We start from the raw sequence: 72,089 nt of genomic DNA, 5'->3' as shown, positions 1-72,089 counted from the left end.
AACATCTCATGCAGAACGCGACCGGATCAAGAAAACTTGTCGACGAACGCAGGCGCGCGAGAATGTATTATTTTACAGCGCGAGCAAGAAACAAATTATCGCCAAGCTGACATTTTCTCGCTTTCCGCGGAACGCGAAAATGTCAAATTATCGCAATTTCCACGAACGGAACAAAATTTTCGTCCAGGCCTACCATATACACATTTTCATAGTACTCATTGTTTTTAATCAGATACAATGTTGCCTTCTGCACTTTCCTAACATCCACTAATTCTTGCCAGATTGTCTTGCTCTTAGTAGGAACGCCATTAACTACAAAAACTAGTGGTTCATTTTCTACATTCTCTACACCAATTGTTTCAATATTTTTCTTTAAATCTAGAGGTAAATATACAACTCTTCCTTTTAATCCTCTCTGTAAATCTGTTTTAGGCTCCATACGAACAATAGCCTGAAATGGGTGCACACATTGAATGAGAATAAGTATTTAAATCTATCAGTTCTGGGGGAATAGTTACCAACTCTAGATTATTATGCACAGCTCTAGCAGGCATTTAATTCTCATCCAATTTATTATAACAATATTTACAAATACGCTGATCAGAAACCAAAATTAAAAACAATTCTCTACCAACAAATAAGTTGCAAATTCCTTCCACTTATCATTATTTTCTGTTTCACTTTTTAAATATAGATCAACAGTCCTAGTCTGATCTTTATTGTGAGTTCGCTGACAACACATACAAGAATAATTTGGCCTTTCACCTGATATCACCTTAAACTTTGTAATTTGTTCTTCAAAATGTTTGGTAGTAGTATGTTGCACATTCTCTTCAACATTTTCTTTAATTAATGTGTCAGTTTCTGCACTCTCTTGTTGAGGTCCAAAGTAACAAAACTCAACTTCATCACACACCTTCTTCACATCTGATACTGATCCACGCAAAAGAGCAATGTTCGACTCATTTAACATTAGTGCTGGACTTTTTGCATTAAACAATCTTCTGACTACTTCCGCATCTGAGAATGATGTACTGCTAACATCCTGAAATGGTGAAAAACACTTTGACATACTTTCCTAGAAAGACAAGCCAGAGAAGGACCTTGCAAACCAGTAGTTTTTTCTCACTCTACAAGGGTCTAGTCCTTGCAACATCTTAATCTTTTGTTTAACACTTTTTTTACTATATTCTCATAAGAAATTGCATAAAATATCAATAGATTCTTGTCGTACACTACAAATACTACTGCAATCCCAAGTGTACACTGGGGCGTTAGGACGTCTCCCTAGAACTTCATCAGCTAACACTTCTTCTACATCTCTGGGAACCCTCTTTTCTTTCTCAATTGGACAACCATTTCTAACCTCATAAGCTCGACCACTGGTATCAACTGCATGCAATAAATTATTGGTCTGAAAATAACTCTCTTCATTAAAGGAAGGCTCTGAACTTTAACAGTGTTTCCATTCACCCCAAAAAAATCACAAAAATGTGTTCTGTTAATTACTCTTTTCCTCTTGCTTTTGGCCTTCATTAAATGGATTGGTTTATCCAATGATCGAATTCAGTTTAAAACTAAAATGAATCGTTTCCTTTTTAGTTCAAAAGCCTTTTGAACAGTGGATTCAATATGATTCTTCTTTTTATAAATCAGTGCTCTTTTTCTATATTTTTCACATCTTTAAGCAAGTTAAAAACAACTCTATTATAATTTTTTTTTTACGGATTTCTTTTTACTGATTTTGCCTTCTTTTACCATACATCAAATCTTTTGAATTTAATTTTTCTTTTTTTCCTTTCCTGTAATTCATACTCTTTTTTGTGGTTGAACCATTCTCAGTAGTTTGCACATTCTGCACACTGCTTCTAGGCTTTGTAAGTTGTTAATGAATGCTTTTGTTGTCTTAACGAAATACTTTTTCTTTTTAGCCAAATGATGTTGGTCATGCAATACTTGTTGTTGAATTTTCGTCGCATAAGTGTCCTTTAACTGTTCTTTTCTCTTTCTTGATTTTTCAGGCATGATAACTTTATTATAATGATGATAAACAACATCTGTAAAAAATAAACATAAATAAATGTATTGTAATAATTTTATCAATTATACTTGTCAATTATTATACAAACACATTCTATATAAAAACTATTTAACCACTGTCTTTTCTCATCACTGATTGAAGTTGTAATTCAAGGTGTATACATAACTGTATAGGTGATTACAGGTCTGCATGTATAATAGACAAAGGTTCCTACCAGTGTTTGTGTTAAGCCCTGAGACATCATATGAAGACTTACGCACTGACTGTATGAGTAGAGTACTGCAAGGTGAATGCCTTGGTGAATTTATAAGTGTTTGGGTTTTTGCTCAGTGAATTAATTAGTCCATGGTGTGAATGGGTCACTAGAAGAGTGCAAGAGAAGTGAAAGGGTGTTTCCTGGAAGTCTATGGGTACTGATTGGGGAATTGAAGGTGTGAAAGAGAAGTATGTAGGTGGTTAGAGGACTGCATGCATAGTGGATAGGCGTTTGAAGTAGTCCATGTGCTAAGGCCTGGCTCAGTGCATGAGTACTTGGGTACTGACTGAATGATTAGAGTACTGCAAGGAGAGTGACTGGGCGAATTTATAACGGGTTGTGTTTTGGCGCAGTGAATGGATTAGTACATAGTGCTGAATGGGTCACTAGAGGAGTGCAAGGGGAGTGACAGGGTGTTTACTGGAAGTGTATGAATGCTGACTGGGGAATTGAAGGTGTGAAAGACAAGTGTGTAGGTGGTTACAGGACTGCATGCATAGTGGATAGGTGTTTGAAGCAGTCGATGTGCTAAGGCCTGGCTCAGTACATGAGTACTTGGGTACTGACTGAATGATTAGAGTACTGCAAGGAGAGTGCCTGGGTGAATTTATAAGTAGTTCAGTTTTGGTGCAGTGAATAGATTAGTTCATGGTGCTGAATGGGTCACTAGAAGATTGCAAGGAGAGTAGGTTTTTAAGCAGTTATGTGTCAGGAAACAGATGAAGTAACCACATGGCTCTGTTAGAATTCTTGCACAAGTGCACAGAGACTCACAGTGTGATTCTAAACAAGCAAGACTATTCCCTGGACTTTAGCAGGAGAAACTCACTAGAGTGGAAGGGGTAAGGTAACTGCACACATTCTACATATTCACAACTGCACTCTAGTGTGAATGCCTCACTCATTCTGCAAATGCATAAGCAATGACCAGCTTCTAATACTCCTAAAACTTGAGAAGCAGATTTATTTTAAACATTTATGTTTTTGCAAAGACATGAAGTACCCAAATACTTTCTCACAATGTTTTCCCAAATGCAGACAGACTCACAGTGTGATTCTAGACAAGCAACACTATCCCTTATACTTTACCAAGACACATTCACTAGTCTGAAAAGGGTATGGTGACTGCACCTTCTGCATATTTCAATACTGCACACTACTGTGAAAGTCTTGGCCTCTAATGCTACTAAAACTTGACAACATGACATGTTTTAAAGCAGTTATCTGCCAGCAAATAAAGGATGTTACCAAATGCTTTTCTCACAATACTTGCACAAATGCACACAGACTCACAGTGTAATTCTAGATAACCAACCAAAACACATTCACTATTTCGGAAGGGATAAGGTAACTGCACACATTCTACATATTTCAGTTCTTCACTTTAGTGTCAAAGCCTGACTCATTTTCCAAATGCATAAGCAATGACTGGCTTCTAATTCTACCAAAACTTGAGAACAGGAAAGGTTTTTAAGCAGTTATGTCTATGCAAAGACATGAAGTACCCAAATGCTTCTCTCTCAGTGTTTCCCAAATGCACACAGACTCACAGTGTGATTCTAGACAAGCAACACTATCCCTTGTACTTTACCAAGTCACATTTAGTAGTCTGGAAGTGGTAAGGTAACTGCACACATTCTACATATTTCAATACTGCACACTACTGTAAAAGGCTGATTCATTTTGTGAATGCCTAAGCAATGACTGGCTTCTAATGCTGCAAAAACTTAACAACATGACAGGTTTTAAAGCAGTTATCTGTCAGCTAATACATGATGTTACCAAATGCTTCTCTCACAATGGTTGCCCAAATGCACACAGACTCGCAGTGTGATTCTAGACAAGCAACACTATCCCTTGGACTTTACCAAAACACATTCACTACTCAGGCAGGGGTAAAGACACTGCACACAATCTACATATTTCATTACTGTGCTTAAGTTTCAAAGCCTGACTCATTTTCGGAATGCATAAGCAAATACTGACTCCTAATGCTACTAAAACTTGACAACATGACAGGTTTTAAAGCAGTTATCTGTCAGCAAATACATGATATAACTAAATGCTTCTCTCACAATGGTTGCCCAAATACACAGAGACTCACAGTGTGATTCTAGACAACCAACACTATCCCTTGTACTTTACCAAAACACATTTACTAGTCTGCAAGGGATAAGGTAACTGCACACATTCTACATATTTCAGTACTGCACTTTAGTGTCAAAGCCTGACTCATTTTCCACATGCATAAGCAATGACTGGCTTCTAATTCTACCAAAAGTTGAGCACAGGAAAGGTTTTTAAGCAGTTATATCTATACAAAGACATGAAGTACCCAAATGCTTCTCTCTCAGTGGTTCCCAAATGCACACAAACTCACAGTGTGATTCTAGACAAGCAACACTATCCCTTGTACTTCAACAAAACACATTTATTAGTCTGGAAGGGGTAAGGTGACTGCACACATTCTACATATTTGAATACTGCACAATACTGTGAAAGGCTGACTCATTTTGTGAATGCATAAGCAATGACTGGCTTCTAATGCTACTAAAACTTGACAACATGACAAGTTTTAAAGCAATTATCTGTAAGTAAATACACAATGTTACCAAATGCTTCTCTCACAATAGTTACCCAAATGCAGACAGACTCACAGTGTGATTCTAGACAAGCAACTCTATCCCTTGGACTTTACCAAAACACATTCACTACTCTGGAAGGGGTAAGGTAACTGCACACATTCTACATATTTCAGTACTGCACTCTAGTGTCAAAGCCTGACTCATTTTCCGAATGCATAAGCAATGACTGGCTTCTAATTCTACCAAAACTTGAGAAAAGGATAGGTTTTTAAGCAGTTATGTGTATACAAAGAGATAAAGTACCCACATGCTTCTGTCACAATGGTTCCCAAATGCACACAGACTCACAATGTGATACTACACAAGCAAAACTACTCCCTGGACTTTTAGCAGGAGAAACACATTACTCTTATTAAAAACAAAGGCACCACATACAACCCCTCATAAACTAATAACTCACCTTTCAAATTGATTTGAAGATGAAGAAGTATGTCAGTCACACACCAGATTTTCTTATACAGAATATCTGTACTGCAATGCTCCTAGCAAAACCAAAAAATGGCAAACTTTCCCTCTCATTCTGCACACATATACATGTAAATATCAAATTACATTGCTTCCCACATTAATTCAAAAGCTAACACACATTTCTATTGGTTACACATTTCAACCCTTTCCAATTGACATAAGTTTGAACCCTACCCCCAACCTGCTTACTGCCTGTTACCACAGTAACAGTTCATGGAACAGTCAACTGAGCACAAAGGTCACAAGTTCAGCACACAATGTTGCTACTCCAAACAGCAAGTGTGCTTGAGTTTTCGAAATATCACCTTATCCTATGCAATGTTCCTTTCAAATAGTTTTTGTTAACCAATAAGAAAAATGCTTTTAACAAATACAAACATGCACCCTACTTTTCAGTCTAGAATGCTCTCAAACAGCCAATCATTTCTTTTCTTTTTTCAAAACTGCATCTAATCCACCATTTAAAAAAATCTTACTTTTCAAACTGCCATTTCACATACAGACACCTTCTGAGTGCATCCAGACCTCTTTCCAAGATGCTTAGAGTGTGGATTGTGGGACACAGCTATATTTTCTGGAGCCAACGGTATGCAGAAAACACAGGTATTGACAAAGACCCAGCTTTGCCAAATGTTGATATTAAATGGATTGGTCAGAGAGGATTAAAGTGGCACCAAATGATGCCATCGGTTAAATCCTTTTTGCATCTCCAACACTCTAACCTCATAATTGTGCACTGTGGTGGCAATGACCTAGGCACTTTGACTGGGGTAGGTCTGCAAATGCTTATGAAGGACACCTTTGGTGAATTGATGTCACTTTTCTCCCAAACTGCCTTTGTGTATTCTAACATATGCCAAAGACAGAAATGGAACTGGTCCAATCATTTTTGTCCACAGATTGAGAAACTAGGAAACATGTCAATAAAGCTGTTTCTGCTTATCTCAGACATTATAGGATTGGGTCCATTTACAACAACAATCTGCTTTTTAATAATGAAGGCATCTATAGGAGAGATGGTGTACATTTTACAGATGAGGGTAACAGAGTCTTCCTCAACAACTTTAGACTCTGTATAGGTACTTACTTGTAGGTACCAAAATCTCTCAATAAACACAGCAGCTCTTTTTAGAGCGACTCAAGATCTAAACACATAAGCTTGATGTTTATCTCAAAAATATTTCATTTTTTTTTGCTTGGAGTCACGCACCCGACGCGTTAGGAGTCGCGCACCCTACGCGAGAGGAATCGTGCACCCAATGCACCAGGGGCTGCAAGCGGAATCGTGCACCCACGCGGTAGGAGTCGTGCATCTCTAACCATTTTTTCTTTTTCTTTACTTTAGATCTTACCTTAAATGTCTCTTTGTGTCATTCCCTACCCCCCCACTCTTTGCAATCATTTCCCTCTCGGTAGTTTTTTTTTCATTAATGTCTCGGTCTCCCACTTCTCTTGTTCTTACTTCCCACTGCATCTGTTGTTCTTCCTTCTGCCCCCTCCTAAAGATCTTTCATCATGTTCCAATTTCCTTCTGCCCAATTTCCTCATTCACCACATCTTTCAAAAGTCCCTCTTCTCTGTCCTCCCTGTCATCCTTTCTGCCTCGGCTCGCGCTCTCCAGCCTGTGCTTGCAGTGCGGGTTTAAATAAATCATGTGCTGTGAATGCCCCGGCTCCACAGGAGGTGGGGTTGAGGGCTGGAGGAGCACAGGGGAGGAACAAGCTGTTTTGAAAATACCACAGTGGAGCTCTTCAGCCTTGCGGCCTGTCAGGGAGGGAGATGACTCATCCTGAAGGGTAATGCGGATAATTCAGAGCCAGACTGCACAACCCAACCCCCTGCCCTGCGCGACGCTGAAGGTTTGACTGAAACGGCCACCGTCATATCGCCCCAAACCTTCTTAAAACAAATATTAACTGGCAGGCCCTGACATTGATATTATCCAACGCAGAAATAAACAAACTGCATTCAAACAAGTATTGGCAAAGCCAATAGGACAGGCTTTCAGTTTTGAAATTGGAAACTTACATAATAATGGATTCATGTTGGGGTGGGGCCTTTGGTCACTGTTACAATAGAAGCAGGGCATTAATTTTTAAATGATGTCATTTTTTAAGGCCGGATGTATTGATTTACCCCATTGCTCAGTAATTATTAGTGCCTGTTCATCACTGGCCCATCTTTCATTAATCCGTAGTGCATTTTCAGATGTGCCACCCAGCTCAGAGATGCCTTTTGAGTGATCAAACTTGCCTCATGTCACACTAAAGCTTAGTGAATGGTCTGATTTGCACCAACACTCAGTATTCTTTAATGCATCTTATATTTGCACCATACCTCAATCCTTAGCTATTGGACAGAATTGAATTCTTGTTCTTCTGTTGTTTTCAATAGTCAATTTTTAATCTATGTAAAATTCCAGATCCTTCCATCCTATTTTAATTGTTTTGGTGTCTTTTTATTAATTACATTTCCCCGCTTTTACCTAAATTGATTAGGTAATTTTAGCTTATGTATTTCTCCGTTGTGCTTACAGGCGGTACAACATTGTCCAAGAATTAGATTTTTAACTGCTGTGTTGGGTTGTTATTGCTATTCGTTTACCACATGCAGTTTTATTGGGAAAAGGTTGTTCTACTTCTGCCTGGCTGGCAAGGGTCAACTCTGGATTATTCAAAGAAACCAATTTTAAGTCTGGGTGCTAGTTTTTTTTTTATTGTAGCAGATCAGCCTCATCTCATGTCAAGACTGAGGCCTTTTTCCCTCGTGGTTTAAGAACCTGGTTTTCTACAACATGACTTCGCCGAAAAGATACTTTGTGGTTCATACAGACCGATGGAAGTTCTCATTTGGCAAATAAAAAATGTGTATTGCATCAAAGGAGTTGCCTAACGGCTAGGGCAGTCGACCTCCAACCTGGGGAACCTGGGAAACAGGTTCGAGTCTTGGCAATGACGCTGAACATCCTGTGATTCTGGGCAAATCACTTAATCTCCCTGTGCCTAACAAAACAAGCATTTGAGTTTCAAATCTGGTGCAAACTATGTGAGTCTCAAATCTAAACAAGCATTGGCAAAGCCAATAGGTCTCACCTTTGGGACCTTATAAGTGTTTAGTTATCCAGCACAATATCCTTGGTGCAACAACATCAATTGTTGCATGGCTAAACACCTTTAAGGTCCAAAAGGCAAGACCTATTTATATGCCAATGCTTGTTTTTAAATGGTGTAAATACGTTCAGTAGTTGCTGAGAGATTCAAAGAATAAAAGTTTCGATATCTAGGGACGCAGTGGATTCGTGAACCCGCCCACCCACGAGCTTCACTGTGATTGGCTGCCAACACTCCAAACCAGGAAGTAGAACCGAGTCACAAGAAAACAGTAAAAACAAAGGTGAAAAACAAGACAAGGGGGCAGGGTAGAAACACCCTGACCCCCCAGGCCTGCTCAGGGGGTCCCACAAGGACCCCCAGGGCCTCAAAAGCATTTATGTTTTATAATTTCAGCAGAAATCGCGTTGGGGTTGCGAATCTCTCCAACATTATTTTGAAAAATTCTGCAAACCCCTGGGTGAGCCAGGTCCCGGGGGCATTGTCTAACTTTTAATTTGTTATTGCGGGGGACCGACACCTCCCCGGGGCTATGTCCAAAATATGCGGGAGGGCCCGCGGTCCTCCAGCAGCCCCGGGGACCTCCACCACCCGGGGCTTGTTCTTTAATTTGTGGGGGGGCCTGGGTCATTGCATGTGTATATGGATAGCAACAGTATACTTAGAGTGCTGCAAGGAGAATGCAGAGTGAGTTTATAAGTGTGTGGTTTGTTTGAAATATATTATTTAATGTAGAGATGTATATTGGGATTATTTTTATTGTACTTGAAGTTTGTTTAAAAAACAGTCTGTACAGTAATATATATAATTTTAAGTATGTTCAAAGGTATACCTGAATGATGCTTCTTATTTTTAGATAGTTGGTTGAACATGCACCACAATTGTGTATTTTCAAAGATGTTCATATAAGGTGTAGTTTATTAGGCATCATTTTTTGTTCTTTCTACAAAGGTATAGTTTAATGATACTGCATAATTATAGATAGTTTGTTAAAATGTAGCACAACTGTGCTGTTTGAGTGATGATCATATAAGGTGTTAATAATTACGTTTCTGTTATTAGTTTGTACAGAAGGTAAAGTTAAAAGATGCCATATGTTTTAGGATAGAATAGTGAAATAAGTTGCTGTTAATTATGCTTCTTTTTGAAGTTTGAGCTAAGGTAAAGTTGAAAGATGCCACATAATTTTAGATATAACGCTGAAGCTGTACAATAAAAGTGTGGTTTTAGAAATGCTCATAAAAGGTGTTGTTTATTAGTCTTCTTCCTTAAGTCTGTTGAGAGGTATAGTTTGATAATGTCGCATATTTCTAGAATTAATGGTCAAGATGTAGCTCAAAAGTAAACTACCACATTTTACTCTTTCTGGTATGTTGTATGTATCTACTTAACTAGATAGTATGTACAGACTCACGTATGTGTTCAGGTGGTATTGATATAGTTGTATGTATATTTACTGAATTATTGAGAGGTGCTAGACTGATTACAGGAGTGCAAAGGTAGTGAATATATATGATTTTATAAATACATGAGAAATAATTTACTGGTTTTATATTGTGCAATCGCCCAGTTAGTATCCAAGCACTGACCATGCATTAATTCAATGACTCATGCACTAACTTATGCAGTGGTAAAATCTCCAAAGCACTACACATGCAGTCCAGCAATCCCCCTGTCACTCCCTGTGGACTCTTTTAATCACTTTGCAATGTCCTTATGTAATCTCTGTGCCAAAACCTAAGAACTTATAAATTCACCATGCTATCAATTTCCAGCACTCTAAGTATCCAGTCATTATCCATGTACTTGTACAATGACTCAGGCATTAAGACATGCTGTGTTACAATCAAATGTGCACTATCTATGCAGTCCCCTAACCACCTCCACACTACTGATTCACTCCTCCAATTACCCAGGTAGTACCCATGCAGTCCAGCAATCACACTGTCACTCTCCGTCCACTCCTCCAGTAATCCATCCAGTACCATGTACTTATCTAATCACTGCGGCAAATCCCAAGCACTTATAAATTTACCATGCTGTCAACTTGCAATACTCTAAGTATCCAGTCAATATCCATGTACTTGTACAATGACTCAGGCATTAAGACATGCAGTGCTACAATCAAATGTGCACTATCTATCCAGTCCCCTAACCACCTCCACACTACTGATTCACTCCTCCAATTACCCAGGTAGTTCCTATGCGGTCCAGCAATCACACTTACAATCTCCTTCCACTCCTCCAATCATCCAGCCAGTACCATATCCTTATCTAATCACTGGGCAAAACCCAAACACTTATAAATTCACCATGCTGTCAACTTGCAGCATTCTAAGTATCCAGTCACTATCCATGTACCTGTACAATGACTCAGGCATTAAGACATGCAGTGCTACAATCAAATGTGCACAATCTATGCAGTCCCCTAACCAACTCCACACTACTGATTCACTCCTCCAACTATCCAGGTAGTACCTATGCAGTCCAGCAATCACACCGTCACTCTCTGTCCACTCCTCCAATCATTCAGCCAGTACCATGTCCATATCAAATCAGTGCGCCAAAACCCAAGCACTTAAGAATTCACCATGCTGTCAACTTGCAGCACTCTAAGTATCCAGTCACTATCCATGTACTTGTACGATGACTCAGGCATTAATACATGCAGTGCTACAATCAAATGTGCACTATCCATGCAGTCCCCTAACCACCTCCACACTACTGATTCACTACTCCAACTACCAAGGCAGTACCCATGCAGTCTAGCAATCACACTGTCACTCTCTGTGCACTCCTGCAATCATCCAGCCAGTACCATATCTTTACCTAATCAGTGCGCCAAAACCCAAGCACTAATAAATTTACCACGCTGTTAACTTCCAGCACTTTAAGTATCCAGTAACTATCCATGTACTTTTACAATGACTCAGGCATTAAGACATGCAGTGCTACAATCCAATGTGCACTATCTATGCAGTCCCCTAACCACCTCCACACTACTGATTCACTCCTCCAAATACCCAGGTAGCACCCATGCAGTCCAGCAATCACATTGTCACTCTCTGTCCACTCCTCCAATCATCCAACCAGCACTATGTCCTTATCTAATCACTGCAGCAAAACTCAAGCACTTATAAATTCACCATGCTGTGAACTTGCAGTACTCTAAGTATCCAGTCACTATCCATGTACTTGTACAATGACTCAGGCATTAAGACATACAGTGCTACAATCAAATGTGCACTATCTATGCAGTCCGCTAACCACCTCCACACTACTGATTCACTCCTCCAATTAACCAGGTAGTACCCATGCAGTCCAGCAATCACACTGTCACTCTTTATGCATTCCTGCAATCATCCAGCCAGTATCATGTCCTTATCGTATCACTGCGCCAAAAGCCAAGCACTTATATATTCACCATGCTGTCAACTTGCAGCACTCTAAGTATCTAGTCACTATCCATGTACTTGTACAATGACTCAGGTATTAACATTTGCAGTGCTACAATCAATTGTGCACTATCTATGCAGTCCCCGAACCACCTCCACACTACTGATTCACTCCTCCAATTACCCAAGTAGTATCCATGCAGTCCAGCAATCACATTGTCACTCTCTGTTCACTCCTCCAATAATCCAGCCAGTACCAAGTCCTTATCTAATCACTGCCCCAAACCTCAAGCACTTATAACTTCACCATGCTGTCAACTTGCAGCACTCTAAGTATCCAGTCACTATCCATGTACTTGTACAATGACCCACATGCTAACACATGCAATGCTACAATCATTTGAGTGCTACCTATACAGATTAGTAATCTCCCTGTTATTACCTAAGGACTCCTCCAATTACCCAGCCAGTCTGATGTCCTTATCCAATCACTCTGCCACAAACCAAGCACTTATAAATTCACTATGCATTCTTCTTGCAGCACACTAAGTATCCTGTCGCTATCCATGTACTCATGCAATGACCCAGGGACTACCACATGCACTGCTACAATCACATGTGCACTATCCATGCACTCTTGTAACCACCTATACACTACTGATTCACTCCTCCAATTATCCAGGTAGTACCCATACAGTCCAGCAATCACACAGGCACTCCTGTGCACTCCTTCAATACCCCAGCCACTACCATGTATTAATCCAATCACTCCGCCAAAACCCAATCACTTAGAATTTCACTATGCACTCTCCTTGCAGTATTCCAATCATCCAGTCAGTACCCATTTACAATCCTTTCATTGCTATCTATACAGTTTAGTAATCTGCATGTTACTACCTATGCACTCCTTTAATTACCCAGTCAGTCCCATGTCCTTATCCAATCACTCTGCTACAAACCAAGCACTTATAAATTCACCATGTAATCTCCTTGCAGCACTCTATGTATTCTGTTGTTATCCATGTACTCATGCAATGAAATAGGGACTAACACATACAGTGCTACAATCAGATGTGCACTATCAATGTAGTCCTCTAACCACCTACACACTAGAGATGGGCATCAAATTCTGTTCCGCTTGCGGAATTTGCGATATTTTGACATTTTTGAGTTCTGCGGAGAGGGTGAAAATGCCCGAATTTCCGCTATTCGCAGCGTTGCAGATTTTTTTCATGTTCGCACTTTGAAAATGCATTCGCGCATGTGTGATCGCCTTACCGGGATCCCCGCGTTTGCTGTCAAGTTTTCAGATCCGTTCGCATGCTCCATGATATGTTGATAGCCGGTCACGCTATCCCGCGAGAGTTCGCGATCACATCATTCGCCTTGCCATCAGACACCGCGAGAGGCTGAGATCGCGAACACGTCATTTTCCACTGCAAGAGAGCGAGAGGTCGCGAACACGTCAATCTCCACTGCGACAGAGAGCATGAGATCGCGAACACGTCAAATTTTCAATCTGGAGAAGAATATTATCTCTAGCAGCATAAAACCTTCTGTAAATGATGATTTGGATGAAAAAAAACTCCTCAGATTGACATTTGGCTGTCCTTTTTTGGGCAAGGAGTCCTTTTTTAAAAAAAAGCTCCATCTCCTGTTCATTCTGCCTTTGGATTTTGAGCTTGAAGGATCATTCTTTGTGTCTGCTGCATCATTATCATTCAATTTGAGAACTTTTGAATTTGATATTTTACAAGTAGATTGGTGTTGTGTCTGTTTGATTGGGGGCATTGCAGTTGGTGCAACTACAATTTTGGTACTTATCATTCTTTTTTTTTTAATTGCTGTGGGTAGCCAGTAGGTACAACAGTATGTTCTAGTTGTTATAATTATCATTAGGTTTGCTCTCTGTTTATAATTCATCCCTACAGATATTTTAAAATTTTCTTTGCTATCTGTAAAAGTAAGCCCGGTACAACTAAACACAAACTGTATGTAATCCGGGTCTCCTTATCATCATCATGCATGCATTTCCTTTTTCTCCATTAACATATTGATATGGATATGGTAGTCTACAAAGATTCTGTTATTTGTTGTTTGTCAATGTGTACTGTTTTTCTTTCTCTAATCTTTCCCCATACCCCAATTCCCAACCATTCAACAAACCCTAACCCTCTTCTCCCGGGCTGTGTGACTTATTGAGGTGTGACTAAATTAAATGTACACCAATAATTTATCACATGCTTGCTGGGGTGGATGTGGCAAAAGCAACAGTACTTCAATGTCAAGGCAGGGTGAGGATATCCTTCTGCTTGCCCACCCATGAGCAGTAGATTTGTGAGGTAATTTTTTTACTAAAGGAACCTAATACATCAGCATTAATTGCTGGCATCGATTGGATTAATGGATTTGTTGTCATCCTCCTACACAGCACTAACAGTTAAGCTTGTGTCCAGTGTACTGTAGGCCTAGTCAAGTGACTCAACACAACTAGAGTTTATAACTCTGTGTACTAGGCTATCCCCACCACCATTATGTTTTGTTGTATTTTTGCATATTATTTTTTGGCAGTAAGTTCTGTACTGTACTTCATTCTACTACTCCTCGAAGAGTCTCTCTCAGGCTACTGACTGTCTCATTTTCTTTTTTTGCAAATGCTGCTGCCAGTGTATACTACTACTACTACCACCACAACCATGGCATGTTAGGAAAGAAAACCATCATCACCATGCAGTCATCACTGTGCCTAAGTTAAACATCAAGCAAAGGTAAGAGAAGTTTGGGGGAGGCATAATTAATAATGGACATGTTTTCATTAATTCAATTTCACACACCCCTTTGAGTCCAGTTGCAGAATGCATAGAGTATAAGAGACTGACAGTACTAGTAGGACAAGTCACTCAGTGAGGGGTGCCCCATCTATCTGTTTGTGTCTTACAACGTCAGCCAATTATTTAAATCAAACACGGGCTGTGGGTGGCCCTGCACCAGCAAGGAAAAAGTGTGATGTAAAACAGTAACCCCACCCAGAAAACATTAACAACATTGTATATAAAGTAGAAATATATTATTTAATCCCTTAACAAAAATAAACTATGTAAACAAATCCCACAACACCTGACCCACCCCTCTCCCTACTCCCAACCAATGTCCGTAAAGAAAAAGTTCAACCTAATGTTCAATTGTCCAAAGAAACCCCAGCGCCTGATTCCCACCCACCAAAAGAATAAATAAAAAGGGGCAATGAACAGGGTCTTATGCTCGTCGGGCTCGACTCTGGAGGACACGTACTTGCTCCTCTTGGCGGGCAACACGGTGCTTCAATGCGCGGCAGTTGCATCCACGGGGGGCAGCAGTGATGTTAAAGGATGGTCTGCGGCAGGCGGCTGCCAGATGGTGGCACCATAACACTGGAGGGCGGTGGCTGAGGCCCGGGGCATTGGAGGAGGCTGCAGCTGCTGCCACCTCCTCCTCCTCCTCTTCCAGAACCACCAGCCGACGGTATTCCCGCTGTATGGCCTCCAGCTTCCGGCACCGGGCCTTGGCTGCCAACTACTTCCTGTCAGGTTTCCCCTTGGAAGGAGTAGCTATATATCAAGAAGAAAAAACAAGACTATTGTAAAATATACTCTTAGCAAAGCAGTAATACAAATTAATTCTACACATAGTGGCACGGTAGCACTAACAATCACAGTACATAACATTTGTGGTATGTATCTATCCTCCCACTTTCTTGGACTTTAACATTTGTGGGAGTTTCAGGCATTCAACCAACCATGCATCTGATTCCTATCAGCCACCTATGCATGCATGCATCCCACGTATCCTTCTCTGCCAGTCATAAATATTAAATCTCGCCCGTTCTTCTTCCTTCCACTCTTCTTTCCCTTTTCATTCAACCCATCCATCAAGGTCATCTGATCTGACTTTTAGTCTTCTCCAAAAAACTTTCACAGCTGAGTTGAAATCAGATAGAAGAGGCCATTGGTTACTCAACACTCCCGCCACTAATGCTTTTACTAATGCTAAGTAAAGGGTGTCTTCAACCGTTCACAACAACCTCTTACTTAGTAAGTCTCAACTGTACAGTATACAGTACACCCTTGCAGTGAGTGTAATGTCAATAAGTAAGGATTAGGAATCTAACTTACCACCGCCCATCACTGCTGCTGGCTCACCCCCTGCAGCTCCTCCTGCAACTGCCGCATCCTCTCCTCCATCACCAGCCACGTCGCCTTCGCCACTGGCCCCGGCATTGGTGGTTGGTAGTGCGCCTTGAAAAAACATTACACATTTTTTAGGTTTCATATACACCTCCCTCTATTTTTCACTAGCAAGATTGAAAAATGAGGTAATAGTAATACATACATATACAACATACATCACTAGTACAAATCAGGTAGTAGTAGAGTAGACACTAGTAGTTATATGGTCCCTAAGGTCATTCTAGACTTTGCTTAGTTACCCCGAGCCATGCAACCATTTTGCCTTTGTGTCTTTTATTTTTGCACACGTTACCTCGCAGCTTGTTGTATAAAGACGCCTTTGAGCCCACATGAGCTCATACTGCTACTGTCTAAGAGCTGCGTACAAGGTCAAACAAAACAAGCCACTTTGTTATGGAGTTCTGGTGTTAGTCCATATTGCTTATCCATAAAAATAATACACTTTTTAGCACGAATGAGAAATGCTTGCAATATAGTAACGCACACCATTTTTCTCATAACAGATGGAAGATTCCCTTCTACAAACCAGAGCATTGCAGAGCTTATGATGTAACCAGTACTAGGTTCTTCTAAGGTGAGGGGTCCTCAGAATTCGCTCAGAGATCTTCATTTTTAATTTTATATAAACTACCTTCCTACCAAGGGGATGGTGGTGCTTCCAACACTGTTCAGTTATCATGATTTCACTTTTTTATTTCTTCGTGCTATGGACATGTAGTTGTTGTAAGTGTATTGTTTTATTCATCTGCATTTTGCTGTTGGTGCTGCATTATAGAACATTGTGCAGAGCTTGTCAGTTGCAAATAAAACTTTTGAACTTACATAGACTCGGTGGTATTTGGTGTGGATGGACTTACACGAGTGAGCGAGTGAAAGAAAGGGTGTGCATGTGCATTGCTTCCACGACTGAGAGGTCAGGAGTGTTATGTTCTGGGTTGTCTACTCATTGGGTATCTTGGGTGTGTTCGGAGAGTTAATAGTTATGATACACTACTATAACTAGTCGGGCAGGGGATTTTGGTGGGTTCTGATTGAGGTGTGAGGAAGGTCCAACCTCCCATCACCAACATCCTATTTTCTTGTACAAAGTTCTGTATGTGCAAAATCCCTACAACAGTAGTAGTATGTCCTATTCTATCAAAATAGTAAAATCTGGTTGGGCATTTTGTTGGTGGGAATTGTCGAAAAGCCTCAAGATTGATAAAGCCTCAAGATTAAGAAGACTAGAAGGAGTACAAGAGGACAACCCAAAGGACTGGACTCAATGGCCAGAGCAACAGGTGAATCTGAGTTTTATTTAAAAGCTTTTAAATGAAGAGTGGCCACCTGGGCAAGCTTAACTACAGACAGACTAATAGTCATAGCAGAGGCAGTTTGATGCAGGGATACCAAGAATTTAGAAACAGATAGTCTAGATCGAAGGATAATTGTTGGTTAAAAATAGCATTAGGAAACGGAAACAAAATATGGTGCAGTAAAAGTTAGTGAATAAGAATTATTAATATTAAAAACAGGAAGACTTACTGGGGCCAGCAGAAGAACCTTCGTCCTGGTCCTTCTGTCCCTGGTGGTCAACTGCTCCCGCCGACTCTGACCCCGTCTTCTTGCCCCTGGGTGCAGATCATGAAATATATAAGAAAGAAAGAGACAAACATTGATGATTGGTGTGAAACAAATAAAATATTTTTAAAAGACTGTCAAAAAAACATTTATGTAAACAACAATTGCAATAAAATTGACCTATCTAAACTGGTCGACAAGTTGTATTGGGGGATTCGCGGACCGACTAGTTATTATGTATCAGCACTAATCCAGTGTTCCATTCTGATTCCAGAATACTAACTAAGCCTAAGTAGTACCTACCACCTGACCTAGCCCACCTATTCCAGGCGTGCCAATTGTACATTAAGTAAGCATTTCCACTTCTTTTAGTCCTCAAAAATGCATAAATGGAGGACACATGCCTACATTTTTGCATACACCAAATTTTTGGTTGGTTGATGCTGATGTTCTGCTAGTGCTAAGCCTATTACCACTCACTGAACAAACTACAGGAGGACTGGGGTAAGCACTAGCAGCACTCAGCAGCACGTGACGTAACAGAGGGGGCGTCACGCAGACCACTAAAAAATTGCAAACTCATAATAAGTAACTAAACCTAAGCATCAATCCACCCCTATCTCTTGGTGACAGGACAGGACATAGGAAGGACTAGAGTCACTCTAGCATGTAATCACGCAAAACAAGCGCAAACGCAAAGTCGCAAATAAGTAAGATTAGTAGTGCAGAGGACCTGTGTCATAACAATCACAGAAGACTTTTAAATGTAATTTACCTATAATGTAAGCAGCATTCTAGCTGGTCGGAAAAAAAATATATTCGCAATATATTACACAGAGCAGAAGAACAGACACAAAGTAGTAATAATTAAATAGCTACTCAGGTCCTGCTCCCGGTCCAGGATATCGGACCACCGGTGCGTCACCTTTCCCCACCGTTGCCGACGCTTCCGGAGCCCGCACCCGGACCTATGCCTGCTGCCTGCTGCCAGGGTTAAGTGGAGGTGCGGCCAACTCCACATCCCCAAATAAGGTTCGTGCCTGCACCCGTTGTGGGCGTCGCCTTCTGCAATGAAGGCGGTAGCGGCTCTGGCTGCGATGAGCCCTGTGGCCCTTTGCCATGGTTCCGGGGTAGGCGGGGGCGTAAAAGAAAAGGTAAAAATTTAAAAAGTAAGTAAAAGAAATGAAAAAAAGTAGGTAATAGAAAAAGAGTGAAAAAGTAGTGAAAAACACACAAGAAGTGGACAAAAACAAAAAATATAGAATCAGGAAAATAGAGAGAGAGATAATAAATAAAAAAGATTTTAAAAAAGTTTCCAGAAACAAAGGATTGAAAAGATAGAGGGAAAATTGAAAAGGAGGCCCCAGAACCATAGCAATAGAGTGAAAAACAAGATGGCCGTGCTCATTGCGACGGCATGGGCAAGTTCACATGGTATTTTCCCCCGAGCACGCAGAAAGCGTCGCAAAAACGTAATATGCGTTCCCGAAAAGGATCGTTTTTGGTGCTCTACTGCTACTTACTCCTGTAAAAGGGCAACCAGTATTTAAAACACTTGCATGAAGACACCAGAAAGTCTTTGGGAAGTGTTGGAAACGTGAACATTTGGTCATATTTTGAATAGAACGAACTTATTAAAAATATGCGGGCGGCAAGTGATGAAGATTATGGAACCATTCTTCGAGATATAAGAATTTGAGTATTGACAGAACAGGGCAAAGAAGCTTTGCAAAGTCGGCTACTTACAAACTTGTTTCCAAATGAAAATGTAGCTCCAGAAAAAGTATACCAAACAGTTGGAGAAAATAAATCTATCATCTGCCTAATGCCAACAGTCCGCGAGTGTTCTACATTCAATAAAGCTGGAAAAACAACAAATAATAAAAATGGAAAATGGAAGCCATTGATAAAATAGAGCATGAAGGAATTACTATTATTTTGTTGGAAAATTAAAAACAAAATTAGATTCTTTAGAAAAATCTATATCTAAATTTGCTGATTTAGAAAATAATTTATTTGTATGTGAAAACTGTCGGGTAATTTTATGGCGTAATTTTGATGTGGAAAAAGGTTTAGTAAATGGAGCAGAGGGAAAAGTTGTTGATTTTGTTAATTATCAAAATAGAGATGGTATTGAATTTTGAAAATCAAATTTGATCAGATTGAAGAAGTAAAACAGATTGCTCATTGTTCTGTTCATTTTTTGCTTGTTAAAGATTTGTATGTTCGTAGAAAACAGTTTCCTCTTTCTCTAGCATATGCGGTGACCATTCATAAATCTCAAGGTTTAAGTGTAGACAGTGCTTTGGTTAACATTGGAAGTACTGTGTTTAGAGAGGGCATGGCATATGTTGCATTTTCCTGAGTCAGAACATTATCTGGATTGTATTTGATTGATTTTGATGAGAGAAAGATTAGTGCAGATGAAAATTGTGTAAGAGAGTATAATTGGATAAGAAAACAGTATGCTCCCAGCTCAGGTGAATATCCTGTATATGAAAAGCGTGTAGTAGGTCAAAAACAAAGATATGAGAATGTATGTAGTGAAATTGAAAAGAAGAAAAAAATCAAGACAAAGTTGAGATTCCGAACAAAAAAAAAAAAGGACACTGTTGAAGAGATTGTAGGATATCAGTTAGAAGATAGTTCAGGTATCAACTGCTATGCTAATGTAGTGGTGAACGTCGTATTTTTTCTAGAAAATCTCCAACACAAATTATGGAGAATCGAGAAAAAAGGTTTTGTTCCTTGTTGCATTCTATTTTTGAAAAATTGAGGACTGATAAAACTAAAATCCAAAGTGTTTCTGGTATTTGGAATCTTCTAGATATATGTTCTGGTTCTTCGCAATTTACACAGAATGTGCAACAAGATGCTCAGGAATTTCTTATGTATATGCTTTCAGTATTGGAAGATGAAGGAATACAAATTGAAAATCTGTTCGGACTTTGTTATGCATGGAAACATGAATGTGAAAATTGTACATTTACTTCTACCACTAAGATAGACACTGAAAGATTCATATATTTGACAATACCAGATTGTAAAACAGTGTCTTTTAACAAATTAGTTAAATCAGCTAATCAAAATATGGAGTGTTGCCAGTGCAAATCAGAAATGTTATCAACATTATTTATACAAAGATTTGGACAATATATAATTTTTAATTATACAAAATTGTAGAGCAGATGAAAGAAAATTGGAAACTTTAACAACATTTTTTCTAGCAAGTCAACTATCAATATCAGGAAGAACTTTCGTAGCAGTAGCAATTATTTTCCACGATGGACCTTCTACGACATCTGGACACTACACTGTCTATTTAAAGTGCAATAAAGGATGGACATATTGTAATGATGCGCATTTGGTTTTCAAATATCATTTGCCGAACAAATTACCAAATTCATACCTAATATTCTTAATGCCAAAGTTCTGAGAACATAATTCGGCCTATTGGGAATATGTAAATGTGAATTAATGAGATTATTTTGGATAATTTCAATATAAAGGATTTCAGGAATATCATTCGGCCTAGTGGGAAGATATTGATATGAATTAAGAAGTTTCATTTGGATATTCTCACTGCAAATGTTTTAAAGAACATTATTTAGACTATAGGGAAGTTATGAAGAATTGCTAATTCAATCATCGTTTCCGTTCTTTGATATTCTATTTCAAAAATTCATTTAGAAAGAAGCATTTTATATATTTGATATTTGTATTATATGCCATGTTATTGAGGATGTTTATTTTAGGAAATGTGAAGAGATAGTTGACTTTGTGATTTTTTTGCCCGCTGTTATATGATGAGTAATATTGAAATCACTGTCTATGGTGAAATTCAATATATTCTGAGAACAGCAAAAAAGGCAAAGGGAAAATGGTATATAATGGAACGATTGTGTTGTTTTCTTAAAATTATAATATTATATTATATTATGTTATAACTGTATTTCATATTGTCTTTTACAGACCCTAATTCTAAAGTTTGAAAGTTTTTAAAATTTAAATTATAGAAAACAACTGTAAAAATCCTTTTGAATGCTTTGATATCTACTATTGTACAGGTAAGATTAATTACCCCAATACTATCCATGCACTACTACATTCACCTCTGCACTATACATACAGCCCTCTAACCGCCTAGACACTACTCATTAACATCTTAAATTCCCCAGGTACTATCCATGCAGTCCAGCAATCACCCTGTCACTCCCAATGCACTCCTTGAGTCACCCAGCCTGTACCAAGAAGTAATCCAATCCCTCTGCCAATATCCAAGCACTTATAAATTCACTCAGGCGCTTTCCTTGCAGTACTCTAATCGTCCAGTCACTACCCATGTAGCCATGCAATGACCCAGTTACAAACACATGCACTGCTGCAATCCTTGGAGTGCTACCTATACAGTTTAGTAATCTTCCTGTTACTACATATGCACTCCTCCATTCATCTAGCCAGTCCCATGTCTTTATCTAATCACTGCACCAAAACCCAAGCACTTATAAATTCACCATGCTGTCAACTTCCAGCACTCTAAGTATCCAGTCACTATCCATGTACTTGTACAATGACCCAAGCACTAACACATGCAATGGTACAGTCCTTTGAGTGCTACCTATACAGTTTAGTAATCTCCATGTTACTACCTATGCAGTCCTCCAACTACCCAGCCAGTCCCATGTCCTTATCCAATCACTCTGCCACAAACGAAGCACTTATAAATTCACTATGCATTCTCCTTGCAGCACTCCAAGTATCCTGTCACTATCCATGTACTCATGCAATGATCCAGGGACTAACACATGCACTGCTACAATCACATGTGCACTATCCATGCAGTCTTGTAACCACCTACTCAATACTGATTCACTCCTGCAAATACCCAGGTAGTACCCATGCAGTCCATCAATCACACTGTCACTCCCCGTGCACTCCTCCAGTCACCCAGCCACTACCACACACTCTCCTTGCAGTACTCTAATCATCCACTCAGTACCCATGTACTCATACAATGACCCAGTCACTAACACATGCACTGTTGCAATCCCGTGATTACTACCCATGCAGTCCTCTAACCACCTACATACTTCTCATTTGCTCCTTCAATTCCACAGGTAGTACCCATGCAGTCCAGCAATCACATTGTCACTCCCCGTGCACTCCTCCAGTCACCCAGCCACTACCATGTACTAATCTAAACACTCCGCCAATACCCAAGCACTTATAAATTCACCATGCTGTCAACTTCCAGCACTCTAAGTATCCAGTCACTATCCATGTACTTGTACAATGACCCAAGCACTAACACATGCAATGGTACAGTTCTTTGAGTGCTACCTATACAGTTTAGTAATCTCCATGTTACTACCTATGCAGTCCTACAACTACCCAGCCAGTCCCATGTCCTTATCCAATCACTCTGCCACAAACGAAGCACTTATAAATTCACTATGCATTCTCCTTGCAGCACTCCAAGTATCCTGTCACTATCCATGTACTCATGCAATGATCCAGGGACTAACACATGCACTGCTACAATCACATGTGCACTATCCATGCAGTCTTGTAACCACCTACTCACTACTGATTCACTCCTGCAAATACCCAGGTAGTACCCATGCAGTCCATCAATCACACTGTCACTCCCCGTGCACTCCTCCAGTCACCCAGCCACTACCACGCACTCTCCTTGCAGTACTCTAATCATCCACTCAGTACCCATGTACTCATACAATGACCCAGTCACTAACACATGCACTGCTGCAATCCCGTGATTACTACCCATGCAGTCCTCTAACCACCTACATACTTCTCATTTGCTCCTTCAATTCCACAGGTAGTACCCATGCAGTCCAGCAATCACACTGTCACTCCCCGTGCACTCTTCCAGTCACCCAGCCACTACCATGTACTAATCTAAACACTCCGCCAATACCCAAGCACTTATAAATTCACCATGCACTCTCCTCACACTCCTCGAATCACAGAGGCACTTCCCATACACTCATGCAATAACTCAGGCACCACCCATGTACTGATGCAATCACTTATGCACTACTAATGCACTCATGCAATTACTCAGACATTACCCATGTACACATCCAATTATGCAGGCACTACCCAGATTGTCGTGCAAGCACCTGCGTACTACTAATGCACTAATGCAATCACCCAGGTACCTCTCATGTACTCATGGAATCACTCGTGCAATAGTTATACAATCTTCTAACCGTCTACTCAGTACCTAAGCACTCATCCAATCACTCTTAAATTAGCAAAGCAATTATCTACTCATCCAGGCAGTATTCATGCACCCATGTAATCATGCAGATATTATCAGTACACTTCATACACGACATAGAAGTTTCTCTTTTTTAACCAGAATAAGTAGTTCTAACAAGAACTGTTTTCTTTCTTCTTTTGGTATTTTATATTTTTTTGTGATTTTTTAACTTTTTTACATTTTATTGGTGTTTTTCAAAAAGGAAACAAAAATAAACAGAGTAAACTGTTAAAACTTTCACAACATTTTGCAATTAGTAACATTACAAAAACAAAACAAAAAAATTAACAAAAGTGGTTTGAGATTGCAAATGCAATTGTATCTTTTTATTGTTCTCCAATGCAGAGAACTTTGTTGCATTTTACACAACTCTGTTTAAGTCTCGCAAATTCAGGCTTGATGCTGGTTGTCATGGCAGTTGGAGAATCAGATGATGTGCTTGCACCTCCAGATTGGGCTTGTTCTGCAGCCTGCTTCACCATTGCACGACGATGTTGCTCTCGTGCAAGCGCCCTTGGATGAACAGTCTGAAAATGCTTCAGCATGGATGAGGTGCCACATGAATACTTCTTTTCCGATCCATGTGACAGGACCTTTTGGCACAAAGTACACGTAACTTTCCGTGCATTCACTTTCTTTTGTCCTTCAGGGATGGAAAAGTAAGCCCAGACAACACTTTTGAACCTTTCCTTCACTGGTTCTGGTTCATTATCTTCTTCCTCTGGATGAACCTGTGGTGGAATGTTGAAAGAAGCCATTTGTCCTTGCTGTTTTTCAAAAACACCAAAAAAATGGGGAAAAAGTAAACAGAAATCACAGCTGCAGTCTCTCTGCTGAGATTCTGCAAAGAAGAATAAAATATGGGTGGGGTATTGAAACTTCCAGAATGAAAAAGTTATGAACCAATGAAATTCTTCCTTTGAAAAATTCACCTGAATTTGCGCACCATGCACGCACACCACGTGCACCCATCACAAAGTCTCAAAAATATATTTACTAGTAATTTATCTTTATTCTACTTACAAAGATATCATTTTTATAAAAAAAAAGTAAATAATCTCTTGGTTTATTATAGATGTAAAAGTTATATATATATATATACATATAGAAGCTAAAAAGTCATGGAGAATTTGCGCACAGTGTGAGGACCGCAACTCCGTGCGTAATAAAACATGGGGTCGTAATTCACGCACACGTCGCTTATGAAGCTCGTGTCGTACATGACTTTACCAAAATGGCGGCTTGAATTTGCGCACCAATCGAGACGGGTACACGATGAGTGCGGGGCTCCAATTTTAAAAAAAAATGAATATTTTAAAATAATACAAAAAATTCATAATAATTAAAAAAATAGGAAAACATATTTTTTTTAATTATACTTAGAAAATAGCATTTAAAATTCCTTTGAAATTCACTGAAAAAAACATAGGTTTCAGACATGTTATAGTTAGAAATTAGCATTTAAAAAACCTTAGAAATTCACTGAAAAAACCATAGGTTTCAGGGACATTATAGTTAGTTGGACATTTCACTCGTACAAAACCAGAGAAATTCGGCCGTTATAGTTAGTAGAGCTAACTATAACTCGCGCCCCTGCAATGCGCTGCTGATGACGTCACATATTACATCATTCATGATATGGTCAGTGACATCACTGATGACATCACTGATGACATCTCAAATGACATCCCATAATCAGGCATTTCGTGGTCTTGTGAAATCATTTAACAAGGCCATTTCCTTGGGGATGTTAAGGTGTAGTGTACTTATAAGTCACCCCACACTCATCCCACATTGCTTTCAGATAGGCTGATATGAAGTGTGTGCTCCTATCTGAAATGACCTCCTTAGGTAACCCAACCATGGTAAAAATACCATGTAGGGCTTTTAGCCACCACAGGGTCAGTGACTGTTCTAAGGGGAATTGCTTCTGGATACCTGATCGCGTGGTCCATCACCACCAGGATAAACAAATGCTCAGAGGCAGTAGATGGGTCTAGAAGACCAACAATTTCAATCCTTTCCCTCTTCACATCACAGGTAGTGGGTATAAAGGGAGCCTTTGGCTTCTTACCTGCTGCACCACAGGCCTGGCAAGAAACACAGGAGTGATCAAACTTCTTTACTTTTTCTGACATCTGGGGCCAGAAAAATGGTTGACTAACCTGTCCTAGGTTTTGGTCTGCCTTAGATGTCCAGCTAAGGAAATGTCATGGGCTAGTTTAAGGAAGAATTCTCTGTACTGTTGAGGGACCACCATTCCTTTGGTTGCACCTGGTTTGGGGTTCCTCACCTCATTGTACAGGATTCTTTCCTCCCAGTATATCTTATGGGTGCCGCTGGCATCACCTTCCTCCTGTTTGACAGCCTGTCTCAGGCTCTCGGAGTGGGAAAATTTTTTGTCTTAGGCTTAAGTCCTCTCTGGAAGGACTAACTGCTCCTTGAAGTTCTGGCAGGTCAGGGACATCTTTAAAAGGAGCACCCTCCTGATCAAACACTAGGCCTTCCCCTTGAGGATTAGGGTCCTTCAGGTCCTGTGAAGTTGTCGAAGTGGCCTTGCCAGGCTTTCTAACTCTCCTCTTGGTTCTAGGTAGTAGCACCTTAATTTCAGGCTCTACCACCCCCTGACTTTACCAGACCATCTTCTGTGCTCTAGTGGACACAGATACCCACCCACTCAGGGAGACCAAGCATTGCTGCATGAGTCGTTTTCTCTACCTCTGTCCAGGCAAATGTTTTTGGTCATTGCCCAGCAGGCACCCACTAGGATGGCAGTTGACACAACAACTACCAGTAAATCTTTCTCGCTCAAAGTATACCAGAGCTATGAGATTTTACTCGTTTACACTGTCAAAGTTGACTATCTGATGCACTTCATCAGGCATAATCTGACCTGGAGAAACCAACTTGGCCATAACCTTGGTAATGCTGGCACCTGTATCCATCAAGGCATCAAATCCATTCCCATTTATTTTTTACCACTGTCTGTACTTTACGATACTAGTAGGCCAGTGAGCAAAAGGTTACATGTTCTTGCCACCAAGGGAAACTAATGTAGCTTCAGTATAACAATTGAAGCTCCCAGGGAGAACTTCCACCCCAAGCCCCACACTGGTAATACCCTTGGGATATCACCAGTGAGTGATTTTCTGTGTGCATGCAGGATCACCCCTCTTGTGCCTACGCTATTTACATTTATTGCACACCCCAGTATTTGTTACACTCCGGGTGTAACTTTTCCAAGGTACAAAATGTAAGATGTGTCCTTTCGCCACTGAATTGTAGATCACTCATAGGTATCCGCCTTGTTAACATTAATGCTGCCTTCCAGTGTCTGTGTTACCCCTTTGTGTATGCTCCAACACATTTTTCTGTACTCCTCTGGGGTAATGAGTGCCTCCCTAATGTGGGTGTAAGATTCTGTCACCTCATTCTCAAGTGTCAGCAGCCTATCTCTCCCTACTGTTGAAATGAGCTCCCACAGTAAAGAGTCCCAAGCTTTTGCATCCACCTATCTTATCCTGGGAGCTTTCTAATAGTATCCCAGCCAATTGTCTATGACGGTTCAGTGACTTAATATCGAGAGACAAAATATCGACTACACAAAATATCGATGCCAAAATATAGAAAGACAGAATATCGACTCCCTATCTACAAACAGGTAAGTACCAAAATATCGATTCCAAAATATAGAATGTTAAAATATAGTTAGAGAAAATATCGATTTTTAAAAATGTATTAAAAATAATATAAAATAATTAATTATTAAAAACAATTAAATAAAACGTACATAATATAATATAAAAAAGCTTAAAATGTAAACATAATAAAAGTAATGCAAAAAAAGTAGAGATTTTGTTGGATAGTGAGAGCGTAAAAATTACTATTCCCACTCCAGTGACTCCAACAGTAGGGAAAGCGTTGGATAGCGAAGGGGTAAAAACTATTCTCACTCCAATGAGTGCAACAGTAGGGAAATCGTTGGATAGCGTAGGGGTAAAAATTACTATTCCTACTCCAGTGAGTGCAACAGTAGGGAAAACGTTGGATAGCGGGAAGGTAAAAATTACCATTCCCACTCCAGTGAGTGCAACAGTAGGGAAAGCGTTGGATAGCGTAGGGGTAAAAATTACTATTCCCACTCCAGTGACTGTAACAGTAGAGAAAGCATTGGATAGCGTAGGGGTAAAAATTACTATTCCCACTCCAGTGAGTGCAACAGTAGGGAAAGCGTTGGATAGTGTAGGGGTAAAAATTACTATTCCCACTCCAATGAGTGCAACAGTAGGGAAATCGTTGGATAGCTGGAAGGGAAAAATTACTATTCCCACTCCAGTGAGTGCAGCAGTAGGGAAAGCGTTAGATAGCGTAGAGGTACAAATTACTATTCCCACTATCTGGCCGCCTGAGTTCCCACTGCCTATTTCAAACAGTCAGACTGCTAAGAACCTGGGCTTCTATTTTGATAGCAATCTTTCCTTCTCTAGCCAGGTTTCTCGTCTGACAGGTTGCTGCTTTGGTCTCCTCAAAATCCTGAGAAGATTCCTTCCGCTGCTGCCTCAAACGACTAGGGAATCAGTGGTCCGGGCACTTATTTTGTCCCGCTTGGACTATGCCAATGCCCTCTATGCTGGGCTCCCAGCTTATGCACTCAATAAGCTTCAAGTTACCCAGAATGCGGCTGTCCGCATGCTGGGAGGACTGGGCCCCAGGCAGAGTGTTCATGGTTACCGACGCTCCCTTCACTGGCTACCGATTAGGGCCCGGATAGCTTTCAAATCTCTCACCCTTGCTCATCGCGCCCTGCACAGACAAGGCCCGGGCTACCTTCAGAAACGGTTTTCGTTTTACGTGCCGGGGCGACACCTGAGGTCTTCCTCACTCAGGCTTATGAAGGTGCCCTGTTTCCAGCGTCATAGACTAGGTGGTGCTTCCCTGGTTGTGTTTGCTGCCCGCGCCTGGAATGCTCTTCCCGTTTCTCTCCGAATGGTTGAAGACATTGTGGCCTTTAAGAAACTGTTAAAAACTTACCTCTTCTCGTAGGGCTGAGTCGAAATTCTTTCTCCCTGATCCGCGTCGGGACACTCTTTGAGTATCTGTGCGCATAATAAAAATAAATAACATAACATAACTGCAGTGAATGCAACAGTAGGGAAAACGCTGGATAGTGTAGGGGTGAAAATTACTATTCCCACTCCAAAGGGTGTAACAGTAGGGAAAGCGTTGGATAGCAGGAGGGTAAAAATTACTATTCCCACTCCAGTGAGTGCAACAGTAGGGAAAGAGTTGGATAGCGGTAGGGTAAAAAATACTATTCCCACTCCTGAGAGTGCAAAAGTAGGGAAAGTAATGATTTATTTTTAAAATAAGATTACATTAATTATCAATACCAATAAACAGTTAATTAAAATTAATCACGAATTACCATTGAAAAAAACGTAATTAGCAATTAATAAAAATTAATTACCAATTAATACAAATTAATTACCGATTAATAATTAATTATCAATTATCAATACAGTTAAATAAAAAAATATTATTTACTTTATTACAATTAATTTACTTCCCACCCAATTCCCCTATAAACCCACAACCCACTCCCAATAATAAAAAATACAATTAACATTATTATCAATTAATCAATTAATAAAAATAATTTTGAAATTAATAAAAATTAATTAGCAATTCATACAAATTATGTACCCATTAATACAAATTAATTACACATTAATAATTAATTATCAATTAATCATCAATACACATAAATGAAAAAATTATTATTTACTTTATTACAATTAAATTACTTCCCACCCAATTCAACTACAAACCCACACCCCACTCCTAATAATAAAAAATACAATTAACATAATTATCAATTAATCAATGAATATACATTAATTACCAATTAATAAAAATTAATTACCAATTAATAATTAATTATCAATCAATTAATTATCAAAACATATAAATATAATTAATATTTAATTAACCATAATTAAATTACTTCCCACCCTATTCCCCTATAAACCCACAACCCGCTACGGAATTAAATTACGCAAAAATTAAATTACATAACATTCATTAGTTTAAATAAATTAAACATACATTATAACAATAATACATAATTTTAACACATATACTACCATACATAACACTAAAAAAAAATCGATATTATACATATCTATATTTTTTAATTCGATATTATGGTAATCTATATTTTAAAATTCGATATTATGGAATTCTATATTTTTAAATTCTATATTATGGAAATCGATATTTGGTACCCCAATTTCGATATTCTGACCTATCTATATTTTGATACTTTGATATTCTGTCCACTCTATATTTTAACTTCGATATTCTGGGCAGTCGATATTTTGGAATCGATATTTAGGGTGTTCACCGTCTAGGACATCCCCCTCCGCGTATTTTGGAACAATACCCCTGGGTAAACTAGAATCATAGAAACCCCCTGCAGTTACCTATGCTTCTCTGGTGTTGCCACCATATCTTGGGATTTTATCCCCAGCTTGACCCTTCTCTCATCTATGGCCAACTTATTCTCTTCCAGGGCCAGCATCGTCTCCTGAATCTCTAGGAGGTTGTGCTGGGCTGTTAGGTTCAAACTAAGGTCTCCTCATTGAGAAAGTGCTCCTTTCAATCCCAGACAGGGAGTTGAGCCTTGATTGAATTGTTAGGACTCCACTTTCATTATACCAATCTGTTTCCACAACATCCCCATCATCCTCCCCTTCCCCACTGTCAGTAGGGGTGCTCTCCTCTTCCTGCTGAACCTTGGCCATCCTGGATTCTTCCCATGCCCTCTTGAGATCCTCCTTAGATGCAGTATTTCATGGATAAAAGTTATCTTTCTCCACAGAGACCTCAGGGTATTAATCTTGAATGTAAGCAGGGAGCCAAGTTGATTCCCTGCTCTCCATCTTTGAAGATTTTCTAGAAAAACCTTTTGCTACTTTTGAATTTTTCTTCTGAAGAACAGGTGCCCATGGAATTTTAGAACTTGGCAACTTCTTAAACTTTTTTTCAGTGTTGACTTGGAGATCTCTTTCATTAGGTACTAATTAATTAATTGTCTGGTAGGCTACACACACGTTCTGGATTCTACCGCTAGTCACCAATGTGAGGATTTGGGTGTATTTTATGGCAAGACCAGAGGCTAACATTATTTCAATCTATATTATCACAACTGCTCACAGAAGCCCCTTTAAAGAGTACAGAACTTTAACAAAATTCCAATATCAACAAAATGCCAGAACCCCCAGCCATCATCCTTCTTTTTAGCTGCTCGCAGAAATAAGTACGTTTTTAATTTCTTGTACTAAGCATATCAGTGGAAGAGTGTTTTAAAACAAAGGGGTTACCAAATGTGATTGTTTAACTATGTAGTATAAGTGGAGTAAATTGTGAATGTGGAGCATGTGTGGATTCCTTTTATATTAGGTTTGGATTGTATTTACTGAGTTAGATGTGTGCGGCGCAGTGACTATGTAAGCATATGTTTGAATGTTTTTTAAACATTTCCATGCCACGTTAGGTGTGTGATTTAGAATATTAAGGCACAGTGGTTTCACACTGAAAAGGGTATTTCAAATGAAAAAGGCCCAGTATTGCCCCAGGGAAGCACTAATTATAACACCGAAAATTAAGAAAAACAATGATCGCATTGTCAGCATAACCACCTACTCCCCTGTTGACAATCAAGAAAAGAAATGTATATTGAAACACTGGCTACTGTGGAATGCAGGTGAATTGCAGTTAGAAAGACCATCAAAGATCACTTAGTGAGGGCTAGCCTTCCCATTACCGAACTTACACAAACCTTACTGGACATTTTGGGGTTGACCCCTTGCTTGAGGCATTTCAAGTGTGGTAATTGTAGTGTCGCCCATTCACAATTGATACCAGGAATTTTGCACATAATAATGTGTACATTGTGGTAAATCAATTTTCTAACTGCAATACTATAAATGTTATATATGCTATTATCTGCCCTTGTAAAACAGACAAGGGCAGACAACACAAAAAGTTAGGTTTCAAATTTGTCACCACAGGAGCCGCATCTACTGCAAAGTGAGTAATGCACAACTGGTGGACCGCTTCAAACTCAAAGGCCACACAGAGAATGATTTACATTGGCAAGTTATCCCAGCGGTTAAGCCCCACCCAGAGGCGTAGACATAAATTAATTACTGAATAAAGAAGAGTTGAGGTGGACACTTCAAACTAACAGCTTGCACACTGGCTTGAGCAAAGCAGAGGACAGGACTAATCTGTTATAATTGTTCTTGTTTTTGTAGAAAATACTCTATGCTTCTAAATTTTGAAAATATTCTGCCTTGTCCCACTAATATGTTTTAATTGTCCCACCTATCGCTACACTAGCCCTCATCATGTACAGAATTCCTGTAATGTCCTTCAATTGTAATTGACTGGTTCATTTGAAAAATCCCTCATTTAGATATAAGGTTTGGAAACATAATATTTTCACGTTATGGTCCAAATGAGGCATTCCAATGGACTTTGTTGATGTATTAGAATTGTAAGGATTGACTGACATGCTTTAATTAGCTTCAGATACTGATTCCATCTGTTGCTTTCCTGTACTTTCATATAAAAATTATCCATGTGTAGATGGTATGATAATCAATTTGTTGCAGTAAAAATGTACATAACCAGTTTTTATGAAGGTAATCTTCGTCTATGTCACTGTAAACCATTTATTTCTTTAATTCTTCCAGAATTTTCAAACAATGTAACGGTGGCCACCACTGTTTCTCCCCTCCCTGCTAGTATCAGTTGTTCTCTCAATCCCGTTAGTTGCACGCATGTGCACCACTTCTTTTTAACTGCAAACCAGCTTCCAACAAAGTCATTGGTTTTATTCAGACTTGTGATGGACATAGTGCTTGTGGTCTTCACTGTGGTAATGCATTTAAGCACTAACTTCTCTACTATAAACAGTAAAACCTTCCCACTCACTCCTAATCCCCCATTGCTATATCTGTTGTAGTGAAGCTGGTCCTCTTTACTTAGGGAGCTTCTAAGAAGCAAATGGGGTGGCACACGCAGCCTACTCTGACAGTAGCTATTGATTTCCTTTGTTTCCTAAGCGCTATCTTACTTATCACTGTGCTCCTTTTTCAAGATTGTATTGATGCGTGGTTGCATGCTCAATTCCATCCACCTTTTCTTGTTTGATTTGCAAACTACAGTAATTTCCTTTCCTATACCCCATGGTGAAGTGATGTGACACTTCATTGCAGGATTAGGTTTGTGTCATGTTAAATCTACTCACTATGCTTTCAGTAATCTTTCCTCAATAATTTGACACCTTCTTTCTTTATTTCTCCTTAAATTATCAAGAATTATTAGAGTGTCACACTTCTTAGGAATATATCACACCATTGGGGGATGATGTTAGGCTTCTGACACTTCCTTCTCTCATATAGTTTCTTTATCATTTTCCTTGTGACACTTTGTTTACAGTATGATGTACAACACCAAATCACATACGTACATGGAATTAGAGGTCATTGCCTTCCATAATGGCTGATACCATTATTAATTTATTTTCCCCTTTATTTCTGTTTTCTACTTTCTCCCCCTCTTTTACATACCCCATAATCTTTCTTAATTTCCCATGCGTACCTTCTTTGCAGGGTTTTTTAGTCTCAGGCATGTACATTTAGGTCCTGATGATGATCCCGCTATTAAAAAAGTGGGATCAAAACGTCGTCAACAAGGAGTACCATGGCTATCGCAAATTTATTTTGTCTAAAAATGATAGCATTGGTACATCAAAATAAGATGTGACATAATTTGTTCATTATTTTTCTAGTCACTAAGAAAATTTCTGAGCTATGTAAAACTTTTTTCGTTTCCTTGCTTGTTTCCCACTCTTATTATGTCTCTGTTTGTTATATGATTTAATAAATACCTATTTTTTCATTTGATTTCCTTTTACATAGAATTAATTTAGTTTCTATAATCATTGTTGATTGGATTTATAGTGAGGGACTACTTATTCCTTTACAAAAAAGATAGATTACTCAACCTTACTGTCCCACTAACGAATATATCTTGATATGGCCAAAGAAGCATATGTTGCTAAGAAGGCTCTGGATGTTGAGGAGTTAAGGGAGTGGTACAAGAGTGCAGTGTGTCTCCTAGGAAACGTTAAGATGGCCATATCTGTGCAGAGAAGGAAGATCACCTTTTTTAAAATAGACCTAACGTTAGTTGAACTGGACAATTAAGTGGCGGGCCAAGAGGCAAATTGGGATGCTTTTTGGTGACACATTTATAAAGTAGATATCCAAGTACATTGGGCCATTCAGGTTCTTGCAAAAGTCACAGCAGAAGATTCAAAAGGCTTTGACCGGCTAGTTTTTGGTGGGCGGGGCGAATGAGCGGTAAATTCCCTGGCCGAGGATGGGGCATCAGTAGATCGTTGTTTAACGAGGATTCAGGCCCTTCCAGTACCAGACCTCCTACCAACCAAGACATTTTTATCTTTAGAGACAAAGATCAAGTGCTACAGGAGGCCGTCGAACACTGGAACAGGTAAGACAAGACCCTTCTGTTACCCAGTTAAAATTGGAAGGCAGACTTGCTCAATTTTTTTTTAGAGCTGGACTCAAATGACAAGAGATCCATGGGTTCTTCAGACGGTGTTAGAATACCATATAGATTTTGAGGGAGAGCCAGTACAGTATCGGATTCCAGAAATGATAAGATTCAATTAAGGTCTTTCAGATCTAGCTAGCAGGGAGGCTCTAGCTCTAGGCAGGAAAGGTACGATTGTGGAGGTGAGAGATGAATTGAAAGGATTTGTAAGCAATATTTTCCTAGTGGAAAAGAAGGACAAAGGCATGAGGCCTGTTATAAATCTAAGATATCTGAACAATTGGGTTGCGTACCTTCACTTCAAAACGGAAGGAATACATAAGCTAATGGATGTGTTCCAGGTAAGAGATTGGATGACTCTTAGGTTTGATGGATGCTTATTTGACGGTTCCAATCTGGGAACCACATCAGAGGTTTCTTCACTTCAGATGGGTGGAGAAAATGTGGAAGTTTGTTTGCCTACCATTCGGTCTGTCTTCCCCCTCCTGGAGATGTCGGTAGACTTACCAATTCTGCTACTTGAATTTCAGGAAGCACTGTTGGGACCATTAGAAGAAATGCATAAGTTGATAATAACAGATCAGTTGAGACTGGTGGCTTGGAAAGATTTGGGTGTATCTGGGATTTGCCAAGACTTTCACAGGAGGTTTCAGTTCTTATTAGAGAATCCTGGGCTCCGGACAATTAATGTGTATATATCTGCTATTGCTGCAGGACATGTGTTGTTGAATGGTGATTCCATAGGGCAGGATATTTTGGTGAAGCATTTTATGAGGATGGATAGATAGACACATTTCTTTATCCAGTTAAATTGCTAAGCATAAAATATATAAAACAAGATAAAAACACAATAAAAGCAAACACCTACATAGAAACTTAACTCATTATGCAGAATACATAAAAAGCTAGTCAGACTATCAGCAACCACCATTTTACAAAGCGCAATAGATAAAAAATGGATCCAACTATCAACAGGTGCCACTTGATCCAAGATAAACAGGGTTCAGTAAATTAAGAAACATTATCCAAGAAAAACAGATGCGCTATGGCCAAGCACCTCAAATCTCTGATTAAAAAGAGACCCTTACATACACATGTACAGACGCTCCCCATCATGGTGAGGAAAAGCATGGCCGGTCTCACTTGAGTAAACTTGTCATCCTTCAGAATCGGAATAAAATACTTTTTCCATGTGAGAGAATAATAATGCTCAAAACTTAACAACATGCAACAGTGTCTGCCCTAAGGCACCATCAAACCCACAAGACCTAAGCGGCCACCTGCCACACATCCTTTAGAAAAACTAACCAGTGGGCAAAACAAATTCATCCTCAATCTGGATAAATGACATCCAGATTAGGTATAGGTCCAAAGAACTAAACTGTCAGGAAGTAAACCCACACTGATGCTTTACAATATTCAATATCCTCATGGTTGGCCGAAAGAAACAATAAAAACATTGTTTATCTCACTTGCAGTAATTGTAGTGATCCCTTATGGTTGTGTAAAAAGGCTGGGATGACCCAAGGTTAAAAATGTAGACGTTATGTAATCCAGCAATGGGATGAACTTATGGTTCTCCAACAAAAGGAAGTCCTAAATATTCAGTCTGTTCTGTTAAGAATGGGATCACTCTATAGCCAGATAAAAATCCAGCTTAATACAGACCTGAGTTTGAGGACATCTGAGATGTTACTTGTGCCAAGTTCCTCATAGACCTCAAATTTGGAAGTGCTCAATGGGACACCTAAAGCTTCCTGATGAACCTGTTTTATTCTCACTGTATTAGGTCACAATCCCAGTACCCCCAGGGCCATGGCTGAGACACACTTGGCCTTATAGACTTTGATCAAGGCATTCACAGCTTTCCTGCCCCTCTCATGAGCCATCACTGCTCTACACAGCCTGGCAAGGGCAGACTTCTTTGAATGAAAGGAGGGGCCCCAGGAGTGTTTGTCACCAAACAGGATGCCCAGGTAAATGAATGAGTTCACCAGGGCAAGTCTGGCTTTCTGACAAAAATGACTCCTTGATTTAACAGGCTTAAACCCCAACATCATAATGAATGATTTTGCTACATTTACGGACAAATCCAGACCCTCCATAAAAGATGTCGGTAGATTTACCAATTCTGCTACTTGAATTTCAGGAAGTTATGTTGGGACCATTAGAAGAAATACATAAGTTGGTAATAACAGATCAGTTGAGGCTGGTAGCTTGGAAAATATCTGGTGTATCTGGGAGGTGCCAGGACTTTCACAGGAGGTTTCAGTTCTTATTAGAGAATCCTGGGCTCCGGGCAATTAATGTGCATAGATCTGCTATTGCTGCAGGACATGTTTCGTTGAATGGTGTTTCCATGGGGCAAGATATTTTGGTGAAGCATTTGATGAGGATAGATAGATAGACATATTTTTTTATCCAGTTGGAATAAAATATATAAAACATGATAAAAGCACAATAAAAGCAAATACCTACATAGAAACTTGACTCATTATGCCGAATACATAAAAAGCTAGTCAGACTATCAGCAACCAGCATTTTACAAAGCGCAATAGATTAAAAATGCATCCAACTATGAACAGGTGCCAGTTGATCCAAGATAAACAGGGTTCAGTAAATTAAGAAACATTATTCAAGAAAAACAGATGCGCCATGGCCAAGCACCTCAAATCTTTGCTTAAAAAGAGACCCTTACATACACATGTATGGACGCTCCTCATCATGGTGAGGAAAAGCATGGCCGGTCTCACTTGAGTAAACTTGTCATCCTTCAGAATTAGAATAAAATACTTTTTCTATGTGAGAGAATAATAATGGCAAACATTATAACATGAAACAGTGTCTGTCTGTCCTAAGACACCATCACACTCACGAGACCTAAGTGGCCACATGCCACACATCCTTTCGGAAAACTAACCAGTGGGAAAAATAAATTAATTCTCGATCTGGATAAATGATGTTGTTGGTAAATGTTATTCACCCAGATTAGGTATAGCTCCAGAGAACTAACTGTCTCTGTCAGGAAGTAAGCCCACACTGATGACAAGATTCAATATCCTCATGGTTAGCCGAAAGACACATTAAAATCATTGTTTATCCCACTTGCATTAATTTTAGTGATCCCTTCTGGTTGCGTAAAAAGGCTGGGATGACCCAAGGCTAAAAATGTAGTCATTATTTAATCTAGTCATGGGATGGATTTATGGTTATCCAACAAAAGGAAGTCCTAAATATTCAGTCTGTTAAGAATGGGATCACTCTTTAGCCAGATAAAAATCCAGCTTAATACAGACCTGAGTTTGAGGACGTCTGAGATGTAACTGGTACCAAGTTCCTCATAGACCTCAAATTTGGAAGTGCATAATGGGACACCTAAAGCCTCCTGATGAACCTGTTTTCTTCTCACTGTATTAGATCACAATCCCAGTACCCCCAGGGCCACGGCTGAGACACACTTGGCCTTATAGACTTTGATCAAGGGTTTCACAGGTTTCCTGCCCACCTGTGAGCCAACATACATCAACTCTCCACACAGCCTGGCAAGGGCAGACTTCTTTGAATAAAAGGAGGGGCCCCAGGAGTATTTGTCACCAAACAGGATGCCCAGGTAATTGAAAGAGCTCACAAGGGCAAGTCTGGCTTTCTGACAAAAATGACTCCTTGATTGAACAGGCTTAAACCCCAACATCATAATAAATGATTTTACAACATTTACGGACAAATCCAGACCCTCCATAAAAGATGCACAAGACATTGGAGACATAACGCCATCCTTGAGCTAAGCATGGAATCATCTGCATATAAGAGGACTTGAATTGCCCAAGAACCCACACTAGGAGCCTCACCCTGTGCTTCCATTAGTGCTGATTCCAGGCTGTTATAATAGATGGTAAGCAGAAATGGGGCCAGGATTCAACCGTCGTACTCCATGGGAGATGGGAAAGATCTTCATGCATGTACCCTAATTTGTGAATCTGACAGAACCCAAAAGCCTAACCATTTTGTTGTGTTTACTTTCACTTAGGTGAGTTTCAGATGTAAGAGCATTGGATATTAGTAGTAGAATATTTATTCCAGAATGAGCGTGTTTTTATGTGAATAAAAGGACAAAAACATACTCAGAAAAAATCTTCTATCCATATTTTGATGAGCATGGGAAGTTGTGTGTGGTTCGCTGCATAAGAGTACGTAAGGAGAACTTAACAGTTATGTATCTTATCAGAACATCACATGCTAATATCCTTTAGACATCTACATAAAGAAGTCCCAGCACTTACTCTTCCACGTTGAATAAAGGAGGTGATGAAGGATGCAGGTGTGGATATAAGTTTGTTTGGTGCACATTCTGTGAGAGCTGCTTCACAATCAAAAGCATTTATGTTGGGACATCTTAAGGTGTACGGATTGGTTGAATGTTGTGTTTTATTTTAAATTTGTTGTGACTGTGGATACTTGCTTATTAGAGAGGCTTTAAACTTGCAATAATGTTAGCATCTGATCTTGCCATAAAATGTAGTTTTTCCCTAGCTTTGATGGTCAGATAAATGGATTTTATTAAAGACGCGGAGGCTAATATTATCCCTCCCTTTTGCCCAACCCAGTATTTATGGTTGTTTTTTTCTTATAGCTCGAGCACAACAATAAGAAGAAGATGGAAGAAGATTGGATCAACCCGAAATAGCTATTCAGAATTCAGGAAAATATTGTTTGGACTTTGGCCTTTTGATATTTGGAGATGTTTTGGAAAAGTTTTATTATTTTTTATGTTTGGCAGTATGCTAAAAAAGAAGGATGATGGCTGGGCTTTCTAGCCTTTCATTGATTTTGGAATTTTGATACAGTTCTGTATTCTTTAAAGAAGCTGCTGTGAGTAATGGCAATAAAGGAGAATGCAATGATGTTAGCCTCTGTGTCTTTAATAAAATCCACATTTTCTGACCATCAAAGCTAGGTAAAATCCAAATTATATGATATGGCTGTGGGCCTTATCTTAGAATACACTCTCAAAAACTGTCTTTTGTACAGTCAGGCCCATTTGTATCACCATTGTTTAACCTTGAGTAGCTGTGGATTTGAGCAGCAAGGCTTGACAAAGGAACTTAATGTAAATCATTTAGCAGCACCAAACATCAAAATTGGAAAATCTCAGAATACGAACGAAATTGGACATCAATTTATAAAAACAGAAGCGGATATTCTCAAAGACATGTGATAACGATCGACAATAGCAGATATCGTCATTTTTGGTAACGCCGCATAACCCTGAAAAACACCGTCACTTAATAGCGATATTAACAGGGAACAGCGGAGAAAACTCATGATCACATTATCGCAATGGCGATAGTGAAATCGGCGTTAGCTGGGGATACCTTGCGATCAGCACATTATCACCAGAAAAGTCCCTTCTTCCCTCCCGGCGATAACTGCTTGTCCCCACTGCAAATAAACTGCCATGCAAAAACCAACTGAAAGTTTGCATTTTTCTCTCACATTTACCAAAGAAGGGGATTGATTGGGTCTAGAGACAGTCAACAGCCCTCTCATCTTTGCTGCTGGGAAGGAGGGAGCATCACAGAATCAAAGACAAACTTCTTTGAACAATTCTGTGTGAATCTAGGCGATGAGTCATGCCTGCCGTGTTGCCACTGTTTGACAGAACAACACCCGGTCCGGACACCCAGCAGAGACCCTTTCACGTCGGGAATAAACCCTCCTCAACAGTGTGAAGCATTTTAGTGGCACGCTGGGGAAAAGCACCTTCTCCGCTGACAAAAATGCCAGGCCCGGCATTGTTACTAAGAAATTGTTGCTCCCAGAAATCATTGGGCTGAAATTCCACCACCACCGCCGCTGCAAGCAGCACAGTAGATTCAGTTACGCAGTAGCAAATGCTAACTCGGGGATACTACCGCAGCTCACTGTGGAGCAGCTGAAAGGCTTTAATCATTGTACAGCAATAAACCCAGAGCAGAGCCCAAAGCCAGAAGCTGCCACTCACATAACACTACTAAAAGCTCACCCTTCCACCAATAAATACATCCAAGCAGCAGGATGTTCTGTATCCTGTGCAACAGGAAACTCTGCCCCTTGATGCACCCTGATGGGAGCACTGCTCCTATGTACCTCCCGAAGCAGGGCATCCTTCCTCAGGGGCCTCAGTTGCAGCAGTACACAATGTTCATCTTTGCCTCCGGCGCCAGAGCGCACTGTCTCTGTGTGCCACCTGCAGCAGGGCACCCTGCCCATCTGCGCCTCAGGCAGCAGGGCACACTGTCCATCCGTGCCTTCTGTTGCAGGGTAGTCTGTCCATCTGTGCCTCCTGCAGAAAGGCACACTGTCCGTCTGTGCCTCCTGCTGTAAGGTACACTGCATTCCTCTGAAGGAGGGGAGCCTGTCAGGATGTGCTCAGTCCAGCAGAGCACACTATCCCTCTGTACAATACTGCCCCTAAGCGCCACCAAATCACTAGGATACACTACCCTCTCTGCTTCCTGCAGCAGAGCCCCCTGCACCTCCATGCCCCTGCAGTGGGGCACAACGTGCCTCCTATAACAGTGCTTGTTTCACCTATTTCTTCCAGTATTAGGCCACACTGACCTCCTCGATGCCTTCTGTGGAGTGTGCACTGCCCTACTGCATCATGGACTCCTGATAAGATGTGCCTACTGCAGCAGGGCACACTACCCCATCTCTCTGTGTTTCAGGCAGCAGGGCACACTGTCCCTTTGTACCTCAGCAATATCAGAGACTGTCCCCTCTCTTTATCTCCAGTGCCAACTGCCTCTAGAGGTCAGGTCACACTGTCTCTCTGTTGCTACATGCCACGCAGTTGTCCATCTGTGTGTGCCTTCTGCAACAAAAGAAGGGGGCACTCTGTCTCCTTGTGCCTCCAGGAGCAGCGGACACCTGTGCCCATCTGTGCACAGCAGCAGGGGTGCACACTGCCCCTGTGTGCAGCAGAGTGCACTGCCCTTCTGCGCCGACTGTACTGTGGCACACCAGCTCTTTCTGCTGCGGCTGACTGTGCATGCTTCCTGCATATCACTATTCACACTTCAGTGAGTGCAACACAAAACTAACCTTTGAACCCCACACCCAACCGTGAACCCACAATTACCTTTTTGATTCCCCAAAACACAAACCAATATCAAAAATTGTGCCAAAACACACCACAAATTTCATATTTTACCACAAAACACACCACAAATTTCATATTTGACCTCAAAACACACCCCACATTTCAAATCTGACATCCTAAACCCATACCCACATGAAAAAACTTAAAATTACACCATTACTGACCTCACAATGTGTTCTACTTAAATGTGATGGAAAGGCACGTGCATTGTTGGAGTTGCCTAGTTAATGATGTACTGCCTGCATTGTACAGGACGTCTCCCATGCCAAAGGCAAACCATAGGCTAGCCCGTCTGTGTCCGTCTGCCCTGGACCGCCCTGGACCGCCCTCAGCACCAAGGAGCCTTCTTCTTGGACATTCCACCGCTACGACACCAGCACCCTCCTCGTCATCAACTCTGGACACCACCTCGCCTGCCAGGCCCAACCTCTGCTCGCCATCACCATCACTGATGGATGCAGTATCACCCACAAGGAGCAGCTCGACCGTTGAGGACAAGGCATTGCCATCACTTACAGAGGCACACTCTGACTGACCACGCACTCTATTGGCCTAACGGTGACCATGGACCACCTCAACTCGTAGATCCAGACCAAGCCCAAGTACATCCTCTGCAGCACCCTTATGTGCAGGCCCCCCGGGCCCTGGCCCCCCATTCTTCAATACCATTGTAGACCTCATTGCACCCCAGGGTCTCCCTTCCATCGACAACATCCTACTCGTGAACTCAAGTTTCACCTGGACAACCCCTGTGACCAGGACACCACCCCCTCCTCGTGAAGGTCCCCTACTTCAGACGCAAGCAGCAGGTCCCCTCAACAAGTCACTTAGCAGGACACACAGTCAAGCATGTCACCTTCGCCAGCAGGAACTTCAACTACAGCCACAACAGTGGACTCTCCAGGACCGACCATCATTGGTAACATCACGTCTTCACCTTGCCCACTGGATGCCACCGCCATAATCGCACCCCCTTGCAGCTGGATCAAGGCCACCAAAGAACATCTTGTCAACTCCCTCCGCACCAACACTCCATCATTGCTTCTGAATGATGACACCGCAGCGCACAACCACCACCGATGGATCTCCAACATCACCAACACTCGGGCAACCCTGATAAACGGCACTGTGTCAGTACCTCTGCCTGCCTGATGGCAGAGGTGAGGTTGATGCTGTGCCACCAGGAAAGGATGAACCCAGGCATTGCTGGAGTTTCTTTATGGTTGTGACACACCTGCAGCAATGCGTGACTTTAGCAGGATTCCTGACGTATCTGTCATTACTTGCGTCATGGAGCACCACCCAGTGAATACAGCACATCCATGCTGTTGCAAGAAGCGCATAGTGAGAAGTGTTGCAATGCTTTCTTGTTGCAGTCCTGCCACACTTTTCATTACTCGGGACCAGGAATGCACACTATCTTATTGATGGTGCGCATTCCTGCATTGTAGTTTTGTCGCAGGGCAGCGCTGCAGCATTGCTTGCAGCGCTGTCCTGCACCAAAACCTGCTGAGATGTGGCCCCAAGTGTTATCCCCATTTTTAAGACCAGCTATTTTCTGGTCTTAAGTTACTGGCTCTAACTCCAGTTAGAGCCAGTTTTTTTAGTTTGCAGAAGTTCAAGGATCCCCTTGTGAATATGAAGTAGCGGTGTTCATGCGCGTTTTTGCACGGGAACGCCTCTCCTGCATATAATTATTGCTAACAGAAGTGGCGATCTTTAAAACGGACGCTTTCACCTAAAAACTTAAGGCGATGAAAATATTACCGCTTTAGCAGCAGAAAAGTGCCGCTAACACGGTGATATTGCCATAAAAATATGCCCCAGAGTGTATTTGTACGAATTTTTAGAGACCTTGATGATCAACATCCACCTGAGGGGTCAGGAGGTACAGATTTATTTTGGAAGATATAAATACTTTTAACTGCAACTGCAAAAAACCATTGGTGAACAAAATGTTTGTAAATGTTTGAAAAGTTGGAAAGAGTTAGCTCAGCAACTCTGGCCTGGACTGAATGCGTAAATCCAACAAGATGGAGGTCTCAGGGGCCAGAGAGAATAGTTTGGAAAGTTACCTGTCCCTCAGAGCATTTTAACATTGAGTTCCAAACTGTACAGGATAACTGCCATGGACTGTAATGGAGTGGTCCTGATTCTCAAGATTCATGCAAAAAGATGCTCAAGGACTCTCAGGTTGAGGTGTGGTTGATCAGGGTGCCTTTGAGATGATTCCTTGGACCACAAGTGGTGTGGGGCAACTTTGGCCTCAGAGGTTGGAGTCCCACTAAGTAATTCTGGTTGCAATATCTGGCCAGCTGTTGCTGGGTGACTGATTTCCTTGCACTGCGGTTAGAGCAGAATCCTTTGGCAAGGGAAAGTGTCCCTCTTGAGTGAGGAATCTGGACTCTGATGGCACTCCTGGATCCAGCGGACTCATGTTCATCTTTTGACTGTCGAGGATTGGTCACTTTATGCACCCGTTGGCAAAGAGCAGCAAAACATCTGAGGTGGCTACCAACTTGCAGATTAGGGCATCTTCAGCTCTTGTATACCTGGAGCTGGTTCCAGGGGATCAGCCAACTGATCATTGGAGTCACTGCTTTGATATGGGGCTGGATGTCAAAGTTTATCCAGGCCAGAAACTGCAGGCGCAGTCCAAACTGTATGAGCCCAAAGTGCAGCAGCTATCATCCTATCAACAGTGCAGCCTCTCTTTGTGCAGCTTCAAGGGCAGCAGGACAGCCTTTCCTCAGTCCTTTCCACAAACCCCAAATGGTGTGATAAACTGGGTGCTAGAGGTGCGATATTTACCCCAGGGAAGATCCCTGAGGGACTACACGGTCAATAGCCAATGGGCTACTCGGTCCTTTCCCTTCTGGTGATGTATTTCCTGCAATGTGTGTCATCTGACTATCGCAGAGTGCACTTTTCTATTTGCTCTTAAAATGGCAGCACCACTCTTTGGTCATCATTAGCTTGGTAGCCCACCTAAGAGGTGTGGCTAACTAAGGGCTACACACCCACAGGAAAACTGGTTTATGGGTGGTTTTTCCATTTTTGTCTCTTTCACATGTCTCCCCAGGCAGGCTGAAAGCTGTCTTGTGCTCGGGCCTTGGTGAGGCCACTGGACTCGTTGGGCACAGAGTTGTAGAACTTTAACTATGACAGTAAATTCGACCTGAGCATCAGATTGGGTTCTCTGCCACCATTAATTTAACACCTTACAATATCCAGTTAGGTGGTCACATTGAGAAGTTAGCCATGCTGCGGTGCCAGCCGGTAACTCTGTGTTAGCCAATGGTGCTACTAACGTTTACTAGCAAAAAAATAAATTCAAAGTGTTGCTGTTATGACATATAGAAAATATATGTCTTACTTAACATTATATAGCTCCCTGCCATAGGGCTCCAAAATTAGGGGGCACTTATATATAGGGTTAAGGGAGTGATGGCTTTGTTATTTGTTTTAAACGTCAATGTCAAACTAGCAGTGTAAACACTGCTCCTCCAGTCTGCAGTGGCAGTCAGAGAGCCATTTTGTCTTTCCACACCCTGAGTGGCACAAACAGTGATACATGCTCTGGGTAATCTGAATACCATATACTAGAGTCTTATAAGTAAGTCAGCACTTGCCAATTGGGTATAGCCACTTCAACATATACTTGGTAAGGGAGTAGAAAACTGGCACTAAGGTCTGGTTAGGAGGCTTCAGTGCACTCTCAGAGTTGAAAAACCAGCAACATAAGTCCAGAAGTATGGGGATAATCATACAAAAAGAGGCATTTCCTGACACTGTGTTCTTTTTCCCTTTGGGTTCTGGGTGACATTAAAGACAAGACAAGCATCACTCTTGTAGTCTGATTGATGTCTTCAAAGACTCCTTAGTGAAAAATACACCCGTTGAAAACTATTTTCTTGTTGTCTATTCCATGTTGCTAAACACTCCTTCTTGAAAAGTATTCCCTCTGTTATAATCAATAATTCTATATATCATTGCATCCAATCTACAAAATGAGCAAATATGCCTGGAAGCAATGCATCCAGCAAAGCTGAACAATGGACCACTGTGAAACCCCCTGCAGAACAAATGCAAGGGCAATAGCCTTCCATATGCACATCTAGGAACATAATGCTCCACCACATCTTTAACACGATTCATCTCACTATTATACCATCCAAAGTAAGGGCGTGAATATCAGCCATCATCCCAGGAATTGGAACCAGACGCCTATATACCGGTGGTCCCCACAAGTAATTACAATGCGACCGCCACTGTGGAAGTCGCATTGTGCATGTTTACCATTGCGGTGGGTGCTGCTGGTTCCACCAGCTGCTGCAATGATAAAAATGTATGTCGTGCACTTCGCTGCACTACGTGGCAGGCACCACACCGTGCCTTCCAACTGGTGTAGGGAACTGTAGGGATCCATAGAGGCGCCCCAAGTGCACAAGTTACATGCCCCTGCAAAAGAGGGGCCCACATCCGACCCCCAAAGTATATCCCTGCCATTTGGCGGTTGAACCACCATACACAGGCTGGCAGGGATGAAGTATCCAAATTTGTCAGTCAGTGCCTGCTAGGCATCCCCACCATTTTGTTGATGCGGGGTGGGTCCGACAGGCAATCATAATGATTGCCTGTGTCGGACCCATGGCGGACAGGCTTTCTGTCTGCCAGCACATCACCCGCCATACTAATCTGGAGGGCGGAGAATGGGCGCACGATGGCCGTGAACCCACAATCGGCAGGTTGCCGGTGGCGGGTTCACCGCCATCATAATAACCCTCTATGTCATCACTAATCAATACATTAGTTTAGTTTTATCTTTCTAGTCTAGCCAACTTCAATCAAATTTAAGCAAAATCAACCAAATAAAGTGTAAAAAAATGGCAATAACACAGCGCTAGAGGTGTATAAAAAAAACAGTGCTATGCAAATGCAGATACCATACCATACCGTAATTTTTTAAATTTAATTAGGTGTGGTAAAAACCATTCATGACGTATGACCAAAAGTGTACTATGGGAAAATGTTGCCATTACATCTGAGGGATTTGATCAAGGCATCTTGACCAAATCAATAAACAATTGCTATGAGAAAAGGTGCATAATAAAAAAGCTGTTGCTAAATGATCAAGGCATTTTCGAGGAATTTCAAAGGCCAGTTGTTCTATTTTGCAAAATATTGGTAACTTTTCTAAAATAAAAATTGGCTATTCTATAAAATTTGACTGTTGAACAGAAACCAAGCAAAATGCTTGAGGGCCAGATGAAATGAAGGCAAATACACACTTGGGATCAGGTATACAAAGCCATTTTTCAATCTCAAACCCTGTGATTTGCAGGATCACAGGGTTTACAACCGAAGTATTTTTTTTCTGTTTAATAAAACTTTGTCAGTCAGAAAAGCATATTTGACTTGCAAAATTGGGTTTTCGAATCATTCTGCATCATAATTAGGAGCAGAAGAGAGTTGCAATGGTGAGTGTCAATAATTTGTGGCTTCAATGGCAGCCGCAAGGCATTAATTAATTACTGACACCTCAAAGGGGCTGGTAACTGATTCACAGAGATGAAAAAGTCCTCATAGGACAACTTCTGTTTTGCTACTTCTGTCATGCAGTCTTGGTGGGGCAGGGTGGTATATTCCAAAATGGACATAATGCTTTTATTGTAAAGGAGCACCGGTTCCACTAAGGTACACCAAGGGCCGTATTACAAAATATGTCCTGGGGCGCAATGAGCATTTGTGCCTGCTTTACGTGCCCCCCTGGCATGTTGGTAATACAGAAGGGGCTGCAGACACTGTGTGGCCCCTTCTGTAATACTGAAAGGGCTGGTGCATATGTATCACCAGCTTTTTCTCAAGAGGGCATTCCCTCATTTGCATGGGGGCGTGGCCCATGCAATTGAGGGGATCCCTTTGCATCTATGCCCATGCCGTATTATTGACGTGGGTGCAGAGGCAAAGAAGCTGGCAGGAGGCACTCTGACAGTGCGTCGCCTACAAGCATGCCTCTGGATGGCAGACCGTCTGGAGGGGAGAAAGAGAGCCTGATGGACCCCCAGACATCTCCTTGCAGGCAGGTGCAGTCACTCACTGCACCCACTTGCAAGGGGGTCTCAAATCCCTTTTTAAAGTGTAGGCGGGTTGCCGCCTGCTCAGAGAAACAAGGAGCAGCTTCCAAACAGCTGCTCCATATTTCTCTTGAATGCTCTGACCCCAGGACAGCGCGGGTTCGCTGCTGCCTTGAAGGCAGCGCATTATACATGATAGGGTGCCCTTTTCCCATTTGCACCTGCTAAAAGTGCGGCTTATCTATCATAGGGCCATAGCTACTATAAAAAATATGTTTTCCATTTGCGAATGCAAACACAGCAACCCTTCCTTGCAGGGCATCATACCTATGTTGCTGTCAATCAGATGGGGTTACAAACAGTGACCTGCCTAATTTATACTCATTAAGCTGGTCGTTCTGAGATTCCCACACCATGACTATAGATTTTAATGCAACCTATACGTACATAAGTCTCATCGCAAAAATCAAAGGCAGGTGTCAAACGGTGTGCAGTTTGCGGTCACTTTTTATGACCTGTGTTGTAGTGCCTCGTGCACTTAGTGATGGGCAGACACAGATGTAACTCGAACATGGTGTCCTAATGTGATACACTACACAAATATCTCCGGGCATCCATGCCTATCTAATCCAGAAAGTGATGGACCGTGTTAGCTTCCTCAGCTACATCAAGACTGAGATCCAAAGATGCTTAAAATCTGCCTACTTTTCGAAAAGATGTATTATTGTTGATGTTTCTAATACTTTCGTTTTATATTGCACGATCTTTTTTGTTTATCTTTTATGATCTGCATTTAGAAGATCGAATAAAGACATTGAAAGAATGAATGAAAGCAGACCCTAATTCATATGAAAGATACAGAGTTAAAAATATTTTTACTAAGATAAACAGAATAAATAAATAGACAGAGCTGCAGACCTCTGTCCCCAGACATTCTATCACAAATAATCTACTGTTTACACAAGGGTTAAAGAGAAATATCTGAACCATCAGTGTATTATCCAGATGCTAAATTTGGTGAGTGAAATTATCTATCAGAAATAACAACGTTGTACAGAGCACGCTATCTCTGTGTTCAAACATACATTCCATTTTAATATTAAGCATATTTCTGGAAAGTTGCCTTTGAGATTTATCCATACCCAGAATAATTCCATTCGATCATAAAGCCAAAGAAGCTTCAATTACCACCGCTTACAATGTTTTTCCTTTGAGACTAATGGATCAGTAATATGGTAATATGACAATTTTGCTAAACTGCTCAATTAAAATGTGCAATTTCACACCCCTACATGGGCTTAGACAGTTGTAACTACACAGACATCACGCTGTACAAATGTATCGTTTGGCAAATGATATGACGGGAAATGCTCTAAAATATGACATCAATGTAGAACACTTGAAATAAGGCACACTAAATGAAATCGCTAATGGTGAGCTGGGCAAATAATTGACAATGTCGGATTGAACTCACTTAGCTCGGAGTGCAGGCTTGGGCTGCAACATTCCAAAAAGCAATTAAAATGGGAGAATACAAATTTTAAATGTACAGGGGGTAAAAGTGTGTGAGGAATTGTACATAAAAGCGTGCAGCGTGATTTATTTGTACAAATACCTGTTTCCAGATGTAGTCCCAAAGTTAATCTTAATAGGGTCTTTCAGTGCTTAATTTGTAAAATATGAAGTCCAGGTGCTCAAATGTTTGTCGGAGGCCACACCTACTTTTCTCCGGCTCCACCCACTTCCTTCACCGGCTCCACCCACTTAGTCTATTGGCTTCACCCACATCCGCAACTCGCACTGTTAAAAGTTAGATGTAACCGATCTGAATTTCAGCAAGGGAGCCTTCCTCATAAGCAAATGCAACAATAAACGTAATTTTACTGAAAGTAATGAACAATGAAATAGTGATGTCTGAGTTTTTCAAAACTGTTTCTGAAGCTCACTTGGATTATACCATAAAAAAGAATGCGTGAGGGCGTACTTGCCTGCATACGATTAAATATCTTCAGATTTGTGAGTTTGAAAGTTGCCTCTAATGGGTGTTCTATATTTAAAAAGAGTTGGACAGGCTTGTCAGGCACTCTGAGACTTGGCAATGCCTGATATGCTAGTACAACACTGCGTTTAAAAGCGTGCATTTACAAAAGCTATGGGCAACAATTCTTCTCTAGTACAGTCTTTTAAAAAAGCAATAGTTGATGGTAAAGGCAAGTGCAAAACCAGAGTAAGCCCAGAGTAAGCCCAGGCTGTGCTCGGCTCTTGGGTTCTTATGCAAAGGTAGTACAAAATATACTGTTAGCACCCGTTTTTGCACTCCCTACAATAACCCACAAGTACCTTTTGTTTCAAAATGATTTGCAAGGATTTTGATATTGTAAGAAAACCGAGATAAAGGTTTTCACGTTCTAACATGAACATGAGAATAAACTCATAGCTGTAGGTTGAGAAACAACTATCTATCTATCTATCTAGGAAGAGAAAGCCACAGCAATTTTTTATGGATATCCTTCCTCTGGGATGATGTATACAAACTTCAGATTAAAAATCTTTTTTTTTTTTATAAAGTGACATAATGCGTACCAGTTTGGACAAAAACACGTTGCCATGCTTTCAATATAATGTCTTGCAGAAAAAACTATCAGGCTCGTGGGAGGGCTACACTATTTCCATCAACATCGTCTTTCACATCAAAACGAAATATAAGTCAGTGCTTGATTACTCAAAATGCTGTCACACTGTGGTGTTCTGTGAATGACAATCATGTAATAAAAGAGAGAGGTAAAGGCTTCGACGGAAAACGAAAAATATAAGGAAGCATCAAGATGGAGCATGTAAGAGACAAAAGGATATAAAGAAAGAGAGGGAAAAAACAAGAAGCAATAGAGAGCGAAAACAGAGTCAGAGGGACAGGGAAAGAGAGGGAGGGGCAGAAAAAGTTAGTGAACAAAGTGTGGGAGACAGAGAAAGACAAAGAGAGACCACTTTCCAACTGTAATTGCATTAAAGGTATCTTCATGTGGTGTATTCCTAGAGGAGGGAGTGCCTCAGCAGGAAATACCAGTACTTTATGACATTGTCATAGTATTTACCATTTGGCTTCAAATCACGTTAATAACAGGTATTACTTTAACATGAAAATATTAAACTTGTTAAACTGCAGGATCACAAAAGGCTGCGACACCCACCATGCCTCAAATTTGTGCCCCTCCGGGTGCTGACATGTCTTTACACTTGTAATTCTCAAAGTTATCTTCTAAGATTGTACGACCTTCCTGCGGCTTTATGAGTGGAGTCAAGTATGAAAAGAGACCTTATTAATAGGACTGTATGTGTTTTCACGTCGATGCAAATGTCTTATGTTCATAAAATGGCTTTGTGCTCGTCTTGTAAAGAGAACGTTCTCTTCACCATCCCGCTGCGAATTGATTATATTTAACTGTAAGGTCTAGTCAGTGGCTATGTAGACAATTAAAATCATTGCAGGACGTTGCAATCTGAAAACAAATCTGCACACGCTGCGTGCCACACACGGAACTAAATTATCCAGATTCCAGCCCTTGGCAGGGCCTTAAGTTAACTGCTCCTCGGCCCTAAATTAAGTTTACACATACTACGGAAGCCTATGCAAAATGAAATCATACTTCTTCTACTGTGCCTGTTTGGGAACCAGGACTTACCCATGGACTCGCTGACTTCTTAAAGTATCAATCAAACCAACGTCAAGCCTATTTGGCCTTGATACTGCTTAAAACTATGTGTAGAATCTGCTATTTGCATAGCTGCCAAGGTTTCAGATGGCTATGTGTGACATTTGCATAATTTTAGTGTAATTATGAGTGACATTTCACCGACTGTGAGTGACACTTTTTCGCAAGCAATGAAGACGAGGGAAACATATACATATATATATATATATATATATATATATATATATATATATATAATTAGAAATTACACCCATTTGAGCAACGAGAAAGTCTAAGATGATTTTAAAACTGGTGCGAAGCACTAGAAATGGAAGGTATTGGTGGACTTGTGAATGACATTTAACTGCAAACTGTGTGACATTTCGAGTGACACTTTCTGTTGAGTAAAAACTATGTAATGAGGTGCACGGAAAGAGATAAATATCAGAACTTATCCACAAGTTCCAATAATATCCTGCAACTGGAGCAAAACCCCTGAAATGAAAGTTTACACTTGCTTTATAATGAACTATGTCCGTAAATGTTGTGGTAGGCTAGCATATACTGTGTGTAATACAATTTTAAAACAATGTGAAAATTCATGTACCTACAGTCGCAGGCTGGGTCCTCGTAGCACTATAACATAGAAGTAACTAGCCACTACTGAGCAAAAAAGGACAGACCCCTGTTCCTATCTGGTTACAGCTATTCTGTGCTGCAGATTGACTGATAATTTATCGCAGTTACAACAGAAATACAATTTGTCCGGTGTGTGAAGAAATAAACTGCCAGGCTCAGTCTTGGGCCTGAACTCTTCGGTTGGCTGGGCACGGGGGCCAAGAGGGCACAAGTTCCAACAGCAGGCCTGGCGGCAGTTAGAGTGTGCCTGAAAAGACGTCGCTGGAGCCTGCCAAGCAGCACCTGTTTTCGTTTAGAAGTGCTTTATTCTACCTGACTGGCCGGTAGTGGCACATCATTTTTGCGTGCTGTTCACCCGGCTGCCATCTGTGCCAGCCAGAGAGACCTCCACAGCACCGATCCCCCTAAATAAAAGAGCTTACTGTAAAATTGAAATAATTTCTTCGGGTAAGGAGAGACACTGCAAAGTTAAAGGGTTTCTCTCTTGACCCGTTCTGTGTCATCCTCCACAGCAGTAGTAAATCCTCCTACGGACCACCTCCTATGAGCTTGGTGTAATACACAACGGTCGGCACAATCCTAATGGCGCCACTTTGAAGGGCGGGCTCCCGTGACGGCAGAACTCTTTCTTTTGCCGGCGCGAGTGATCAAAGTGTTTGGGGGCCTTCCACAAGATCATTTGGATATTATAATGTGTATGATCGACAGTCATGGGCCTCTACTAGGCCAGGACAGGCACTGCAGTAGTGCAACATGGACTCTGAAGCCGACGAGCTACCACCACGGTGACCGGCGTCATGCCACCGAGCTAAAAAATATAAAAACAGCTTTGGTATGTCAATTGTATACTTACGGTTTACTCGTGGTGGGGGCTCGTGGCACTGCCTTATTCACTGGATATGCCTCTGCTTCTCAACGCCGTTGGGCTGACTATGACTCGTGGGTGGGGTGCGGCCGCGGGGGAGTGTCAGGTCGTCACGTGACACTATGGAAAACAATCTGCGCAGGCTGCTTGCAGCACACAGCCCTGCAAAACTAAATATATCTAGATTCCTGCCCAATTCAGTGTTCCTACTCCCGCCCACCAGCAACACTGAACCAAGGGCCGTGACCTCCATCGTATTACATGAATTTGGCTTAGGCAGCAGGTCTCACAGCCGCAATACTTCACCGGGACTGAATTTGGAGACAATAACAACACTTTGCGCAACAAAGCAGTCATGCCGATGTGACATGCAGAAGCCGCCATGTGTAGACCCGGCCCTGATAAGTAAGTGCCGGTGCTAAGCACCGGAAAGCCCCGGCACAAATTAAGCACTGGGGTCTTTATTACTATTTACCAAGAGCAGCATCCCCGGAAGAATACCGCTCTGGAGACCTATAACTTTCCTGCTGTTTCTAGCCCGAAAAGTCTCAGCCCAGAGACACCTGGCCCTTACTTCTCATTACAAGCAGGAGCACACACACCGAGTCGGTGATAATATTATTCTGTTTATCTCTGTATATATGAATATTTTTGAAATGGGGATATTATTTGTCTTATTCAGCATACGTGGTGGAAGAAAAACGATGCTCATGTATTTTTCTGACAATGCTGCACTATGTGTTAAGATGGCCTACATGAAGACATTGCATTCAGCATATATTGTTCCGTCTTTTGTGTTTACCATTTTCTCTCAATTGCACTTCCACTTTTTTTAACTTTAAAATGGTGGTACTTTACGAAAATCACTGATATTGACAAAGCCAGAGCAGCGAAACGAGTCTGTCAGCGCTGAGGGGGGGATCTTTAATGAAATAAACATGGACTCGGTGTGTGTGCTCCTGCTTGTGTCGGCCGACACAAAGTTTGTCACCGCATACAGGAGGCACCCAGGGCGTGTGGTTGCAACGATTGTGAAACCTTCTGTCTACATTATTTTGCTCGTCTGCCCTAATGCTGGAAAAGGATCTCCGACTTCTTCGCCTGTGTATTAATAGTGGATTTGAAACAAACTACGGAGCGGACACAGGGCGAAGTAATGACATCACTGATGACATCACTGATGACATCATCCGGTGACTGTGTGTTTCTGTAAAGTTTAACTATGTTTAATATATACAGAGAAGGCGTATTGAAGAATGAGTGGGTGTATAAGTGTCTGAATGGATGATTTAGTAGGTGCGTGACTGACTCTATAAGTGAGTGATTCAACGTATCTTACTGAATGCATGGGTTAGTGATTAAACTGTGTGAATGTCTGTATCCGTCTGTCTGTTGGTGTGTAAGCGGCTGCATGGGTTTGTGAATAGCTCCATGAGTGTCTATATGGGTTATTGATTGGTTGTCTGAGTATCTGTATGGGTGGCTGAGTGTTTGTGTGGGTGGGGTGTGTGTGACTCTGTGAATTGGTGTGTGTATAACTGTATAGGTGAGTAAATGGCAGTGTGGTTAATTATTTGCATGACTGACTAGGTGTGTGAGTACCTCTATGGATGAGTGGCGGTCTGTGAGTTCTATATAGGTGTATGAGTGCATATGATAGTCCGGTACTGAGTGACCATAAGTATGAGTGACTGCACGAATGAGTGAGTGGATGTGTGTGTAAACCTAAGAATCAGTGAGTGGGTATGTAGTTATTAGTGTTGGAGTGTCTATGGTTTTGAGAAAGGCAGTCTGTAAATTAGAGTGGGTGTATCAAAGGTTATATTAGGGTGTGAAAAGATGTATCAAATTACCACATGGATGATGTCATCAGTGATGTCATTTGATATGTCATCAGTGATGTCACTGACCATGTCATGAGTGATGTAATATGTGATGTCATCAGCAGTGCATTGCAGGGGCACGAGTTATAGTTAGCTGAATTAACTATAACGGGGGAATTTCTCTGGTTTTATACTAGTGAAATGTCCAACTAACTATATTTCCCCAACTTAATATGTACCACAGGGCGTGTTTGCACATGTCACCTCAGGCCACGCCCCCTCCCTTCACCACTGTGTCTACACGCCTCGTGGCATGTTTTAAGTTGGGGGATTAAGTCCCCTTGAATCCTGAGGGTCCCTTGGGTCCAACTAGCCCACCAGGTACCTCCAGTAAGCGCCACAGAGCTGCGTTGCAGAGAGGTGTAAAAAGGGGCTTTGCCTGGACCACCTCTCTGCAACGCAGGTCTGTGGCGCTTACTGGAGGTACATGGTGGGCTAATTGGCCCCCAAGGGCCCTCAGGATTGAAGGGGAATTAATTCCCCAACTTAAAATGCGCCAAGGAGTGTGTTTGCACACATGTCACCTCAGGCCCGTGTTCTCCTTTAACACTGTGCAAACACGCCCTGTGGCGCGTTTTAAGTTGGGGGATTAAGTCCTCTTGAATCTTGAGTGTCCCTGGGGTCCAATTAGCCCACCAGGTACCTCCAGTAAGCACCACAGAGCTGCATTGCAGAGAGGTGTAAATAGGGACACCCCGGGACATTACAGGAGCCGGCCCTGGGGGGTGGCAGTCCCCAGGGCCATCACAGGCTCCAGGAGGGGTCCGCACGGCCCCCCTCCCATCACATGCACAGCCCCTGGGAGGTGGGGGTTCCCGGGGCTCAGGGGTCCATCACGGACCCCCAAATTTGAATATTAGTGCCCCGGGAGGTGGCAGTCCCCGGGGCGTGTGGGGGGGGGGGGGGCTCGAGCCCCCTCACACAGTTGTAGTTTTTTTTGTTTAACGCCCCAGGGGTGCCGTGTGGCCTCCGCAAAATATTTAATGAAAGCCCCGGGGCTTGGGGGGGCCTTGGAGGCCCCCATCCATTAAAAAAGAAGCCCCCGGGGTTGGCGGTCCCCGGGGCTGCAGGGGGGCCATGAGCCCTCCCGCTGAATGTCTTTGTAGGGTTGTTCTTCGTTTTGAAGCAGAATTATGTGAGCAGGAGGAGAGGAAGTGTCTCCAGGCAAAGGATCAATATCTTTGGGATGTTCACTGAAGCTGTCATTGCCCAGTACCACTTTTCACCATATGTAGTTCGGGAAATGGTTGCTGACTTGAAGCAGGAACTACATTCACCTAAAGCCCACTCCCAGCATATCCCAGCCAATGTCAAAATAAGGGCTGCACTCCATTTTATGCCCATCTTTCCGTTAGGTTTCCTCCTACAACGCTGGGATCTCACAGGTAAGGCAGTCTTGATGCTTAAATCAGGTAACGAAATGCATCAACAGAACCAGGGTTTTGCCATGCCAAGTAACTGGTACAAAGGCAAACGATGGCAAGGGAATTATGTGCCTGTGCCCATTTCTCTTGTGTGCTGGTGACATGGACTTTACCCATGTTGCACTTAGGCCACCTCACTGCACAGCACATCTTTTCCGCAACAGACATCGCTGGCACTGCAGTGTAGACGGTCTAAAATGCCAGGGTCTGCTTCTCTGATGTCTCTGTTTCCTTCCACATGACATATACATTTTTTAGAGGTCACCTCTTGCACATTGAAGGGGATTTTGATGGCATGTGGCTTGTTGATAAGTAACAACACCTTACACTGGGCCTACATATGCATTGAGGGTGGCATCTCAAACATAATCGATAATTCTTACAACACAATACAAACACATTACCCTTACACACACTACATGCAGGTAGTCATGATGTAGTGTGATCAAAATAGAGGATCCTTTGTTAACAATTCATATTTCTTTTTATTTTGCAGGTGATGTTTGATATGCTCTCCCTCCCCATTTCCTCACAACTTACAGCTGTTCAACCACAGTATATCAGCAGTGGTACAATACAGTGCATATACATACACTAGCCATTATTGAATGCACTTTTGGGGTCCTCAAGTGGTGATTCACATTTTTGACCTTACGTGGGGGGTAGGTGCTCATGAACACCCCATAGATTTTGTGCAGGAAGGTTGTAGCCTTTTGTTAGTTGTTGGCACAACTTTGCCATACAGCAAGACTTGTATATTGATGTTGACCCTGATCTACGCCCACAACCAGGTACCTGGGTTTTGCACAGAATAGAGGTGAGGGCATGCTGGTGCTGGTTTGACTGATCAGCTAATTTTTCTCTTGAGCTACTAGTTTATTTCCTGCAATAATGTTTGGACAGTGTTTTGTCAACGATGATTGCTGAATGACTAACACACTGCACCATCCTGCAGCACCTCTGTTTACTTCACATAATGTTGCCAACTAGCAACACAACACAACCACAGTATCTCACATCTTACACTCTTGATTTAGGGCAAACAAACTAAAATCTTTACTTTGCACACACATATCAGGTATTCAAACCATCCATTTGATTTTGTTACAATATCACTTTTGGAGTTTTTGTAGAACATGTAGAGTATGTAATCAGGAAGGGGGGACACGAGAGCTGGTTGTTTAAAGAGGTCCTGTTCTAATGCTCCCAGGGGTCTACGTAGGAAAAGACAGGTAAGAGCAGTTCCTCTAAATGGCCAATTTGGAAAATATAGTAGTGATTAATCTGATCTGAGAAGGGAAAGTTCAATTTCAGATCTTGTTGCCCTCACACACCTGTTAGGGTGTCATGCTTCATCATTGGGCGTGCTCCTCGTCGGACCGGCGCTGCAATGTCCGACGGGCCTGGTGGCATCTTTATCGGAGATCTTTTGATCTGAGTACGCCGTTTTGTGTGAAGACCATGTAAATGATTGTGGAGGGTAATAGCTCCTAAGAATGTGGGGATTCGAAAAGATTAAAATAGGCCCTGGCCCCTCGATAGTTTTAATAAGGTTAGGTAGGGCTGGGACTAGGTAAAACCAGGGAGGCTACTCAGGTGATTCTAGGTATCAGGGTAGCCTATAGTTGACAGGGGTCAACATGTTTCGTGTCACAGATGCTCAAGTTCGAGCGACACTTCTTCAGGACCGTGGGACCAATAATAAGTACATATACCTCAGTTTCTTATAACGGGGTATTGGAGGTCAACCACATGAAAGCTGAACCTAAGTATGGTACAGAATAAATGGCTCCGCCTAAACAGAGGGAGACAAAAAATATAGAGGACAAGCATAAGCCACCCATTCGTAGCTTAATCAAAAGTTAAGGGTCCAAACGTCATATTGAGGTGTCAATTATCTCCTTCAAAGGACCATGATTTCTACTCTAAATAACGAACTCGTTAGAGAGAGGACAATAAAAGAAATTATAACTAGTACATATAAAACACAACTAAGTGATCTCAAGCAGTGATAAACGACTCAATTCTCCTAAAAATTATCAATAGATTTGAACAAACAAATTTCAGAATATCGGTCTTACCTCAGAATGAGGGGTTCAGAGCTTCATAGGTAAAGGAGTAGCAACCGGACCACTGGAACGGTCCCACTGTGGCAAAGATATAAGCATCGCAAAATAACATGCTATACAACATGTGAGTGAAATACTCTATCTCTATCAAGAGCGTGAGATGTGTTGCTCAAGGTGGTCGATAAGCTACTTGGTGCCGATCGGCTCTCTCCTCATAAAGGGCTGTCATGTGAAGTGCTGTGGGCTAAGTAGTCTAGTACACTGTGATAACGGTTGGTGTCCAGAAATGGCGGTGATAAGCATGGAAATCCATGGCTGTGAAATAACACGATAAGACAAGGTCCGTCGCGGTGGAATATAATGGCACATACTCGTACAAGTTAAAAAATATATATATAATCCAGATCGTGACTAAATCCGATCTCTATCGATTAACCCTGACACGATGCGCGAGGTTGATAGGAGGTGTGTTTTATATTGTGGTAAGCCTCCGTCTATTAGTGCATAATAATATACTAGTTCGTGAATACCAGTGGTTGCTCCTTAAGGGTAGCGTGTTGCGGCCAAACCGACCCATAAGTCGAGTGCGTGGTGCTCGTATCACCCACGGCTAGAGTTCCAGTAGGGACTCGGTGGACAAACCGACCCATAAGTCGAGTGCGTGGTGCTCATATCACCCACGGCTAGAGTTCCGGTAGGGACTCAGTGGCGAACATATTGTAAACAGTGAGCGTAGTCAAACACTTACCCAAACGCTGGCGGGGGGCAGGCCAAAACAGGACGTGTCTGCTCCTCACCTGAATATTACCAGTGTCGGATTCACTTCCTGTATTTAACCTAAGATCGATTGCGTGGTCTCGCGAGATTGCGGAGGGCGCCATTTTGTCCCAGGAGGGATGCCTGACCTTGGATATCGAACCCTATTACGAGCTAGTTGGTGTGGCACACGGAAGATACATACGTTGGAAAGCAACGTTATGTCTTGGTAGACTGTTAAATCGGGAAGGAAACAATCGATGCACACGGATCTGGATATTGAAACTGGCATATTGTAAACCTAATAAGGATAAGGGTTACTAGATGTTATTAGTAACTGTATAGTCATCAGTAAACCCGCATAGAACCCAGATGGTGCTATCCCTTACAGAGGTTGCAGGGTGTATAATCAGGAAATGTTACATGACTGTCCAGGGCGGGAATGTAAATCAGTGTAAAACATAATTTATGTGTAACTAACACAAGGTATGATTTGGTGATGACAACCAAAGGGTATGAACATGTTTGTATATATGTTAGTTCTATGTACATATAGAGACATGGGTAGTTTGATACCATTGGAGTCCATGCACCACCGTCTTGTTAGTGGAGGTGTGGTACTGACAGAGCCTTGTATAGTAGGTGTATTATCACATTAGTTCTGTCCATGGAATTTCGTCGTTAAGACCCCTTTCTTGTGTGGATAAGCGAAAAATCCATCTCTGTTCAGTTTCAAAAAGTTTTTCCTGAGACCATGAAGGGTTACTTTCAATCACGGTCCAGTGTAGATCATTGTGTCCGTGCGGATGAGTGAGGTAGTGTGTACTCAATTTAGTCGTGGATCTTCCACACCGTATGTTACTGCGGTGTTCCATAATTCTTGTCTTTACTGGGCGTGTTGTCATGCCGACGTATCTTAGTTTGCAGGGGCAAGTAATTAAATAGACGCAGTTATTGGAGTTGCAGTTAGTATGATTTTTCTGAGTCCAGACTTTGCCTGTTTCAAGAGTAAGTTCCTTTGTTGTCTTGGTAAGATCACACACTCCGCATTGTCCGCAGGGATAATGTCCACGTACGGGATCCATATCCCACAGGGTACTTTGTTTAGTTTGTCTTCCAATCTTAGGACGAGTGTGCACTATGATGTCACGTAGGTTGCTAGTGCGTTTGTTCGCAAATCTTGGAGGGGTTATAGCCACTTTTCCCGTAGTCAGGATCTTCCAGTTCTTTTTTATGATCTTCTGGATCGTATTAGATTCTGGTGTGAACGTTGTCACGCATATCAGTGACTCGTCGGTGAGTTTAATTTTAGGTTCCAGCAGAGATTCTCGGTTGTTGTTTAGTGCTCGCTTGTTTGATCTTTTTACAATAGATGTGGGGTAGTCGCGAGTCTTTAGTTGGTGACTGAGAATAGCTGCTTCCTTTTTGTAATCGCTGGTTTTATCACAGTTTCTGCGGAGACGGAGGAACTGTCCAAAGGGAAGGTTATCCCTTAAGGCTTTTGGATGATAGCTTCCATATAATAGTAAGCTATTCCGATCTGTTGGTTTTTTAAAAGTCTTGGTTGATAACCCACCATCTTGTAAGGTTATGGTCAGGTCTAGGAAGTGGATCTCTGTGGATGAAACAGAACGAGTGAACTTTAAGTATGGGTCCAGAGAGTTGACCCATGTAAAGAATCTGTCACACGTCTCACTATCACCTTTCCATAGGATCAGGATCAGGACACAGTGTCGTTCATTATGGAGTGCGCAACAATAGCTATGTGTGAGAACTACTTCCAATTCAAAGACCAGTTCTTCCACCAAACCCAAGGTACTTGTATGGGCAGCACCTTTGCTCCAAGCCTGGCCTGTCTCTATGTAGCAAATTTCGAACATCTTCACATGACAGATAACATCTTTTGTGACAACATTGTATTGTGGAGACGCTACATAGACGACATCCTGATCCTATGGAAAGGTGATAGTGAGACGTGTGACAGATTCTTTACATGGGTCAACTCTCTGGACCCATACTTAAAGTTCACTCGTTCTGTTTCATCCACAGAGATCCACTTCCTAGACCTGACCATAACCTTACAAGATGGTGGGTTATCAACCAAGACTTTTAAAAAACCAACAGATCGGAATAGCTTACTATTATATGGAAGCTATCATCCAAAAGCCTTAAGGGATAACCTTCCCTTTGGACAGTTCCTCCGTCTCCGCAGAAACTGCGATAAAACCAGCGATTACAAAAAGGAAGCAGCTATTCTCAGTCACCAACTAAAGACTCGCGACTACCCCACATCTATTGTAAAACGATCAAACAAGCGAACACTAAACAACAACCGAGAATCTCTGCTGGAACCTAAAATTAAACTCACCGACGAGTCACTGATATGCGTGACAACGTTCACACCAGAATCTAATACGATCCAGAAGATCATAAAAAAGAACTGGAAGATCCTGACTACGGGAAAAGTGGCTATAACCCCTCCAAGATTTGCGAACAAACGCACTAGCAACCTACGTGACATCATAGTGCACACTCGTCCTAAGATTGGAAGACAAACTAAACAAAGTACCCTGTGGGATATGGATCCCGTACGTGGACATTATCCCTGCGGACAATGCGGAGTGTGTGATCTTACCAAGACAACAAAGGAACTTACTCTTGAAACAGGCAAAGTCTGGACTCAGAAAAATCATACTAACTGCAACTCCAATAACTGCGTCTATTTAATTACTTGCCCCTGCAAACTAAGATACGTCGGCATGACAACACGCCCAGTAAAGACAAGAATTATGGAACACCGCAGTAACATACGGTGTGGAAGATCCACGACTAAATTGAGTACACACTACCTCACTCATCCGCACGGACACAATGATCTACACTGGACCGTGATTGAAAGTAACCCTTCATGGTCTCAGGAAAAACTTTTTGAAACTGAACAGAGATGGATTTTTCGCTTATCCACACAAGAAAGGGGTCTTAACGACGAAATTCCATGGACAGAACTAATGTGATAATACACCTACTATACAAGGCTCTGTCAGTACCACACCTCCACTAACAAGACGGTGGTGCATGGACTCCAATGGTATCAAACTACCCATGTCTCTATATGTACATAGAACTAACATATATACAAACATGTTCATACCCTTTGGTTGTCATCACCAAATCATACCTTGTGTTAGTTACACATAAATTATGTTTTACACTGATTTACATTCCCGCCCTGGACAGTCATGTAACATTTCCTGATTATACACCCTGCAACCTCTGTAAGGGATAGCACCATCTGGGTTCTATGCGGGTTTACTGATGACTATACAGTTACTAATAACATCTAGTAACCCTTATCCTTATTAGGTTTACAATATGCCAGTTTCAATATCCAGATCCGTGTGCATCGATTGTTTCCTTCCCGATTTAACAGTCTACCAAGACATAACGTTGCTTTCCAACGTATGTATCTTCCGTGTGCCACACCAACTAGCTCGTAATAGGGTTCGATATCCAAGGTCAGGCATCCCTCCTGGGACAAAATGGCGCCCTCCGCAATCTCGCGAGACCACGCAATCGATCTTAGGTTAAATACAGGAAGTGAATCCGACACTGGTAATATTCAGGTGAGGAGCAGACACGTCCTGTTTTGGCCTGCCCCCCGCCAGCGTTTGGGTAAGTGTTTGACTACGCTCACTGTTTACAATATGTTCGCCACTGAGTCCCTACCGGAACTCTAGCCGTGGGTGATATGAGCACCACGCACTCGACTTATGGGTCGGTTTGTCCACCGAGTCCCTACTGGAACTCTAGCCGTGGGTGATACGAGCACCACGCACTCGACTTATGGGTCGGTTTGGCCGCAACACGCTACCCTTAAGGAGCAACCACTGGTATTCACGAACTAGTATATTATTATGCACTAATAGACGGAGGCTTACCACAATATAAAACACACCTCCTATCAACCTCGCGCATCGTGTCAGGGTTAATCGATAGAGATCGAATTTAGTCACGATCTGGATTATATATATATTTTTTAACTTGTACGAGTATGTGCCATTATATTCCACCGCGACGGACCTTGTCTTATCGTGTTATTTCACAGCCATGGATTTCCATGCTTATCACCGCCATTTCTGGACACCAACCGTTATCACAGTGTACTAGACTACTTAGCCCACAGCACTTCACATGACAGCCCTTTATGAGGAGAGAGCCGATCGGCACCAAGTAGCTTATCGACCACCTTGAGCAACACATCTCACGCTCTTGATAGAGATAGAGTATTTCACTCACATGTTGTATAGCATGTTATTTTGCGATGCTTATATCTTTGCCACAGTGGGACCGTTCCAGTGGTCCGGTTGCTACTCCTTTACCTATGAAGCTCTGAACCCCTCATTCTGAGGTAAGACCGATATTCTGAAATTTGTTTGTTCAAATCTATTGATAATTTTTAGGAGAATTGAGTCGTTTATCACTGCTTGAGATCACTTAGTTGTGTTTTATATGTACTAGTTATAATTTCTTTTATTGTCCTCTCTCTAACGAGTTCGTTATTTAGAGTAGAAATCATGGTCCTTTGAAGGAGATAATTGACACCTCAATATGACGTTTGGGCCCTTAACTTTTGATTAAGCTACGAATGGGTGGCTTATGCTTGTCCTCTATATTTTTTGTCTCCCTCTGTTTAGGCGGAGCCATTTATTCTGTACCATACTTAGGTTCAGCTTTCATGTGGTTGACCTCCAATACCCCGTTATAAGAAACTGAGGTATATGTACTTATTATTGGTCCCACGGTCCTGAAGAAGTGTCGCTCGAACTTGAGCATCTGTGACACGAAACATGTTGACCCCTGTCAACTATAGGCTACCCTGATACCTAGAATCACCTGAGTAGCCTCCCTGGTTTTACCTAGTCCCAGCCCTACCTAACCTTATTAAAACTATCGCGGGGCCAGGGCCTATTTTAATCTTTTCGAATCCCCACATTCTTAGGAGCTATTACCCTCCACAATCATTTACATGGTCTTCACACAAAACGGCGTACTCAGATCAAAAGATCTCCGATAAAGATGCCACCAGGCCCGTCGGACATTGCAGCGCCGGTCCGACGAGGAGCACGCCCAATGATGAAGCATGACACCCTAACAGGTGTGTGAGGGCAACAAGATCTGAAATTGAACTTTCCCTTCTCAGATCAGATTAATCACTACTATATTTTCCAAATCGAACATGTAGAGTGTCTGCCTCCCAAATGCTGAATCTCCACCCATGTGTGTGTGGTGGCTTCATAATCGGGGCAGAGACCTTCCCCTACCACACCAAACAGAAAATGGCATAAAGGAAGAGGAAGTCAGCCATTTTGTGGTCATTGTGAGCTATCCTGTCTTCGAAGTACTATCCTCCATGATCCTGCTGCTCCTGAGACAATTCATACCCCCAACAAGGCTGAGGGACTAAACAAGAAGGCTCCCAATTCTCTGAAAGTTAAATAAACATCATCATTCAGGGGTCATTAACAAGTACCATTAGCTTTAGGAGGGTCCAGATATCCAGTTCAGCAATGCAGCGCAGGATCAGGCAAAATATCAAAACATGCTGCAGTGCAGTTGGTATCCACACCCCGTGAGAGAATCTGTGTTACAAGTTCTGGGGTGACCTTCGTCACTAGTGTGGGACATTTTGGGCTTGCCCTTCCAGCCACATGTGCAGCACCCCTACATGACACCACTTAATCAAAGGGTTCTGAAAGCTGCCTCACTGACTGCTCAGCTGCAAGAGGTTGTGCAGCAGAGAGACCTAAAGTGTATGATAACTACCAACCTTTGAGTATGAAGGCACAGAATAGTGACCCGTTTCACAAAATCTCCACAATGTCAGCCCAATATTCTCTTTTAACTAGCTTTATGTAGCTATGCATTATTGACCCCATGAATTTACAATATATCTCTTTTTTAACATTCCTCTTCAGTGAACCAAGCTGGCCAATGACCATTCCAGCAGGACCAGGGGCAGGGAGGCAGGTCTACCTGAACAATAATAAGATCCTTCTTCAAGAGACTCAAGCATAGGGTGAATAGTCATTTGGGGTGACAGTGGATGGGAACATCAGCAGCCAAGGGAAGAAAGTTCATGGTCTCCTCCATGCCTTGAGCAAGACCAACTTGTGGTGTTCTATGATCAGGCCCCAACACCATCTGGGACTGTACTAAGCCCCTACTTAACTTCTAAGGGTCCTTTAGCATCGGGCCCTCCAGTTACACCCGCTAAAATTTCATCAACTCCTCTTTCCACTCCTTGCCTAGAATAATGTGAGTTGAGGGACACTTCTCCCGCACACACCTCACACCCCTTTTACGCTGCCCACTCCTTTCCCCCTGAATATGTGCCATCATGAGGATAACTGAAGAGGTTCAGCGAGCGACTCTCAGCATATATGAGACTTAGGGGCTTATTATGATGTCGGGCAGAATCACTTCCGCCTGACACCGAGTCGGTCATGGGTCTGACGGACACCCAGTTGGCAGTGCCAACTGCCTCTTTAGGATGCGACCGCACATTGTTCATTTGCATTCCTACATTTCACTACAATCTTGTCCCCCATTTTGTCTGTGATCCCTGTTTCCCCTGCTACCCCTCTGTCTTATTCTTACTGTTGTCTGTTCATATACAAACAACAAGGAGCTACAGAGGGAAAAGAGACACCAGGTCACCCTCCACTCAATTAACAATGTAAATACAATATAGACCCGGTCTCTGAAGGTGTCAGACAATATATCAATATAAGCTGAGGTACAGATACACAATTCTTTAGTACCATGTCCGCCTCTCCTTTCCAATATGAGGTAGTCACCACCAGCTTTATACCTTCAATTTTAAGACAAACTAAAAATGTTTTTACAATTGGGAGTCCCCACTTTTTGTCTCCCCTGTCCAACATACAGGAGGAATCAATGAAGCAAGTCAAACAAATTGTCCAAAAAATTGTGAAAAAGCAAGATGACACCTCACGTGCACACCACCAATCGAGCTCACTGGTTGGTACTCACCAGCTATGTCCACTTTTATCATCATTGGCTGTCATCTCACTTATAACATAAAGTATATAGTGTCCAAAAACAAAAAGAAATGTGGTGTTAGGTAGTGAAATGATCACATCCCACGATGCGACCAAAGTGAATCTAAAATAGAAGAAGGTTGCACTTTTCACGATACCAACTTTATTATTCCTTGTGCACCTTATTCAAATTAAAAAGGCTGCTTATCATGCATACCGTTATACTGAGCCAACATGTTTCATTGCCACAACAATTTTAGGCAATTTCTTCAGGGCAAACAGAGTCGCCTGGCACCAGTAATGGACACTCAAGTGGCTTTTTTCCGGGGCCTGCCAAAGGTAAAAACAAAAAGGACACACACAACTCATTAGTCTTATCCAATTCTCTAAAATGATTTTCTGCAAATCTCTCAAACAGGGTATTTACATTGGTGGTCTGTTCATGCCAGGGCCAGCCATTTAATGTCTGTGTCAGAAGAAGATTTTCACATCAAGGTCAAAATGGAGAGTGAGGATGGCCAGTAACGTTTGCCTTCAAACCAGGAACCTGAGTCAGACACACCCTCTGGCTTGGTGGTCTAACTTTATTATATTTTGGACAGTGGACTATTTTTTATTGGACCCTATATGTTTTATGGACTTATTTGTTTCTCCTTTGTAGAAGCGTTTTTATTATTTGCCAAACCCCCTTCAAGTTACCATTCCCACTATGAGTAAAGATTACATTTTCAATAATTTCTCCTACTATTCTGCCTACGCATACCTGGGGGGAGAATGATTGAGACATTGCTTTTTTCTGAGTGATATAGTTAGTAGTGTTAGAGGTTGAGGTGGTGGCAGTGGTGGGGATGGTGCTGGTGGTGCAGGTGGTAGAAGTGGTTGAAGCGATGCAGGTGGAGTTCGCAGCGGTATATCGTTGGCAGGGGTTGTGTCCATCCTATGTTGAGGTGTCTTGAACTAATCTCCTGCATGCATTCGCTGTGAAGATTGGCATTTTTGGCTACTGTTCATTTCACCTTCAACAATAGAGTCTTGCACTTTCTTCCCAAAGAGATTGAAGATGTTCTTGGGGCATCTTTGCCATGACTTGGTAACATTTTACAACATTATCTACAGCAGAGGTCTGCCTCTCATTTATCCAAGAGAGTCCTTTAAGGGAATCAGCTTCCACTGTGTGGTGTAGGTCCCCTAAATGAATTTCCTGCTGTCTATTATTTGTAAATCTGATTGTTCCAGTGAGCGGCAGGAGCCCATGCCAACAGCTCCCTCACATGAGTGGCTATCTGACAATGGGCAGCGGGATGATCAGCACAAAGAGGAATAGTATCTGGGAGATTGTGGGGGGATTCATGAATAGGAGTACTAGCTCCTCATCAGTGGTATGCTCTTTCTCAGATGATTTAGAGAAGAACGGAGATCTTTGTCAGACATTCCTAAACTTATTTCAGAAAATCCAATTTCTTATACAATTCAGTATATGAGAACTTGAACTTAACTACTTGTCAGGAGTGGTCCTTTGCCCAGATTATCACCAGAGATTCTGCAGGGGCAGATCTCGCCTAGAGCCAGTACACTTCAAATCTCGCCTAGAGCCAGTACACTTCAAATGCAAAAAGAACAATTGATAGACAGAATGCAGAACAATGTCATACATTCACCCCAGTACAGAGATCAGGCCAAAATCCATCATTTTTTTGCACCCCATGCCATTACAGTTTGAACCCAGACATATACAAATCAGTCTGATCCCTATGGGAAAAGTCCAGCCCGAACTGCCAGGACAGGTCCACCCTGGACTGGAAACAAGCATCCTGGGACCGGGTTTGGGTTTTTCACCCCTCATCAGCCAGGCTAGCTTGACTCCAGCGTCATGGAGAGCAGAGGACCCACGTCTGGGCATACCCGTCCCACTCACGGTGACACATTCAAAAAGACCAATTGATGGACTGGGCCTAAATCCATCATTCTTTTGCTCCCCCTCCCATTCCAGTTTGAACCCAGTGTATGCAAATCAGTCTTGACCCTGATCCCTATGGGAACAGTCCAGCCTGAATAGCCAGGCCAGGCCAGGTCCTCCCTGGACTGAATACGAGCATCCTGGACCGGTTTGGGGGGTTTCACCCCTCATTAGCCAGGCTAGCTAGACTCCAGCGGCATGGAGAGCGCGTGACCCACGTCTGGGCATACCCGTCCGACTCAGGGAGACAATTGCAAAAAGGACAATTGATAGACAGAATGTAGAACAATGTCATACATTCACCCCAGTACAAAGATCTAGGCCTAAATCCATAATTTTCTTGCTCCCCGTGCCATTCCAGTTTGAACCCAGCCATATGCAAATCAGTCTTGACCCTGATCCCTATGGGAACAGTCCATTCCGAACTGCCAGGCCAAGTCCTCTCTGGACTGGAAGCAGGCACCCTGGGACCGGTTTCAGTGTTTCACCCCTCATCATACCACTACTCAAAAATTGCCCTTAAAAGAACTGAGGAATAGTGATGCCCCAAATATAGCCATGCTGCGCACGCAAAGGCTACTAGTAAAGTCACTCCAAATAAAGCATGCAGAATTACAGCATTCAGTATTTACAGCGGTTTACTTTTGAGAGCCTAGTTGAACAAGAATCAGACTATCAAAAATAAATATAGTGGTATTTGCACAGCGCAGAAATGTTATAATAATATGTGCATGTCAAGCTGTATTTCTCTGTACTAAACATTTACTAAAAGTGAATGACCAAAAGTCATTTTTCCTTGACGGCAACGGTTAAATTCTTGGAGATTAGGCACAGTTGTGTAAGGTTATACTATTCACATTATGTTCTGCTGCTAAAAGAAGAATTTATTTTTAATCTTCACCCAACTGCTAGAAACATCCAGCGCACCCATATGTTTTGTCATCAATTCACAACTAATGTCCTAAAAAGCACACCTAACAACATTCTTATTTTATTCAGATTTCGATAAGTATGGGTTTGTCTAAGTGGGTATTAATTAAAGTAGCTCACGGTAATATTTCTCCTACCCAATTTATAATGTCTGTTATCTCATCACACTGTAATTTCCTGTAATAATTCCTGCTCCCATCATTATCTGTGCTCCTGTTAATTGGGTTTTATTTTCATTCACTGCTTTTTAAATAGCAATGCTCATATTTATTACGTGATACCTTCCCTATCGTGGTACTTGTGTTATTCTCTCACATGCTAACAATTTTAGCCTGATTAACACAGATTTTCATAGTATATATATATATATATATATATATATATATATATATATATATATATATATATATATCAAGTCCAACCCCATTCCAATTCAGAAACGGGCCGACACATGCTCAGTGACAACTGGTAGTTTTATTGTCAAAATTCAAAGCGCAAAGCAGGAACCAAGTTCAATGTTGTGAAACGCTCGGCATACACGTTTCAGTCTTTCGACCTTCCTCAGTGCCAGTTCCAACCAACAGTGAAAATACACCTGGGGGCCTGTTTAAATATATGGGAGTTCTCTTCTGATTGGAGTATGTTGATTAACCAATCTCCACGGCCTCTGGCTGCGCTGCTCGTCGTGATCCATGCCGGGATTTCATGTGCCCCCGCTGCGAGTTAAAATACAGTGATTTCTATACTCGTACGTCAAGTGGCGTTCCAGTCCTGCTGGCCACGGAATGCACAATCACCCCAGCCTCTATCACGGGAGACAATGATGGCAAAGGAATTACTGTTGGCACCTTAATGCAGCAAACTGCCGCATCCTCTCTCCCCATCCTTTGGCAATGTCCAGGTAAGTTTCCTTTCCAAGTGGGGGGGCGACGCGCTGTACTTTTATACACAGACCAGGAGTAGCAAGCAGTGCGCGTAGCTCCAAACCGAGAGGGCGTGTCGGTAACCGGTGCTTGCCTTACCGGTAACACATCAAGTCCAACCCCATTCCAATTCAGAAACGGGCCGACACATGCTCAGTGACAACTGGTAGTTTTATTGTCAAAATTCAAAGCGCAAAGCAGGAACCAAGTTCAATGTTGTGAAACGCTCGGCATACGCGTTTCAGTCTTTCGACCTTCCTCAGTGCCAGTTCCAACCAACAGTGAAAATACACCTGGGGGCCTGTTTAAATATATGGGAGTTCTCTTCTGATTGGAGTATGTTGATTAACCAATCTCCACGGCCTCTGGCTGCACTGCTCGTCGTGATCCATGCCGGGATTTCATGTGCCCCCGCTGCGAGATAAAATACAGTGATTTCTATACTCGTACGTCAAGTGGCGTTCCAGTCCTGCTGGCCACGGAATGCACAATCACCCCAGCCTCTATCACGGGAGACAATGATGGCAAAGGAATTACTGTTGGCACCTTAATGCAGCAAACTGCCGCATCCTCTCTCCCCATCCTTTGGCAATGTCCAGGTAAGTTTCCTTTCCAAGTGGGGGGGCGACGCGCTGTACTTTTATACACAGACCAGGAGTAGCAAGCAGTGCGCGTAGCTCCAAACCGAGAGGGCGTGTCGGTAACCGGTGCTTGCCTTACCGGTAACACATCAAGTCCAACCCCATTCCAATTCAGAAACGGGCCGACACATGCTCAGTGACAACTGGTAGTTTTATTGTCAAAATTCAAAGCGCAAAGCAGGAACCAAGTTCAATGTTGTGAAACGCTCGGCATACGCGTTTCAGTCTTTCGACCTTCCTCAGTGCCAGTTCCAACCAACAGTGAAAATACACCTGGGGGCCTGTTTAAATATATGGGAGTTCTCTTCTGATTGGAGTATGTTGATTAACCAATCTCCACGGCCTCTGGCTGCGCTGCTTGTCGTGATCCATGCCGGGATTTCATGTGCCCCCGCTGCGAGTTAAAATACAGTGATTTCTATACTCGTACGTCAAGTGGCGTTCCAGTCCTGCTGGCCACGGAATGCACAATCACCCCAGCCTCTATCACGGGAGACAATGATGGCAAAGGAATTACTGTTGGCACCTTAATGCAGCAAACTGCCGCATCCTCTCTCCCCATCCTTTGGCAATGTCCAGGTAAGTTTCCTTTCCAAGTGGGGGGGCGACGTGCTGTACTTTTATACACAGACCAGGAGTAGCAAGCAGTGCGCGTAGCTCCAAACCGAGAGGGCGTGTCGGTAACCGGTGCTTGCCTTACCGGTAACACATCAAGTCCAACCCCATTCCAATTCAGAAACGGGCCGACACATGCTCAGTGACAACTGGTAGTTTTATTGTCAAAATTCAAAGCGCAAAGCAGGAACCAAGTTCAATGTTGTGAAACGCTCGGCATACGCGTTTCAGTCTTTCGACCTTCCTCAGTGCCAGTTCCAACCAACAGTGAAAATACACCTGGGGGCCTGTTTAAATATATGGGAGTTCTCTTCTGATTGGAGTATGTTGATTAACCAATCTCCACGGCCTCTGGCTGCGCTGCTCGTCGTGATCCATGCCGGGATTTCATGTGCCCCCGCTGCGAGTTAAAATACAGTGATTTCTATACTCGTACGTCAAGTGGCGTTCCAGTCCTGCTGGCCACGGAATGCACAATCACCCCAGCCTCTATCACGGGAGACAATGATGGCAAAGGAATTACTGTTGGCACCTTAATGCAGCAAACTGCCGCATCCTCTCTCCCCATCCTTTGGCAATGTCCAGGTAAGTTTCCTTTCCAAGTGGGGGGGTGACGCGCTGTACTTTTATACACATATATGTATATTACCTACTGGCGGTCGCCAGTAGGTAGTTATAGTTAGGACCCTGTTTCCATAGGAAAACCGCAACATTCTATTTGGAATAACTTTGGCGCCGGTCGACGAATCCTCGCCAAATTTTCAAAATAGGTGGGGCGCTACACT

General features: G+C 41.9%; 1 long non-coding RNA gene across 1 annotated transcript; it reads right to left on the bottom strand.

Annotated features, from left to right (window-relative positions):
- Window positions 1-15,072: 15,072 nt before the first annotated feature.
- Window positions 15,073-53,151, bottom strand: LOC146784145 (uncharacterized). Its single transcript, XR_014970680.1, has 4 exons — window positions 53,034-53,151; window positions 17,666-17,751; window positions 16,067-16,189; window positions 15,073-15,502 (listed from the first exon to the last, which is right to left on the bottom strand). It is a non-coding gene; the product is annotated as an uncharacterized LOC146784145 (long non-coding RNA).
- Window positions 53,152-72,089: the final 18,938 nt, after the last annotated feature.

This window comes from Triturus cristatus, chromosome 11 (genome assembly GCF_964204655.1).
Source record: "Triturus cristatus chromosome 11, aTriCri1.1, whole genome shotgun sequence".
Taxonomy (NCBI): Eukaryota; Metazoa; Chordata; class Amphibia; order Caudata; family Salamandridae; genus Triturus; species Triturus cristatus.
The sequence above is the reverse complement of the archived record's forward strand: the minus strand, read 5'-3'. Positions and strand labels throughout refer to the sequence as shown.